This window comes from Pavona decussata, unplaced genomic scaffold, assembly GCF_977016875.1.
Source record: "Pavona decussata unplaced genomic scaffold, jaPavDecu1.1 SCAFFOLD_386, whole genome shotgun sequence".
NCBI classification, from domain to species: domain Eukaryota; kingdom Metazoa; phylum Cnidaria; class Anthozoa; order Scleractinia; family Agariciidae; genus Pavona; species Pavona decussata.
The window spans coordinates 747,501-806,926 of NW_028145758.1; the positions used below are offsets into that span (position 1 = coordinate 747,501).

At 38.1% G+C, this 59,426-nt stretch overlaps 3 protein-coding genes and 1 pseudogene across 9 annotated transcripts; 1 reads left to right on the forward strand and 3 right to left on the reverse strand.

Annotated features, from left to right (window-relative positions):
- Positions 1-809: 809 nt before the first annotated feature.
- Positions 810-4,457, reverse strand: LOC146451488 (uncharacterized). Its single transcript, XM_085098888.1, has 3 exons — positions 4,077-4,457; positions 2,896-2,988; positions 810-1,036 (listed from the first exon to the last, which is right to left on the reverse strand). Exons 1-3 carry the CDS (start codon positions 4,257-4,259, stop codon positions 929-931), a joined length of 384 nt encoding a protein of 127 aa, XP_084955014.1. The 5' UTR covers positions 4,260-4,457; the 3' UTR covers positions 810-928.
- A 5,140-nt stretch (positions 4,458-9,597) lies between these two features.
- LOC146451489 (uncharacterized) lies at positions 9,598-11,705 on the forward strand. The gene is made up of 3 exons (XM_085098916.1): positions 9,598-9,866; positions 10,963-11,055; positions 11,417-11,705. Exons 1-3 carry the CDS (start codon positions 9,684-9,686, stop codon positions 11,588-11,590), a joined length of 450 nt encoding a protein of 149 aa, XP_084955042.1. The 5' UTR covers positions 9,598-9,683; the 3' UTR covers positions 11,591-11,705.
- Positions 11,706-13,525: 1,820 nt separating this feature from the next.
- Positions 13,526-36,919, reverse strand: LOC146451490 (octopamine receptor beta-2R-like). Of its 6 annotated transcripts, none has more exons than XM_085098952.1 (4): positions 36,697-36,919; positions 22,202-22,398; positions 17,053-17,134; positions 13,526-15,357 (listed from the first exon to the last, which is right to left on the reverse strand). In XM_085098952.1, exon 4 carries the CDS (start codon positions 15,291-15,293, stop codon positions 14,259-14,261), a length of 1,035 nt encoding a protein of 344 aa, XP_084955078.1. In that variant the 5' UTR covers positions 15,294-15,357; positions 17,053-17,134; positions 22,202-22,398; positions 36,697-36,919; the 3' UTR covers positions 13,526-14,258. The 6 variants fall into 6 exon arrangements, with proteins under 6 accessions (XP_084955078.1, XP_084955080.1, XP_084955082.1 ...); XM_085098954.1 differs by having other exon boundaries at positions 22,202-22,401; XM_085098956.1 differs by lacking the exon at positions 36,697-36,919 and adding an exon at positions 24,874-24,910.
- A 12,562-nt stretch (positions 36,920-49,481) lies between these two features.
- On the reverse strand, positions 49,482-52,503 carry LOC146451491 (chitinase-3-like protein 2 pseudogene; annotated as a pseudogene). Its single transcript, XR_014859963.1, has 2 exons — positions 51,906-52,503; positions 49,482-50,509 (listed from the first exon to the last, which is right to left on the reverse strand). The product of XR_014859963.1 is annotated as a chitinase-3-like protein 2 pseudogene (transcript).
- Positions 52,504-59,426: the final 6,923 nt, after the last annotated feature.

Sequence of the window (59,426 nt, forward strand, 5' to 3'; positions counted from 1 at the left end):
CTGTAAACCACGAATTCATCATTGATGTTAGTTGTCATCCCGGATGAAAGCAAACTGGCAGGCATTCCCTTATGAAAAGCTTTTGCACTTAGCCTCGCTTTCATAACGAGGTTCACAGCAACTCGGAAATGGCCTGTTGGTTTTCAACTGGGATTTGTCATGAATTTTCTCTCTGGCAATCCAACATTGGAACCGGAAAAATCACCGCACAGAAACGGGAAATAAATGGATCATTATTACACCATCGATTTAAACTGAATCACTTCATGGTAAAACCTACTCCAGTCAAATTGCCCTCGTTGCTTTCGGAATTGACGTGTTGTTTTCTCAGATAGGGAATTTACTCCAGTTAATTAGTATCTCTTAATCCAAGCCTCGTTTGTTCAAAGATCGCGGATAACTTTATATGTCCAGTGGATAAATCACCATCTAGGGAATAAATTATTCTCCAATTTATACATTTTGTACGCTGGAAAGCGCTTTATCCACTGGATAAAATTATTCGAACTATGAACAACCGGGGCCAGGTGTGTAATTGGGTACCAAATGCTGGTGGTCACTGTACGATGGACAAGCCCCCCTCAGGAGGGAGGTGGGGGGGAGGTGGGTAGGGGTGAGGAGTGAGGTGAGTTGAGGTGAGGTTAAGGTGAGGTATGACTCTCAGTATCTATTTAGCGACGATATCATCAAGTTCCCAGTATAATTGCCTCATGTTGCAGAAACCGGGTTTAATCTCGCTAGCGCTCCGCCTGTATGTATCACCATGACCTGAATAGCAGGTTTACCTTTTAAAGAAGAATTCTACAGCATTCAGTGATATTAGGCAGATTTATTTATCAGTTATCAATCTAAGGCGTAACACAGCGTCGGCTCGACAGTCTAATGAATTTATTTTTCAGAAGAACACGCCATATTTCTTGTAAAAGGACTACAAGCCCGGAACGAATCTTCCGCCACCACGGAGACAATTCAAGAACAATGTGAAGCAAATTATTTGATTTCCCTTGCAGCTTTTCAAACTCTTCAAACAGCTCAACTAGGTGACAAAAAGAAAACAAGTAAAATTGTAATTAAGAGTCTGTACGGGTAGAAAAAAGGTCTTGTTGTAGGTACAAGGGTAAAAGGATATGGATAACTCGTGATGAACTAAGGCGGTATTTCAGTGCCTCGCTTGAACAATCATTTAGCACGGGAAAATAGAAAAGTAAATTAACGGACTAATAAACAAGAAAAACTGCTAGGGAATGTATGCGGATTAGAATATGTACAGTTACCAAAATAATTATAATAGGTAAAAAGAATTATTACAGAAACCAATTGGGGACGAATGAATGAATGAATGAATGAATGAATGAATGAATGAATGAATGAATGAATGAATGAATGAATGAATGAATGAATGAATGAATGAATGAATGAATGAATGAATGAATGGATGGATGGATGGATGGATGGATGGATGGATGGATGGATGGATGGATGGATGGATGGATGGATGGATGGATGGATGGATGGATGAATGAATGAATGAATGAATGAATGAATGAATGAATGAATGAAAAAAGGAACAAACGAAATATTGAATGAATTACTCTATCTATACACGGTCAACTCATCAGTTCTTTATTTAGACTAAACTGAACTACTTTTCCTTTTTCTATCGTAAAACAGCTATTTCTATAAATAAGGATTACAATTATGTCTAAAACTGCTATATGAATGGTGAAATGTGGCCTCGACAGGAAGGCTATTCCAAAGAATTGTCCCAGCGTAACTGAATCTTTCCTTCATGAAGTTCGAGCGGGGTAGCGGGCAGGGTGGGTGGGGAAGCAAGTTTGCAACTGATGTCTCCTAGGAAGAAACTGGAGACATAGCTACGGTCTGTAAATTTGGAACGAAGATAGTCAGGTGCCAAACAGTGGAGTGACTTATAGAACCATTGTGACTTTATTTAATCTTCTCAGGAATTGTCAATTTTCTTCCAGCCAAGTGGATTATCTCTTGTAGCAAATACGAACTGCTGGTGAAATGTGTTTATGAAATCCCTGTCAGTGTCAAAAGTTGGTAACTTAAAAGTTGCAAAGAGGACAATTTGCAGAAATGTAAAGCTTGAACTGGATTCGAAACATCATGACGGGTTCCAGTGAAATGCCCGTTCAAACCTACTATTTCAAGGTTCTGCTAACTTCACTATATATGTAACAGTCTGTACTTGTGTACATGGCAGGTCGAATATTGGCTATCAGAAACTGCCCTTTTGTCATAATGACAGCCTTTCAATCAATCTCGTCTGTTTTTAACGCTTTTAACTATTTTTCGGAGTTTAAACATTGGTTAAACAAATCTTGTAGCTGTTGAATAAACTGCAAAAGATCATACACTTCATTCTGAGAGGTGTGTAAGGTGGGTGCTCATGAAAACATGGGCCAGAGGACGTGATCCTGATAAATATAACTGAGCATCAGGCTCCTTTCGATATAACTTGACAATGAGGCTTCTGGACCTCGATATCAAGTAGACTTTAAATATTTTGAAAAGTGCCTATTACATTGAGCTAAAAACAGCATTCCTAACCTAACGTCTCGTGTGACTAGAAGAAACAAGCGTAAACATGGTGATTACTGCATGTGAGGAATTCACAGCGAACATATTTAGAATCGCGTTTACGCCAAATGGAAACTTGAGATTTGCGTTTGTGTTTTCTTGAAGAAAAAAACAAAGTACATAGATGAGAATTGTACAAAATAATTGTGGCCTTTAATGGTAACGCAAAACTACTCAATTTTACTGAGAAACTGAAAACAGCGAGCGGCAAATGAAGGATATAAACATGGCCACGTGGTTACTTTTGCCGTTTGACGTTTGCCGTAAACAGAATTCTAAATCTTTTATTACCTGAATTATGCATCTCTTCGCCAACCTTGTCAAACATTTTAGATCCACGCGGTTGCTCTTGAAGCAGTTTTTGATCGTCATGACTGAACATTTCTGTAAAAAGAAGGGAGAAATTTAAACTCAAAATTAAAATCGAATGTCAAAGTCGATGCGGAAAGAATCATTGTAGATCCGCCGGTGATTTGAAAGCTGTTTACTTTCATGTGTGATTATTTCTTAAGTCACTCTCCTACATTTAACAATGTTATATAGGAAATTCCAGCAAAAAATTACAGGTAAAAATAACTTTCTTTTAACTAAAATGTTTCATATTTTGTGCAGGAGAACGCACCGTAAGAAATATCTAAATTTTAGAACATGGCGCCCAAATTCCACCCTCATGTCCATGTAACGGTCGAAATAACTTTAATAGTAAACTTAAAATATATTTTCAATCTGCTGGATACGATGCAAGGAAATGTTTATCCTGTATTTTTTTTTTTTTTTTTTTGGGGGGGGGGGTCCCTTTTTTTCCCCGAATCACTGGGATTTCTCTCTCGCCCTATTCTTTTTCTTTGGCAGAAGAACAAAAACAACGTGCTGGGTGAAAAAGAAAGAGCTGTAGTGAAAATACGCCACAGCCAAACTAAAGGGCCTGAAACAAAATATAACTGAAGACTAGAGGAAAACTCTTTTTTCCGATTTGATACGAAAAACTATCTCGTGAAAAGCACATTGGCATTATTTAAATTGAATCAGGAATATCCAAGGCTATGTAGTCGCTATTTGAAAACGTTTAGGTGCGAAAGAATGCGTTTCTTTTTCCAATTTAATGCTGAAAATAAGTGTAGAATTAGAACTCCACTGTGAAGTTCAGTAGCATCTCGATTGCTGCCCCAGCAAGACAACTAACACCCTGGTCTTCCCCCTTTCGGAAGCTTTCTCGTCCATTCATTTCTCATTCGTCTGTAAACCACGAATTCCTGTCATTGCTATTCGGTGAAGTTATCATCTCAGCTGAAAGCAAACTGCCGGACAGTCTCAAAGCTAGTGTTTGATTCAATCAAAAGTTATTACCTTTTGGGTCGAATCTTAATTGTGCCCTGGTAGGAACTTCGTTAAAGCAAAATAACCGAATTAGCGACCTTATTGCATGTTCTTTTATAAGAGAGAAGAAAACATAAAAACTAAATTGATACTACCTTATTTTTCATACGCTCATCATCATCATTTTCGTCGATGCTGTCGTCGCCATTCTCAGTAAGATCGTTAACCTGAACATCTCCCTCTTCACGGTCCTCGCCTTCACTCATTTCTTCAAACAAAGGGTTTGCGTACACCACGGTCGCCAGAAGGACGAAGGCTAATGCAAAAATCAGCCTCATGTTTTATTGTCAGTAATTTCTTTCTTTTCAGCCGAGCTCCGAAACACGACGTAACTATATTCACCACGAGTGAATCAGCTTTCAAACGCCCGACGCTTGCTGATCTTTTATAGAAATTTGTGAAGCAGATGGCCCTCGATCGTTGGATAAGAAATCCAATACACCTGATTATGGGAAAATTTGAAGGCAAACAGCTCAAGGAAAATATATTTGAAATTTAGAGACTGTTTTAACAGCTTTTTCATAACCTGCTAACGTCTAAAAGCGTCAAAGAAACCCGTTTCACTTTAAAGAGGCAAATAGATAAAATGAGATTGAACATTTTCAAATTGTATAAAAACATAGAATTATGCAATACAATAAGTTTGCTTTTACTGCGCAAAATAATCACGATTAAATTGTGAGATATTCCATTTACTCGAACAAACGTTAAATTTTAGTTTGCTTTGTGATTTTGCGATCTTTTTTTTATTTTAAAAAAACTAATATTTTTTTTTTCGAGTGTTGTGAGAACGTGAGTTCCATTGCGAGCTGCGAAAAAAGTATCCCGAAAGTGTGGCAGTTTACAACTCGGAGGAGGCTAGCTTAAACCATACTAACTTAATTCATATCGGTAAAGAATTAGATTGCCTCGCATAAATGGCTTTTACCATGCTCCCATTCAATTCAAGCCTATTAACTAGGAACATTGTTGTTTGTGTTTTTATATTTATAACTGCTAAAGTTTAAAAACGTCCTTGTATCGTTGAAAAAAAGTGCTATCGGTAACTAGAGAATCAAATTCTTATCGCTTAGAAATATTTTCCGTAATGTATATTTTTTTTTTACTTTTTTAAGTGGGGGTGGGTGTCGTAACCTAGTTAGTCAGATCAACTACAAAATCACACGGAAAAAAAACCTAGAAATTGAAACATGAGTTCATGCGATATTGTGTTTACCAAGTGACGTTATTCCCTAACAGATTCAGCCCAGGCGTGCAGGATGATGCCGACTGGAAAGTAAAAACATGAACAACGGATTGTGTTTGGAAAAGAGCTAGCGCCTATCACAAATATCAGAGAAAAAACTAACCAATTTTGAGATTTGTATGTTTATATAACTGATCATGATCAGATATTTAATTTTGTCGGTGAAAATACCTGAGTCTCTCAAGAATATTACGAGGCGACCTTGCCAAGCTTGTTTGTGGAAAGAATCGTTTCTGATTCAGTGGTTTCTAAGGATATCAATTTTAGCATTCAGCATTTTGACATTAAAATGACTATATCACAAATTGGACAACCATTTAACTTCGTTTGACAATCTTAACTGAACGTGGGTAGTTTTCGTCGATTCTGCAATTGAAAAATAATTTGCAATTGAAAATTTGAAAAGTTGTTTATTCTTGAGTCTTGAAGCTGTGTCTGAAATTAAAGCGCAAATTGTGCAGTGTCTGGTTCACATGACACGTTTCGTTCAAAGTTATTTTACCGTATATATTCATTGAGAAATTTTTTCGATTTTTCATTTTTATCCATAGAAATGAACTTTCTAGTAAGATCTTAGAAACAGCAAAAGTTTGAAAAAGAGTCCTCTCTTGTGTTGAAGCTGTGTCTGAAATTAAAACACAAATTGTGAAGTGTCTGGTTAACATGACACGTTTCATTCAAAGTTTTATTTTACTGTTATGTTCAGAGAGAAAATTTTTAGATTTTCATTTTTATCCATAGAAATAAACTTTCCAGTAAGATCTTAGAAACAAAAAAAAATGAAAAAGAGTGAATATTTGCCGAGAAATTTGGATCATGATAAGCGTTTTTCACCTGAAATAAAACTTTACTTTGATTGACATGCAACATATTGCTGTTTTTCCAATCTTTAATCTTCGCTTGGAGAGGAAACTTTCAAAGGTTAGAACTCAGAAAAAGATTTGGTCGATTTAAGTCAACTTCGATCATGCCACGGAATTTGAAAATTCTAAAAATTCGTTCTTTGAAAAGCCATTTCCCTGACTCCGCATTTTTTCTCGCCGTTTTAAAAATGTTCTATAACTTCTGAACGCAATCGAAATAAGGAAAATCCAACACGATTTATTTTCATTTGGGATCCTGACATAAGTATTATAAAGGAAATAAAGGGAGATGTAAATAATCGACCATAAGAGGACACAGAAAAAATCTGATCTCCAGATGGGATTCGAAACCACGACCCTCCGTGTTCTAGATCGAATCCTGACCTCGAGAAAAAAATTCCAAAATATGAAAATCGAATTGATTTGGAACGCTAGCACGACGGCCTGGACTATCAAGTTTGACTGCAAAAATTCAATTTCTTGAAACACCAATGAATTTGAATAGCCAGTTCTATAAGCTTCAATTCGGTATAGGATTTTGAGTATCTGTGATATAACTGAGAGGCGCTACGTATACATCCATTGAACCGGTTGAACCCTTGAAGGTACACTGTAGCCTTAAATAAAGTCACGTTTTGTTACGTTGTGAACGGTCCAGCAGTTCGTATTTGAACGCTTAACAGTAATCATCGCTATTTGCACTTGCTTGGGAAAAACGAGAGAGTGCAGCAAAGTCAGGCTAATCTATGAACAGGAAACACAACGAGAATATTAAAGCGAAATAATTAAAATGTGGATTCTTGTATTCCCACATTAAGACTATTTTATGTCCTTTTAACAGGGAGATTTGTTTAAACTAAAACAGTTTGATCTGTTCGATTCTTTAGCTGAAAATTTATAAATTGTCTAACATTTCAGGAAGCGGAATGCTAATCCCCGAATTTATAAGCTGCGAAGTCAACGCATGGAAATGGCTTTCAAGGAACGAATTTTTGGAGTTATCAAATTCCCCGACATGATCAAAATTGACTGAAATCGACCAAATCTATTATTGAGTTTTAACTCTTGGAAGTGTCCCCTCCAAGCGAAGATTAACGATTGAGAAAACAGCAATATGTTGTCAATCAAAAGAAAGTTTTATTTCAGGTGAAAAACGCTTTTATCCCACTTTCTCGGCAAATATTCACTCTTTTTCAAACCTTTTTTTCTGTTTGTATCTTACTGGAAAGTTTATTTCCATGGTTAAAAATAAAAATCTAAAAATTTTCTCTCTGAACATAACGGTAATATAACTTTAAATGAAACGTGTCATGTCAACACTTCACAATTTGCGCTTTAATTTCAAACTCGGCTGCAAGAAGAAACAACTTTTCAAATTTTTAATTCAAGCATATAAGTTTTCAATTGCAAAATCGTCAAGAATTATCCATGTTCAGTTAAGATTGTCAAACAAAGTTGAATGGTTATCCAATTTGTAAAATAGTCATTTCAAAATGCCGAATGCTAATATTCAAATCCTTTGAAACCACTAAAGCAAAAACGATTCCTTGCACAAACCATGATCGTTGCAACGTCGCCTCGTAATATTCCTGACGGAATCAGCCATTTTCACCGGCGATCAGATATATAAACATACAAATCTCAAAATTGATTAGTTTGTTCTTTGATATGTGTGATAAGTGCTACTTTTTCTCCAAACCCAATGGGTTGTTCATGTTTTTACTTTCCAGTCGGTATCATCCTGCCGGCCTGGGCTGAATCTGAATTTTGTTAAGGAATAACGTCTAGGTAAACCCAATATCATATGAAGTCATGTTTTAATTTCTACGTTTTTTGCTCGTGCGATTTTTTAGTTAATCTGACTAACCAAGTTAAGATACCCACCCCACTTAAAGAAGTGAACGTCCTCCGTGTTGTAAACTGCAACTCTTTCAGGGTACTTTTTCCGCAGATTGCAGTAGAACTTACCTGCTCACAACACTCGAAAAACAATATTAGTTTTTTAAAACTAAAAAGATCGCAAACTCACAAAGCAAACTAAAATTTAACGTTTGTCAAGTAAATGGTATATTTCACAATTTAATCGTGATATATTTGCGCAGTAAAAGCAATATCATTGACGGTATCAACATGATAAATAAAAGGAAAATGAAAACTGAGTTGATTTCTAGAGAGGATTAACTTTTCATAACGTTGATAGATTGTTCCATAACTCACGCATATTAGTTTTTGCACAAATGACAAAAACTACCCACGTTCTGTTGAGATTGTCAAACAAAGTTGAATGGTTATCCAATTTGTAAAATAGTCATTTCAAAATGTCGAAAGCTAAACTTCAAATCCTCAGAAACCACTAAACCTAAAAAGATTATTTGCAATCTTTGCAATGTCGTCTCCTAATATTTCTGAGGGACTCGGGTATTTTAACCAACAAAATATCTGACCAGTTAAACGTACAAATCTCATAATTGGTCAGTTTGTTCTCTGATATTTGTCATAAGCTCTGGCTCTTTTCCAAACCCAATGCGTTGTTCATATTTTCACTTTCCAGTCGGCATCATCCTGCCGGCCTGCCTTGAATCTGTTTAGGGACTAAGAACTTCATCTGGTGAACCTAGCATCACATGAATTTTTTTTTCAATTTCTACGTTTTTTCTCGTGTGATCTTGTAGTTGATCTGACTAACTAAGCTACGATACCCACCTTACACTAAAAAAGGTAAAAAATATACATCAGGGAAAATACTTTTTTAACGATAAAAACTTGATTCTTCAGTTACGGATGGCACATTTTTAACGAGACAAGGACGTGTTTAGACTCGTGTTTAGACTTAAGCAGTTATAAATATGAAAACAGAAACAGCAATGTTCTTAGTTCACAAGTTTTAATTGAATGGGAGCATGGTAAAAGTTTATGCGAGGCAATATGAATTAAGTTAGTATGGTCTGAACGTCCTCCGTGTTGTAAACTGCAACTTTTTCGGAATACTTTTTTCGCAGATTGCAGTGGAACTCACCTGCTCACAGCACTCGAAAAATAATATTAGTTTTTTAAATCGAAAAAAATCACAAACTCACAAAGCAAACTAAAATTTAACGTTTGTCAAGTAAATGGAATATCTCACAATTTAATCGCGATCTATTTGCGTAGTAAAAGCAAACTCATTGACGCTATCAACATGATAAATGAAAGGAAAATAAAAAATGAGTTGATTTCAATGAAGGATTACCCTTTCATAACCTTGACTGATCATTCAGTATAACTCTGTATCTGTATACAATTTGAAAATGTTCAATCTCATTTTATCTATTGGTCTCTTATAAAGAAACGGGTTTCTTTGACGCTTTTAGACGTTAGGAGGTTATGAAAAAGCTGTTAAAACAGTCTCTAAACGTCAAATACACTTTCCTTGAGCTGTTTGCCTTCAAATTTTACCATAATCAGGTGTATTGAATTTGCTATCCAACGATCGACGGCCATATGCTTCACGAATTTCTATAAAAGAGCAGCAAGCGTTTGGCGTTTGGAAGCTGATTCACTCGTGGTAAAGTTACGTCGTGTTTGAGCTCGTCTGAAATTACTGACAAGAAAACATGAGGCTGATTTTTGCATTAGCCTTCGTCCTTCTGGCCACCGTGGTGTACGCAAACCCTTTGTTTGAAGAGATGAGTGACGGGGAGGACGAAGATGGGGATGTTCACCTAACAGATCTTGCTGCTGAGAATGAAAACGACAGCATCGACAAAAATGATGATGTTGAGCGTATGAAAAATAAGGTAGTATAAATTTAGTTTTTATTTTTTTTTCGCTCTCTTTCTTATAAAAGACAATTAGGTCGCTTATTCGGTTATTTCGCTTCAACTAAGTTCCTTACAGGGCAAAATTAAGATTCGACCCAAAAGGGAATAACCTTTGAGTGAATCAAACACTAGCTTTGAGACTGTCCGTCAGTTTGCTTTCATCTGGGATGATAACTTAACTGAAAAGCAATGATAAGAAGTCGTGGTTTACAGAGGAATTTAAGACGAGAAAGCTTCCTAAAGGGGAATGATCACGGTGTTCGTTGTGTTGCTGGGGCAGCAATCGAGATGCTACTGAGCTTCACAGTGGAGTTCTAATTCTACACTTATTTTCAACATTCTTCCCACCAAAACGCTTTTAAATAGCAATCACATAGTCTTGGATAACCCTGATTCAATTTAAATAATTGCCAATTTGTTTTAATTTCTTGGCACTAGATTTCGTATCAAATCGAAAGAAGAAGTTTCCTCTAGTCTTCAATGATATTTTGTTTCAGGCCCATTAGTTTGGCTTTGGTGTATTTTCACTACAGCTTTATCTTTTTCACCCAGCACTTTGTTTTGTTCTGCTGCCAAAGGTAAAGAATAGGACGAGAAAGAAATTACAGTGATAACGGTAAAAAAAAAAGTTGCCCCCCCCCCCAAAAAAAAAAATTAAATAAATAAATAAATGAAAATAAAGGATAAAAATTTTTTTGCATGATATTCCAGCAAATAGAAAGTATATTTTAAGTCTACTATTATACTTATTTCGACCGTTACAGGGACATAAGCATCAAGAAATGTAATGAGGGTGGAATTTGGGCGCCATGTTCTAAAATTTAGATACTTCTTACGGGGCGTTCTCCTGCACAAAATATGAAACATTTTAGTTAGAAGAAGGTATGTTATTCTTACCTGCAATTTTTTGCTGGAATTTCCTACATAATATTGTCAAATGTAAGAGAGTGGGATGGGAAATCATCTCACATGAAAGTAAAAGGCTTTAAAAGCACCTGCGGATCTACAATGATTCTCTCCACATCGACTTTGATATTAGATTTTTATTTTGAGTTTCTCTCTTCTTCTACAGAAGTGCCAACTGAAGAGGATCAAAAAGTGCTTCAAGGGGAACCGCCCGAACAAAAAATGTTTGAAAATGTTTGTGAAGAAATGCAACATTGAGGTAATAAAAAGATTTGGGATTCTGTTAACGCCAAACGGCAAACGACATAAGTAACCACGTTTGCCGCTCTCTGTTTTCAGTTTCTCAGTAAATTTAAGTAGTTTTGCGTCACCATCAAAGGCCAGAATTATTTTTCACAATTCTTATCTATGTACTTTTTTATTCCAAAAAAGCATAAGCGCGAATCTCACGTTTTCCGTTTGGTGTAAACGCGATTATTCTAAATATGTTCGCTGTGTATTCCTCACATGCAGTAATCACCATGCTCCGGATTCGTGTGTACGTCCGCGTGGACGGATCCCGTAATATTCTGGGTTTCAGAATGTTTTACAATTTTAGTTCTTTTCTTTTTGTTATTTAGATGAGCTGCATCAAGAAGTTGAAATCCTGTTTGGGAAAAGGCAAAGGCAGATTTGCCAGAGGCAAAGGAAAAGGAAAAGGAAAAGGAAAGGGCAAGGGAAAGCGTAACAAGTGCTTCACAATGTTCATGAAATGTGCCGGTGGTGATGGCGGGGGATCTGGAATGGGCTTGTAGTCCTGTTACAAGAAATATCGGCGTGTTCTTCTAGAAAATCATTAGACTGTCGAGCCGACGCTGTGTTACGCCTTAGATTGATAACTGATAAATAAATCTGCCTAATATCACTGAATGCTGTTGAATTCTTTTTGAGAGTTAATTAAGCCTGCTATTCGGGTCATGGTGATACATACAGGCGGAGTGCTAGCGAGATTAAACCCGGTTACTGCAACATGAGGCAGTTATAATAGGAACTTGATGATATCGTCGTTAAATAGATACTAACAGTTATATCTCACCTCAACAACCCCCCCCCCCCCCTTTCCGACCTCTTTCCCGAGGGGTGACCTCCAGCATTTGGTACTCAGTTACCCGGTTGTTCAATGATCCGATAGTTTTATCCAGCGTATAAAGCGCTTTCCAGCGTATAAAACGTATAAATTGGAGGACAATTTATTCGCTGGATGGTGACTTACCTACTGGATATATTATAAGTTATCCGCGCTCTTTGCACAACCGAGGCTTGCAATTGGATGAAGAGAAACTAATTAAATGGAGTAAACTCCTTGTCTGAAATAACAACACATCAATTCCGAAAGCAACAAAGGCAATTTGACTTGAGTAGGTTCATGTAGTGATTCAGTTTAAATCGATGGTGTATATAATAATGATCCGTAATAATTTATTTCCCGTTCCTGTGCGGCGACTTGCCTGGTTCCAAGGTTGGATTGCCAGGGAGAAAATTCATGACAAATCCCCATTGAAAACCAAAAGGGCCATTTCCGAGTTGCTGTGAACCTCATTATGAAATCGAGGTTAAGTGCAAAAGCTTTTCATACGAAAATTAGTTTTGTTTACATATAAATGAAAACTAATTTTCATAATAAAAACTTTGCACTTAGCTTCGCTTTCATAATGAGGTAGTTGATGACAAGTTACCTTAGGCCAAGTTGTCAAATAGAAAAAACTAATAAAGAACAAATGGGGTTATATGCTGTATATTTTTCCAATATATCACCAAGTGCGGCCTGATTCACAAGTTGATTTACGATTTATTTAGAGCTAAGCACAGTTGACATGAAAAACGATTGCTTTCAATTATTGCTTTGGGTAAATGTACAGGATAGTCTCTCCCGGCAGCTAGCATTCGTTGGTTTTGATTGGTGAAGCGAACGACTGGGTGTCAAGACAATCACTATTTCATGTCATGATCAGTTTATGTCAAAGAGAAAAGTCAGTTCTGAGGTTGGGCCATGGAAACAAGGTGACGTCAGCGTTTCATGCTAACGGTTGATTTCACATTTCAGTGTAAAAGGCAATTGAACATGCAACTTTAATTTTCAATGTTTTGGTATCAAAGCTTGTAAAAGGCCTCCGAGAAGAGACCGCAGAAATAATATAATTAACAAATTTACATCATTTCATTTCATTTCAAAACATGCGTCAAGACAACCTCGTTCTAAGGGTCTTTCGAACGCGAAGAGGAGAGAACGACGTTGGTGTCAAGATATATAATGACTACACAGAGAGAAAATAGATCATGGAAGCAAACACTTAATGGCACTTCCTTCCACCCTACCAAATTGAATGCAGCGCTATTACAACGGAATTATTACCACAGATTGACAACTATCCAGACTTCCTTTTGGTCTAAGTAATGTCGCACATTAAGCTCAAGGTTTTAAATCCCACAACGTTATTTAACTAAAATAGAGATCTAACTATGAAAACTAGAGCCACGTATAGCCTGTATTACAGTATAAATAACATTACTAGTATTGTCACTGTCTGAACTGGAGTCTTTTGGCAATGGCAACGCGGTGATTGATAGGTTTATCAGCAAACACAATCACTCTGCACGTGCTTTATACAGTCTGGTGCATTTATTTGCCGTCTTCTAAAAACAGCAACGGCTAATGACCATATTGAACCCTATCTAGACCGGGAAACGCGAATTTATGACGTCAAATGACGCGGTAAAAACGTCATGATTGCAAATGACGGCCATCTTGGATCCGCCAACTTGGATTTCTGGATTTTCTCAAAACTTAAGGAAAGCGTCGAAATTGAATGAAAAGTAATCAAAACCAATTAAGGAACACTAATATTAGCTAAAACGCAAAAAATGCGATAAGAAAAGTATTTTTTCTTTATATTTAAAAGGGATTTTCTATTTTCTGAAAAATTGCCTGTCTTAAATTGATTGCCATGGTACCACCAAAGTCAATCAACACTAACCGACCACGTCAATTTTTTCCCAGATAAATTTCTCAAAATTCCTGCAGTTTCAGGCCATTTGCTCAAATAAAAAAAATGTTATTCAGGTTCAAAGTCGCCGAGGGCAAAATCTTCCCACCCGGTCTAGATATAGCCGGTTAAATTTTTACGGAGAATGTGAAACCACGGCAGTGGATATTTGTCTTTTTTTTTAACTAGGACTCCATCCCAGTTCCTGGCTGGCTCAATTACTTTACTGATGCAAAATGAACCCGTTGGAATAACTGGAACAACTGAATTTAGTATAAAGAACCCAAATTTATATTTTCAAGTGACGTTTTGACATCGGTTGCAGCTGTGAGGATGAGCTAAGAACGCTTGGGTTGCTCAAGATCACGAACCATGTTCCACTTTAACGCGTTTCAGACCATTTGTCCAGATTAAATTTTGCAGTTTAGGGGCACCAGGGTTATACTTGACTACTCATTATCATGACCAGATCCGATCTTGCCCGATCTCTTTCCCGTTGTTTATAAGTACACAAACCCTCCCAGGCATTCCGAAAGTCGTATTTGCCGAAGATGTATATGCACGGATTTAAAAGCGACGAAATGAACCGAGCATATGCGAACGTGTACTCGGCCCACAAAGGCAGATGAAAAGCATTTTTTAGTTGCTGGTACCGTAAAAGGAAAAATGGTAGCCAACTGATGACGAACGTGAGAAACATTACAAGGAAGATAGTAATGGCCTTCCACTCTCTTTTTCTCCACCGACGCTGCTCCTGCAGATCTGCGGGAACATTGATAATTTGAAGACGATTCTGTCTCCTTATTTCACGCACAGTCATTAGATACGTAAACGCCATGAACGCTGCTGGTATCCCGAGATACACCACAAAGCACCCTATGATGAAAGACAGCTCTTCGTTATGATGTTCTTCTGCAATGGAGTCGTGAGGATCGTAAGTCGCTGGTTGTAGCCACAACAACTGAAGCATAGACAATAGGAAGGCGCTACTCCACACAAACCCCAGAGCGATGATACAGCGTCGCTTTGTCACCATCTGCGCATATCTGAGTGAGTACATGATGGCTATAAAACGATCGGCAGTTACGGCCAAGATATGCGACACTGTCAGAAATGAGGTGAAGTTCCAGATGCAGATAGCCGCGAAGCACACTCCATGTTCTTGAAAAATGTTACACGTGATGCTTACAGGCAAACTGACAAGTCCTGTTAGAAAATCGCTGGCTGCTAGACCCATGAGAAAATAATTGGTCGTTGTGCGTAGCGATCGTTTTTTAACCACGAGAATAAAAACCATTGAGTTGAAAATGACAATAAGGAGGGCCAACAAAATTCCAACAATGTCCGCATCGGGTTTGAAGATAGGCACAATCAAATCCTCCCAATCGCTTTCATTGAGGTTATTTCCCGTTTTCCCGGTTTCGTTTAGTGCTGACTTGTGATCTGGAATACAGGTTGTGTTCCCTTGACACATGGTGGATAGTGTTTATGTGGGTCAGTCAGTCAGCCATGTAACTCAGTCATCAGTTGACGGAGATCTGAGAAAGATATATAACATCAATAATTTCAAAGAATTCTTTTAATTTTGACATTTTTTAAAAAAAGAACGTATGTATTGAGCACAAAAAAATCCTGTAACAAACTAAACTTCAGGATTGGAAGGCTGATCAGCGCTATGGCAAAAGGCTCCAATTGGACAATTTTAACCCTATCTAGACCGAGTTCTTTTTCTTTTTTAGTCTTCTGGGGCCGTGAGGGGGTGGGGTGGGGGGGGGGGGGTTCCGCCTCCCCGCCATAACTTTACTTCGCAAGTAAAAGAGCTATAACAATGAGGCTTGGAGGATGGGTAGTACGTCCAAAGATGTTTCCTTTGAAGTCCAAAACGGGAAATGAAGATGTCACATGACGTTATAATCTGGATTTTCCCAAATCAGGACAAAACAATCTTTGTACAATGAAAAAAATTTTGAAATTCACGAGGTGACTACAATCGTCAATTTCTGTTGGACAGGTTAGAGCGCAAGCCCCCTTTACTGTAAGCTTCTATTGATGGCCTGGTAATTTTGCGTAGTTACTTATTTTTAAGTCTTTGTTTGCCGTTTCCCCTACCCCCAGTTCAATGTTGGATCCCTCGCGAGCAATGATGCATAAAGATTGACAGATAAAACTCAACGATGAAACATGGAAAGAAGAGGACCGAGTGCAGGCAAGGTGAGTCAAAACTTAATTAGCAATTCTCCCAAAAGAATTGACGACGATTGTAGGTACAATGGTTCACTAAGATAAAACCGGACGACCTGAACCGACGTAAACAACACGCAGTGTAAATCCTCATTATTTAATCCGAAGTTTCGTTCTATTCGGCTAAGAACTTTTGTGGATTGGAACAGTTTACCGAAAACACGTACGAATGTAAATTATTCTGAATCGGAATCGTGGCCTGGACCCCCTTTCAAACCCGAACTCGTGCATCTTATCTTCATATAATCAAGCATGTTCATACTAAAGAGAGAAATCATAGTTTACCAAGGAGGTTAGCGGGCGTTTAAAAATTTGATGACGTTGAGCGATAATTTTTTAAGCCGTTTCTCGCCGCTGAAACCTCGAATCAGATGAGTGAAGAGAGCTTTACAGAATTCACCTTTAGTTGATAGATTTACATCAGTCCTGTTGTTAACACTGTACATTGTTTATCAGCAGACACAAGAGACTTAACAACGTTTTATTAAAATATATTTCTTGGAAATGACTTTCAATTTCAATCAAGAGGTAAATGCAATGTCACAAGTTCTTGGACCCCTGTAGTCAAAACATCCTGAGATCCGCGCCTAAACTCTTTGTCAGTTCTAATTTTGTTTGTCCTACCTGACCACCCAAAATGTACCTACATGTTATCATACTAAGGTTGCACTTTAAGGTGAAGCGACATAACTTAAGGGTGCTTTCCATTTGCCAGAATCAAACGCGTCATTTTGATCGGATGGTGTTGCAAAATATTGAAAAATAGCCACTCCGAAACTTGTACACGCTATTTTGAAGAAATTCAAAGGACTGGAATGAAAATCATCCTTCAAATGGTATACATTCCGTTTAAAAACTCACCATTCTAGGCGGCCAGTTCTGACAAATGCAAAGCGCCCTAGTTCAGACCTTTTTTATTGTATACACATAAATTGGGGGCACCCAACGAGAATATTTATGAAATATACTTCAAATGTCGTTTTTTTACTTACCAAGATCGTTTCAGAGTTTACGTTTGGCGTTCCAACAATCCTAGCTACCCTTATTTCGCTCTCCTCGTGACATTTTTGGTCCCTTCAAAAGTAAAGGGATGTTACTAACGTTTTAGGTGACAAAAACCAAAGAAAAAGCCAGTTGTTTCTTTCGAAACAGCAATTGAATCCGCCTTTGTGTAGCAGTTTAGGCCCTCCGAACTGAGATATCAGAGAGATTTAGAAAGAATTACATTTACGGCAAAGGACAGAAATGACCACGTGACCATGTTTACCCTCCATTCAGTTGCCGCTCGCTGTTTTCAGTTTCTCAGTAAAATTGAGTAGTTTTGCGTTGTCGTCAAAGGCCAGAATTATTTTGCACTATTCTCATCTATATGTTCGCATTTTTTTTTTAAGAAAACATAAAAGCGAATCTCACTTTTGCAGGTTGCTGTAAACGCATTCTAAATCTCTGTATTCTTCAAAACGTACCGACAATAGATTTCCCAGATATATATCTTATAAGCCGTATAAACACTTTTGTCTTGTATCATAAGCTACTTGCTCTAGTGAAAGCATCGCTTTTTGTAATTTTCATTTTGTCATGTTACCAGTTTTGTAATTAGTTTGGGGCATCTCCCAATACTGAAGAACCGGTACAATTTATCAGTGTACTGTGTTCAATGCTGTCCTCTGCATTCAAACACTTCGAAACCCTACCTACCTAGCATGCCCGACGAATCGGACGCCTGTGAAGATTTCGAAATTCACGGCTGACCAATATATTTCGTTATCCATCAGTCAGCCTAGCGATGCTCTTGGTTCTTTCTGCCACGTAGACCCGTAAATCAAAACAAGCTTATTAAACGGGTCGTCTGAATGTCTGCCGATTACGAGTTTTTCATTTATTCAATCGTAAACACTTAAGTTTTTACTTTAGCTAAAACTATAAAAGTGGCCAAAAAAGATAAGACTTTAATTGTGTCATTTTAAAGGGATTAATATCTGTTTCATTAGATAGCGGCTGAGAGGTTTCTCGGCCTCAGGCGAGAAGAAGTTTTCACTTTCGACTACCTTCGAAATATATGTTATACATGTAAAACGAAGGTCTAGTGGATGAAATTATAATAATAGTCTTTCTACAGGGAGCCCAGGAATGATATTAGATTCAAAGGGGGGATTTTTGAAATAGACCCTTCATTTCTCTGAATTATTAATGAATTTTGTAATAGGATTTAACAATGCTTCACAAGATGCTATACTTTTTTTATCACAAATCTGTAAAACGTTTGTCGCGTTAAGAATGATCCACAGATAACAGTGATGATACTGTCTTCATTTCCGACAAGAAATGTTGACTTTTTTTGCCATCATAATATGCTGCCGGTTTGTAGTTCAAATTTCTTCTTGTATGTAACCGCAAGTTTAAGAAAATGAAAACTTACTAATCGTAAAGTACTTTCCTGTCTTGTTGTTTATTCTACTGTGTAAGATGATTCTGAGTCTCACAGATGAAATCTTGAAGTGTCAGATTAATTTGAGGCAGCACTTTGCTGTAGCTTTCAACGTTGTTTGTTTTGTCTCCGGTTTTTTTTTTCTAGTAGCCAGGCATCATAGAAAATTGTCACATCTGTACTGGAACACTATTAGGAGGTATAAAGTTAATTGAACAAACTGCCTATAATTCCGCGGGTTTATTATTATTATTATTATTATTATTATTATTATTATTATTATTATTATTATTATTATTATTATTATTATTATTATTATTATTATTATTATATGGTTTGCGTGTTCATAAAGCTATTCCATTTACAGCAATATAAGTATTTGGATCTTGTCTAAATAACAGCTTCCTTATTAAACTGATTAAATTTCTCTGGGATGTACGTACATCTTTTCCATTAATCTGCCATTGTGGACCGGAACCGCTGCCAATCCGCACAGAGCTGTTGTATTCGGCCGCGCATATATATTTTTCGGGATCTGTCTCCCTAAATCTGCATGTATGATATTGCTTTGCTTTGGCTGCAAAATGTTGTAATTTCGATTTTCTAGAACGTTACAAGACCCATGTCTTTTTTAATGTGATTTTTTAAATCTATAGCTTCCGAAGCTAATGTAATAATGACGAAAGCAAACAAATGTTGTGGCGGCGGTTTTCTAACATTGGTTAATCCATGCAAGGTGTCAGTATACTCAGTGAAATCGGCAAAATACTCAAGTTCTCTTATCATCGTAATATCAAAAAGTAAGTGCTCCTTCACACCCACCCTTCCCCCCTCCAAGTAAAAAAAAAGAACTGATAAAGTTTGATGTTTGAAAAAGGAAAAATAATGGCTAAAGAAACAATCCTCGGCTTATCTTTAAAAACGGCTACCTTTCGAAAGACGTTTAACTTGACAGTTTAGCAAGCGTCGATAATAACTGATCAAGAATCTTGATATGTGACAAGGAAAAGGTCCAGACACTCGAAACTGTCCGGCAAACTCGGAAGTGCGATTTCAGGAGCAGAATATACACACCACAAATGCATTGTTTCGTAAAAAGCAAGGACATTAGTACTCTGCTCAGAACTTACCGAACCAATCGCATTGCTTGCCAAACATACTCTATACACAACGACGTTCAGTTCGGTCACATAGAGAAAAATGCGATACCAAATGGTTCATTATCAGAAATAGTATTTTTTTTTCTACAACTCTAAAACATGATGTTGTTTTTAAAGAAATGATAAACTCTGTGTGTCTCCAAAGACTATCCAAACAGAGAGAATTGTCTGCGGAAGCGTCGCTCTTGTCGCAGTTGAAAATAAAATATTCTTTTCTTAAAGTTGGCTTTTAATGAATTAATGGGGAAAAAGGGCGCCACTCTTATAAAGGTATATTATAAAGGTATATAAACTGCCTGGGGTTAGTTTGATTTGTCTTCCAAATGCATGTCTGCTGGTTACTAAAACTCAAGGAAAAAATTGTTCTTTTGAGGCGCATGAAAAGACATGAACCTCACAGCGATATATTAAAGCAGACCGGATGAAGCGAAGTGTACGAGCAAGGAAGAAAACCTTTTCTTCACTTTGGAAAAAGCACAGATAACCATGTTTACATCCTTTTCCTTTGACGACCACGTGCGCCCACCGAAGTTTTGAACTGAAAAAGGATTTTATTTTGTAAACAGCGTACTAAGTAAGGTATTTGTGAACATGGCGTTCATTTGTGCTACTGTTTGCATGTGGTGATTTTGAACAACACTATGAACATTACCGCCCCCAGATGGATTGTTTTGCTCAATAGCTCAATAGAAGACCTGTGTACAGCTTTTATAATAAACCGTGCCACAGGATCGAAAGAAGTGCTCAATAGCCACACAATTCACTTAGTGTTTCAAGCACAGAGTCAAATGTAACACACCAGTTTGTACAGCATAATAAACGGCGCCACAGCAAAATAATACTTTTTAAATAGATTTCATATAAATGGTGAAACCTAATGTTTTTGTTCATCAACGCTAGAATTAGAGCCCCCTTCTATAAAATAATAAACAGGAATGATCAAGAATTATGAAACTGATTGGCGTCCACTGGCGTGAACCCTATTGTACAGAATAATAAAGTGTAACAGGTAAACACTTCTCAATATCTTTCAATTGAATAGGAACTCGCTTTAGATTTTAATCACAGACTCACAAGACCAGAAACTCCTCGTGTAGGCATAGTAAATTACACCACACGGAATAGCTACTGAATGGCGGACGAGTTATGAACCAAAATTTCGCTTTGGAATGAATTGCAAAGATAAATCACCTTTTTAACAATTAACTTGCCTTAGATATATATGCACATGCGATATCCGTATTTGCAGAATAATATCAACATTGCAAAGAAGAGAGCGTGAATCACAACGGATATAACCGGAAGAATATTTCCTCTTTGTATTGAAAGAAAATAAGGTTTCAGTACTATTCAATGACAGCGAGACATTTGCTCCAGTTAAAATTTCAAGGGAACATTAAGTGAAATTGGCGTGCAACATATCGGCAATCAGATATCCAAAAAAGTGAGCTGATAACTATTGTAAACATTTGACTCACGCCATGTTGAATTATGAATTGGGAAAACAGGATGTATAAATCCAGATGAGTTGTTTTTCTTTTTTCTTTTTTTTTTTTTTTGGAGAAAAATTTGAGGTCGCTTTATTGTTTTCGAAAGCTTTAACGACTCTTGGTAAGGGCAAAAACTACATTTGTTTCGAGATAAGAGGCTTGACGCAAGCGCTGCTTTTTTCCCGAAGAGAACTATGGCTTAAGATTGACATTAAGAGAATTGCTAAAATTGACAAGAATTATTTATTCGTCCCTAAAGTCACTTACCGTCGCTTACAGCCAAAACATTTGCATTTCGTAACTTTCTCAGGAATATCCGCCAATATTCCTTCGATTTGAGAGATCATTTTAGGAACACAGATAGTAAAAGCCCATTGGTTATAGGAAAGAAACTATTTCAACGCTTTTAAAGTCCTTGTGAGTTCAGCGAGGGCCGTCGTCGCCGTTACATCTAAGACTAGATTTTTTAAAGTTTGCTGTCAAATTTCATTTGCCTTTTCCTATTAACATATGCCTTTATTGATCCATTCTATGAGCATATACACTTGATCGTCGCTCGACCCTTTGTTTTTGAAGCAGTTAAACATCCACAACCGTTTTCTAGTCAGTACAATAGTCGATTTCAATATCGTATTCAGCTCTCGGTAGAATCACGCTTACTGTCAACAAACACCTTTTTTAAAACATTTTTATTAAAATTACGAATTGGGAGCGCCAAGAAAGGAAACGAGAGATTTTGAATGTCATTCTGTTGGCTTATTTAATTGTCTGTCAGCGATGCACGGACGCAAATCAAGCACCTGCACCATCACTTGACTTTCGAGCTTGTTTCATTTTATTTTGGTGAGAAACAGTTTTTAAAAACTTTCTACTCGCTTTTTTAACAAAGGAAGACAATGAAATAGAACCAATTGATTTTTGGAATTGAATGAACGGCCAATTGCATAAGCGAGAACATTTTACGCTCATTAAGGAAGTGTGTGGCTTTCAAGTCGGCGGACGAATCTATTCGCGGTGCAAATAACCTTACTCAGTAACCTTAGTACAAGGGCACGTTTCTTACCGTTGGTAGCTAGTTCCTAGGTGCTCTCTGAAAACTGCCAAAAGAACGCCTCTTTGGAAAATAAATGGTAGAGATAGTCGAGGTTCTTTCAATGTATGAGGATTTATCAGGAGAAGAGATCCGGTACTTGTCTTTAAACTCCACGCAGAAACGCTTGTAATTAAATGATAGCAGTCACTTCAGAGGACGAAGAAAATCTGCTGAAAGAAATATACAGTATATGAGAGCTTTTTAAATACGGACAATTTGAATACTATAGAAGATAGGCTGCTCTCCCTTGTTTTACTGGCACTGAGGACCTGAAGAACCGCAAACTTGGTGTCTAATGATGCGCACCGCGTGGAATTTATGCCTTTCACGCAGGCATCTCATTGGATGAAAATTCTATCAACAGCCTTCATCTCAGTGTTTTACTTAAGTGGCTCTTTGTTGCTACTGGTGGTTTAGCACTCAAATATTTGGCAGATTCTTTTCAAACAGGATATCGCTGGGCCACTAATGGCTAAATGCAAGCTATCACTCTGCAGACGACAGTTCTCGTTTATCACCATTGTTCTAATTAGCATATCAGCTGCCACGCTTTGAAAGCGTATTCTAACAAACCCTAACTCCGTATTTGTAAACGCAGATAAAGTTAGTTTGTGTAATCAAATATTTTTCCTATGTAGCGTCTGGTTTATTAGCAACGAAGCACGTGCAAAACTTCGGCTTAAATTATGCTGATCCAAAGGCTAGACTACGCGAAAAAAAGAACTTGAGAGAAATTGAAGCACTCGCGTTGTTTATCCACCGTTAATTTCGTGTCGGTAGCTAAAATAATATCCAAAATTAGAAATTTGTCGCGACAATGTTTCAATTAGGTTGGGTTTTATTTTGGAAATACGTCAAAAAATTTGAAAAGAGTTGGCGTTAGCGACCGAAGTGTTTTATCGAAATACTTACGTTATCAACAATTTTGTAAAGTTTTTGGGCGTTTTATCTGATATTTATAGAAAATGGTAAGCATTAACAAACGGCGTGTTCTTATATCACATCTACCCTTTAATTGGTCGCGTTTTGCTAGTAGTTTGTAGAAAACAACACCTGAAAGCTTTTTTTTGTTCATATTTTGACCTCGACCATTATCCCACACATGTTAACTCGCCTTAATACAATATACCAGGTCAATTTTTATGTCGCGTTTCGCATTATTTTGTTTTCTTTTCTTTTCAATCAGATTTAGACAAGAAACGCTCATCTTATTTTCACAACATGCACAAAAGAAAAGGAATTTATGAAGGCATGTTATGGAAAGGGCCAACCCTATGAAATCGTGATGACGTGCGTACTTCTCTCAATGATTGCATTTTTAAGGGATAAACGTACATATATAACGGCAAACTTAGTGTTTCATTCATCCTAGAACAATTTCTTTAACAACCAGGAACGTTAACTACAAAATGATGACTACAGTCATGGTTTCTTGGCCGCTGGCGCTGTAACTCTGTTGCTTGAGAAAATCTAAGGGGTGCATCGGTTTCGTATACCCTAAATTACCGACACCAATGTAGCTGGAGTCCCTTGTCGTCTCTATTTATCAAATGGGTATTTTATTGAAACAAAATTAAAAGTGTTTTGGCTACAAGAATATTTTTCCGCTGGTGACACGCAACTTTATTTGTCGCGTTTATCGCCCGCGGCATTTTCTCTTTGTTGGCGCGGTTATTTCTGTCTGCACATGCGTCATTTCCTGGAGAGCGCGTGATCGAAAAAAAAAAATTGCCGCCGAATAAGTTTTCTTGTTGTTGTTTTTAAATTTAGAATACATTAAACATGTTTTATGCTCGCGTCAATTTCCCGATGTCTTGTAACAAATTCCGGACAACTGATCAACAAGTACAGAAGGATCACGCAGACATCTACCTTAGAAAAACATTGCATTGAGCCAAAATAAAACACATCTGCGAGCAAACCCCATTCAGCTGTCTTCATGTTTATCATATTTTCCCTCCGATGTTCATCCTCTAGACCAGCAAAGAGATACAACGAATTACCTCGTATAATGAATATAATTACAGTAATCAACAAAAACGTTTGAATTATAAGACAGCGAACCACGAACCAGGCGGTACCTTCTACCAAACAGTTGTTATTGCGCGGTAGTTCATGACAGAGACAATTCAAAATTCAAAAGTTTGTTATGTAGGAGGCAGGTCATAAATTGTCCGTATTCGAGTTCAGCTGGTAATTTCGTTGCTATATCAAGACCCCTTGCGGAATTATATTGAACTTTTGAGGATATTTTATGGTTAAGTTGCTACGAAATTTTTGTTAAAACAGTATGTCTTTTGACGGCTTTTGAAAATACACAACTTACAGAAAACAGATTTTAAGAAAGCGGCTATATTGGAACCGTCGACAATTTTTACTGGTCCCTACTGTTTCCAAAAGCTCACGCCGGCTTTTAGTAGTGGTTACTATTTCCGCAAGTAGACTGAACACCGCAGGAAGTATTGAAGAGTGAAAATGGTTTCCTAGAAGAAAATAAAACGCCGAAATCATCAACAAAGAAACAAAAGAACATTTAAACTTTCCTTTTAAGTCAGGTCTGGCACATTAAGATACTCAATCTAAAGGAGTATTTGGAACTTTTTTTCAAATATAGCGGATAGAGTTTATAAAATAAAGCTTACCGTTTTGAACAAACTGAGCTCTTTCTGGGAAACAACGCCATATGTTTGGGTGACGTGTTCTACTGATAAATATTGAAAACTGAATATATATGAAAGGTTCTCTACCCGAGGCGATGTTTTCAAAGGATGTCACAGATGCCAGACTCGTGTTAGATTGACTTAATATAACGAAAGTTTAATAAAGACTCCACTAGCAATATAAAGTTTGTTGCCGAACATGTACATACATTTTCATTCTTGACGTTCAGCTACCTCAGGCGGTTTGAGTTAGAGGGCAGAAATTTATGTCCTAAGAGACACCACCGGTTAGCGTGCAATATATGTAATGATTCTGCACCAGACTGATTACATATTCGTATGGAAAGTGTGTTGTTTGCGATTTTATCTATGAATTTTTTTTTTTTTTTTGTTAAACTCCCTCTAGGTGTACCTCAGGGAAGTACAATATTCTCCACCGGTTTTAAATTATTTTGACTAAAATAGATCCAGAAATATCAATTATATTCACTCATTAACAAACCAGGAAGCTTGTCTGTTCAGCCAGGCGGAATAAAACAGGATGAGATACTGGGCCCGTTGAACTGCAATAGTTTAAATGTACCGAATGTATAGTTCACTGGCAAATCCGACGAGCGTAAGATTTTGAGAGAGAAAAACCGCCACTGGTGATGAATTCGTCTTAAAGAGTATCCAAGTTTGAAAAACTTAAAAGGGAAGAATGAAATTGTATGACTCTTCTTTTAATCAGTATGAGATCTAAAACGGGAAGTCAAATAAATTTCATTGCTTACAAAAAACATAGCAAATTGGTAAAGGAACAAAACAGTTAACATTACAAGACCGGCCATGTAAGGATCTTTCCGTTTAAACAAAGTAAACAACATGAAAAAGTTTTGTAATTACGACATGCAGTTGGTCAGTATGTCTTCGTTAGAAGACTAAAGCTCCATCCACACCAACAAAACATGTTTAATTACACCAGGTTTAACAAAATGAAATTTTCAACAGAAAGCTGAACCATTGACTTTAACTTATGCTTTCATTTGTGCTAAATCTTTAGTGGACAAAAATCCGAAAGCAGCTTTTATGAAGGAAACAATTTTAAACTGTGTTTAACTAAACAGCTTTTAAACGTGTTTAAGCCTTGGTGTGAAGGGGGCATAACTCAGAATGTTGCTTTAGAGGATTGGCCATAACAAGTGTACTCAGTTCCTTTTTTACGGGTAGAGGGGTTTTACCAAATACCACCTTTTTGGTGAAGCTAATAGGACGCTAATATTTCTTATAACAAGAAGCCTAGCTTGCTAGTCAAAAAAGAGCGCAAACGTTTTCTCCTTATAGAGGCGTGGCTATGCAGTAAGGACGCCAAAACAGTGACCACCATCTTTTATGTCACCTGCGTGACAGGCACTAAAAAGGGCCGGAGGAGGGATGAGGGGAATCGCGCGCGAAACGAGGGGAACACGCGCGCAGTCTCTCTTTCTTCCCATCTTTTTGTGGCTTGATAATCCAGCGATATTAAAAAAGAAGGTGATTTTCTTCAGTTTACGAATCAGTTAAAACGTTGGTACACGTGCTTCGGGGCTTAAGACATATCCAAAAAAAAGATGTTACAAAAGGGAGTTTATGTCGTTACTGAGGTACAGCAAAAAATTTAAGAAAAATCAACCTTTGATCGTTCAAGAAGTCCTTATATTAAATAAAAAGCAAAATGCAGTGGCTTCGGGAACTTCCGGTGAACTAAATGGGCCGCCTGTGAATCCTTTAAAGCCAATAACATCACATGGATATTTTGCAGTTGATTCTGAAGATGGCAGCTATTGACAGAATGTCAGTTTTGGCGCAGCAGTGAAAGCTCTCATCTAGTTTATCTCGAAAGTGTCAGAATGGAGGAAACACAGGAGACAACCGACTAATTGCAGAATGTAAACAACAGCGCGCAGCTTAATTACTCCGGCCGCTTGAAGATAACATGCTATCGCCGCTAATGTGACGTACACCCACGTATTGGCGCCAAGCAGAAAATAACGGCGCGCGAATTGCACGCAACACACGCGGTTTGCAAAACAAAAAATATATTATCGCCATTTTCAGTGAGATATAAACTTGAGACGATTAAACATTTAGATTTGATCTTTGAAACAAGAAAATGACACCGGCTGAGAACGATTAACAAAGCTATTAGACAAGTTTTGATATCGTATTCTCCTGCGAGATTTTAGGAAAACGTTCTTGCATGCGCTCAGAGAAACGCTACGTGGAGACCGAGGTAGATGAGAAAAAAATGAACACTCCATTAGAATCGGTTGAAACTGGGACTATTACTACTCCAAGAACACAATCTCAATTTTTAAAGAATTGACGATTGCCTGATATTGCTTAACTCGAGAAAATTTTCTCTTTTCCTTTCGCTTGGTGATATCGATAAGCCCGCTGAAATAATTATAAAATTTCTAGATCGCAGACCCAAAAATCCTACCAAAAATAAGCCCTACAGAAGACCACGGCCACGGACTTAAGAAACTGGTCATAACAAGTTTGCTCGAAGAGGACGTACCTTGTCTAGGGTAGGCGGATTATCGAAGACAGTACCTATCTCATGAACATTACCAACAAAATTTTATTGGCTTTATAATTTGAGTTGACACAAAATATTCAGCTAGCAAGAGTCAGCATTGCTAGAGTAAACAAGAAAAAAAAGAGGTTCGAAACTCATGGTCATTTTTTACTGCTGGATAGAGGGGTGGCTATGCAACAAAGACACCAAACATCTTTTGAGGTCGAGGAAGGCGGGTGTAGTTAGAGACCACCATTTGTTTAGTGGTTTGGCGGATCCTGCTCGAGTATAAGTCAGTAAAATGTCGCCTGCGTGCACAGGTCTCTTAGTATTTCTTTTGCTTCACCCGAAGACAGCCATCTACACGCAGGCTAGCAAACAAGGTTACACAACGAGACCATTTAAAGGGGAAGTAACAGGGCGTTTTGGTATCTTTTGTTTAAAATGATGAAATAAGACCTTCAATCAGCTGCCAAATAATTCTAGAATGACGAGAGGAAAGAGATCAACTCAATTCTTGAAAGGAACAACTCATTATTTGTTCTAGCGCATTTTGGACAGAAAAATGCGAGAACTTGAAAAACATTAGCCTAGTAATTTTCAAGTTTCAATCCAAACCGGCATACTCTGTCTATGACCAGAGCCAATACTCCACAGTTTTATTACACTAGGGTGATAATTTATAACAAACTTGACAATTATATTTTGTTTCTGCTGACAAACAAACATTTTTGGGTTTTGAAATGACAGCAAATTTGCGTGATACTCCCCTTTAAGCAGATCACGTATAACATTGCCTCCTGTGCATGTGTTCCCAGGTCGCTTTGTGGCCTTTTAAAGACATTTTTGTGTAAGCTAATACAGTTTGAACTGTTTGGATACTTAAGCTGAAAATTGAAGTTGCAGAACGTTTTAGAAAACGGAATCTTATTTCACGAATTTATGAGCAGTTGTCTTTAAGAAAATGTTAGCTGACCTTGGGTGCTTACCCTTGGGTGCTTACCATTTACATGGAAAACCCGGAAATTCCAGTTGGAAAATCAAATAGTACGCATCATTCCATTTGGCGTACTTCTGAAATTATGGGCTTCTGGTCAATGTGATGCATTTTCATTACTCCTTTTGGGATTTACAGCCGATGTTCATACATTTTGCATGTTATCCATTTTCGGTTAAGACAAGCTAAATCATTTCATATTTATGCCGAAAATGTCCATCCGGGTGGTTTGCGTAAATGGTAAGCACCCTTATTTCGCATTTTAATTTTAACGACATACTTTTTGCCACTCCGAAAAAAAAAGGAATTACCTTTTTAGACTTACGAAATTTTGAGCTGACGTTTTGATAAAGAAAACTTCAGATTTTCCGTACAACAAAAGACGAATTTCTAAGGCGATTTAGCCATCCAAACAGATACCCACTCGCGACACAAACCATCCGGTGCCCCGAGCAAAATGTTGAACGTCGGTGTTTGTAACTCTGGATTTAAGAGACGACTAATGTACAGTTACTCTTAAAAGAATTTTCTGGATGTTGTAGACTTTTGCAAAGCGAAGAAGTTTGTTTTTGCCGTCTTCGAAAGTTTTAATATTAATATTCCTCTTTAATTTCAGAGCTGAACCCTTTTTGAAAATTAAAATTCCCTCCACTTACAAGATCCCCCGAAAGAAAGGCCTCTTCAGAAACAAGCCGACACTAAAAAAAAGTCTTGGAACGAATAGGAGTTCAAGGCTTATGTTTGGAATTTTTCGTGGTTGTTTCTATCATAAAATTTATTTATTACACTACTATAACAATTGAACTAAACAAAAAGAGCTAACTGTACCTGAAATTCCGATTCCAATCCAATTTTGAATCTTGAGCTAAGTGCGGACTAGCTTTTCTTTTTCATACTCTAGCTACCTTTTTCTTCGATCGTTTTCACCTCTCAGTCCGCGTCGTTTTCTCCGTATTATTTCAACCAAATGTAAATGAGGTAATTCCTGATAAAGATAATATTCTTTTAACCTTTTTTTAAACCACGTACGTACAAATATGAGTGTACCTACCGAGCGATAAAAACACACGTAGACTAAAACTCTTCCACTTATTCAAGAAATTCAACGAAGTTATAAATTAAAGAAGGAAGAATAATTTCTAAGTTTGAAAAGAGTTAATTCATAGGCTATATAAGTGCTCCCAGAAACGGAAAACACTTAACGCTGAACTGAAATATATCTGAAGATACCAACCTTTAGGGAGAAAGTACACAGAAACACTGCTAATGATAAATTGAGATCACTTAAGCCAAACACTACCGATTTTTTTTTTATTGGCGACTAAAGCATGTCTGAGTTAATCTTACATTACAAATAAAATCCATTTATATATAGAAATTAACTTCAACTTGCACAAAACGAAAAACGCGAAAGGACCGGCACAGAGGCCTATAAAAAGAGATAACAAACTTAATTCTCGTACCCTTATAAAAACCCGTGCCTTCTCAAAGGTGCCGCTACCATTACAGAATTCACGCCATATTCTTTGCAAAGCAAACAACAATCGGAACTTGAGGCCCTTTCCTGACAACCTGAGTAACTGCTAGCTACCATTTTTTCAACACGAAATTCAGTTTGCCATAGTTTTTGGAGAATACGTTTCTTCACATGAAATACACGCTTGTAAGCTTTTGTAATAATACAAATTTCAAAATAACTGAAAACCACAAGTGGCCATGGCTAGCTTTTTTGTGTCTAACGTATGAAAGTGTAATATCCACTACATCGGTAAAGCGTGCGATGCGTGGGCAGCGCGTTTGGCGCCATAGTTTTGGAAAGTTAAATACAAACAAATATGTCATCCACCGCTGTCTCCACTTAGATTAAGAGAGCAGGTAGAGACAGAGATGTCGACGGCAACGAGAACGTTTAAGGTTTGATAACCGAAACAAGAACTCTGCACGTGCATTACAATTTTCGGTACATTTCTTTGCCGTCACTGCACGACTAGGACGTAAAATTTCCTGATGCCTGCCGGGACATTTAATTGAAGACGTAAACACACGGCGACGAATTGTTCTTTCTCTTTGTAAACTTGGGTGCAGTCCTCCAGGAAGCTTCACCTACATTTGACATTTAAAGCGAGTTGGAATAATTGCGACGATGTTTGAAAAAACGCGAAATCATTTTAATAGTGACGTTTTCGCTGTCGACGTCGGCGTTGTCGTCATTGCTAAAGTTCCCTAAAAAGCCCGTGAAGGAGGAGGCAAGGCTAGGGCGGCAATCCATATTTAACAATTAGATTATGAGCTCGAGACTTCTATCGCGTGATAGCTGATGAGGGCGCAGCCCGAATCAGCTATCACGCATTGAAATCGAGAGCGAATAATCTTATTGTTTTAGTATAAATCTACTAGTCGTACAAAACTAAACATGTAACTTATCTATATACTCATCGTAGACGCTTCGAAAACGTGGCGAAGCGGCCGCCATTTTGTTGAAAACCGCACTATCTATCACTGAATAGATAGCGAGTAGTGTAGCCAAACAGAGAACAGCATTCGTGATAGAACACTAGTAGATTTATACTAAAATGGTTTATACGAGAAGGCTCCGCTCGATCCGAAAGGGGTGCCTTTTTCAACATTGTATCATGTGATAGGATGGCGAAATGTTAGATCGTTCACAACCAGCAGGTCAGTACTTGTGACGGTCATGGTAAACCAAACTGTTAATCGAACTCGACCCGACGACAGGCAGTGTTAGGTTCAATGTTCAACTGTTGAGAATATCAGCGCTTAATTGGCCTTTTTTTTTAACATTGTGGTCCCTAAAATCAAAGTCAAACTCAAAAACAATTATTTAGGGACAAGATACGTTTCACGCGCGCGAAATGAAACAGTCATTTCGTTTAAATTCCAGCTCAACATCCTTCACGACAAAGAGCTTGGTTTAGTGCTCCCAAATCACTAATAAAAAACCTAATTCTTCCTCCGTGTTCACAGATAATGATTATAGAAAATCATGGCTTACGTCTACTTACCTTGATCACGTTTCACCTAGGCCATTTTACGTTTCACGTAAAAAAATATGGCAAATCACGCCTCACAAAAACACCAGTATACCACCGTCTAGAAAAGGTATCCTCAGAAGTGCTCATGTTCAGAGCGTTTTAGAACTTGAAACACCTGAAGAGACCTTTCATGAATGTGGGAAACGCTTTGATTTCCAACGCGTATCTGTGTACATTATGAGGAGAGCCATTTTGGAGCCAGGAAAGTCTGAGCATACAATGGAACGAATGTGTATTTCACAGTGAACAACTGTGTAAAGATTGCTTTCAGCATACGTCTCAGATAGAAAGAAAGAAAACATGTCATATCACTGCTCAGGATAGAATGTTTTTCTTTCTTTCCATATGAGTAGTACGTGAAGGTAAGTCAGATGAAAAAAAAAAACATTTCCCGAGGCGTAATGAATTGTCAGAAAATCCGTTAGTCTCCACTTACAACTCAGATGTGATGAACTTGGCTATTTTTCGCAGTTTGGAGTGAGTAGTTTTCATGGTGTATATTCCTTTCGAAACATTTATGTGTTCGTGGCTTAAAAATCATTCTCAAACTCATTAATAATTCATGCAGTCAAAAGCCAATAAATGACCTCCATTTCGGTCAGGTGGATGAATCTTGATACCCCAATGAAACACCAGATGAAACACCACCAGGTTTTCATCTGAGATGAAACATGTTTTTCCTCTGAGATCAAACATTTGCATTTTAATGAGATTAATTTCTTATTGTTTCATTTGAGAAGACATGTCAAAAACTCGGGCTTCGTGCTTTATCACGGGTTCCAAATACCTCGAAACAGATGAAAGCACTCGGCCTGCGGCCTCGTGCTTTCATCTGTTTCTCGGTATTTGGAACCCGTGATAAAGCACTCGCCCTCGTTTTTGACATATTACTTCATAAATGGAGATCATAAAATATACAGTTTTATGAACTAGTAACTGAATTCCAAAAAGCGATGAAAGTCTCAGCATACAGACAAAAAAAATGTTTATTTTGCAGTGAACAACTGTGTAAAGATGGCTTTCAGCATACATCTCGGATAGAAAGAAAGAAAACATGTTACATCGCTGCTAGGAACACACTGTTTTTCTTTCTTTCCATCTGAGAAGTACGTGAAAGCTTGCTTGACGCCGTCTTTACACAGTTGTTCACTGTGAAATGCATCGAGTATTTGTTGGTTTGCTTTTATCTTGCATTGATACTCGCCTGGTGTGGTTGATCAAACAATAGAGACATTTAGATAATAAGTGGTTCGATACCGATACCAAATAGTCGATATAATCGATACCGGGATCTCGTTGAAAAATATCGATACTTACTAGAAATATCGGCTGTTTCGATCTCTTTTGATAGTCATCACGTGATCACTTACATGGATACTGAAACCTGGTTTAGTGCCGAAAACCAAAATGTTTCCGTTTGTGTATGTGCATGCATGCTATTGCACTGTACTCGAAGCAAGTATCACACGCCTGTAACATATGTGGTCTCGGTGGCTTGCTTGTTGCCCGGGTGCTGCCTTGGCAATGACGTAAATATTTGGCATGCGGACTATTTAGTAATGTTTAAAACACGAGCACCAGTGTTTAATCGGGATTTAAAACCACGAGGCGCAGTGCTGCGAGTTTTTTGAACGGCTTCAAAAACATTCCTCGAAAAGCGTGTGTCAAGCGAGTTCATAAGAATGATGCTTTTGTGAACGTTGGAAATTAGCATACGAGTAAAACACCGCATACTAATGAGGAGGAGATTTTATTGGATATAAAACTACTACACGTGATATTTTATCGACCATTTGATAGGTCGATGGGCTTATGAATTATTAATGAGTTTTGAAAAGTCTTTTTGGAGTGCACGTGCTAACATCACAGAAACGTCTCGGATGATGACGTCACAATATCGGTAAATATTGTACTCGCATCGGATTCGTTTGAAAAACTGGTATCACCCCCCCCCCCCCCTCCCCCTTCTAGTATTCTAGTACGAGTTCGAGTACGACTCTACGAGTTTTTTCAATGGACATAGAGCGCGCGTGAAAACAGTGTCATTTGGGTGGGAAAACGAGATAGCCGTTGTCATTTACTTCGAGTTTTTGAAGTTTTTGTGGTAATGACGTAGTGGCGAAATTAAACAAGTTCTCGAAACGTATATGACGTCATCATTTTGGAATCACGGAAGGGCTTAGCTATCATTATTCAAAACAACTGCGTCAACTTTGTCGCTCACAGAGAGTAAATGAAACTTCCTGGGTTATTTCTCTTCTTAGTACCTCACTAAAATCTTGAAGACAAATCTCGTATTCACTGTCTTACTCGTATTAGAATGTTATTCTTAATCTCATTATTATTTATTGTTTTGGTAAATTTTAAACCAATTTGGACTGTTTTCTGCGGTTTTGGAGATATCAAAAAATCCAAAATGGCGGCTGTGAAGAAAAAAATGACAATCGTCACGTGACCGACGTCATTGGTCCATTTTGGGAACCTCAAAAGACACAGTTTCGGACATACTGTTGGTGTTTGTAATGATATCATCCACCCCTGCAAAATCTGCGGGGGGTGCCAGATACGCGTCCCAAGATCCATTCATTCACTGAATCAACGTTGTCCCATACAATCTTGACTGCAATCTGTATTAGGACTGCGTTATTTCTACGTCGAAAGTAATAAACTTCTCATGAAGAGGGCCGAAATTTCGGCCGGCACACATCTATATAGCTTATATAGGGGATCCTAGCTTCTAATGTACTGGGTCTTCTGAATATCAAAAAAGAATAACAAAGTTGCTCAGTCTTAAACCTATTATCAATTACGTTGCGACAATGAAATTTAAATTAATTAAAAAAAAATAGTAACGCGTTGCATTTGACGTTATAATTGCCAAATTATACGCCATCTTGGATCCGCCATCTTGGTCTCGTTACTGTTTTGCAAAACTGCCCTAATTGACTCAAAAAGAATCAAAACCAATACAACAAGGTGCATATTTTCCCTCTGAAGGGGTTTAATTCAACAAAGCAAACTATAAGCAAGGAACCGCACAACGAAAATGCTGTAGGTATACGCAAATTCTGTAAAAGATCTAATTAGCCAAAAATATAAATGAACTGCGTAGAAAACTTAACACGACAGCGACATGATAGAGACCAAACCGAGAATTAACAGAATGCGGCTGCGGCAACCGTGGACAGCTGTTTCGAGCTGGTTGGCTCTCGTCAGCACGGTGTAGCACAGCAAAACGTAGAACACCAACCCGAGTCGAGTGTTCTACCAAATGCAACGTTAACGTCAAATAAAACATAGAAAGCTTTTCTTTCCCTCTCCTCGCAGTGATTCACCTTGTGCTCAATCCCTACTTTTCAGCGGTTGCCCGGAGGGCGGGGCCACTCCTCGGAATGTTCGGTTGGGGTGTGCCGCCCGGTTCTTCAAATCCTGACACTATTCCGGAACAAAACATGCCGTTGTTCACACCCGTTTTCAGACCTGGCCTCTAAAATCCATACCCGTTTTCAGACCTGGCTTGTAGCATAATCATTGTTCGCATCAATGGCGAAGCCAAGAATTGGTAAAAATTCACCCGAAAATTCAGCTCGAATCAAGATATTTTGGATACTTCTCTTTCTCTACTATTTCTTTCTCTACTATTCATTTGGATTTGAAAAGACAAATACGTTTATACGCTCTCGTGGTTTCTTTGAAAACCATCAAAATCTATATACCCCCGGGATTAATTTGTAACGAAACTGTGGTGCTGCGTCGGTAAACGAATATTTGGTCGTCAAGAGATTCGAGTGCAAACGAAAACGGCTCAATAACCCGCCCTTTTGTCGCTTGCCACCAAAGCTACAGTGTTTTTCATTTTATTTTTCTTGGCGTATGGAAGTTATAATTATTTTAATCTAAATGTTAACATCGATTAGGTCCTCAAGGACGAGCAGTTTGATAAACAAACATAGCCTAAATCAAATTTCAATTTTCGCCTTACGGATTTAATTGTTATGCAAAACTATACAAAGAATACTTCCTTTTGATTTGACAGGCGAACTCGCTTGTTTACAAGATATATTAAAAATTAATTATCAGTGTCCGATATGCATGGAAATAATTTCATCTGTAGCTGCGATCGCCGAAAGAAGGAAAAACCTCTTTGTCTTTATTGGCTTTTCTCAGAGGAACAGCTTTCTGTTATTAAAAATTTCGTTTGCAATACTTACTAAGCCCATGAAACCCAGATACTGACGACAAAACAAGTCGTAATAATCTCATTTGAGAAAGGATGATTGCATTGGTGAAGTCCTGATAAATATGGTATTTCGAAAAAGAACCGACAAGTTTCCGATAAAATCCCCGAATGAATCAAACGGATTTGCAACGAAAATGCAATAATTTCAGAAACGAATTTAAATTCTACACCGTGTACAAAAGGCGGCCGCCAGGCTTAACGAGTTGGCGAGATGTATAACCTGAGGTTATCACTTACCGGCATAATTAAATGATTGAATACTTTAATTTTGTCCCTGGCTAAATGTTAGTAAAATTAAGTGCATAAAGAGGGGAAAGACTTAATCTGAACTAAATAGAATATTGAGAGTTTGAATACGGCCTGTGCACGTTTGATAAGAATCCCGACAGAATTGGTGGATCGATTCAGTTGTGCCATAGACCTCCACTGGGGAGTTGTTACTTCCCCATATAACATTGAAACAACGATAAGTCAGTATCTGTAATTATTTATATTATGGAAAATTAAAGGACGGAAGCCTCATTTTTCTTTTCAATACAAGCTATTTTTAGTACCAGTTAACTTGGTATCTATATATACCCTAGTAAAAAGGACAACTAACTCCCAATGTTTTTTTTCTTGTAATTGTAGTTTGGACATGAATCTGACAACCTACTCGTCAACTACTGTGATCATCTCTTTTGAATATTATCCCGGCTATCCAGTTTGCAAATTCTGTTGCAAATACATCAGTCCAGTAAAGTCTTTCATACATAGCTATATATACAGAAAGGCGAGAAATTTATCTAGAATTAAATCTATGTGCAACACCCACCGTCCATCTGTTGACGAATACCCGGTTTGAAGAAATGTTATACGTTCCTTGTCTGACTGAATTCTGGAACCTCAAAGATCCTAATATAAGTGCTCGAACCTATTGTTTCCTCTAAGCTTTTTAGACATACACGTACAGTACAAATTTAAAAACGAGACTTACCTTTGAAAACCATGTGCAATTAAATGAACCAGCTGATCCAAACAGAGTGATCTATTTGCGAACACGGTTGCGTCTTTTGAAATCACTTTCTTACAAGTAACTCGGCGGTTGCCTCTATGTCTTTACAAACGTTCTTCGGTTTCTATTCAAGTCTTTGTGCTGTTTTGGAGCTCTTTAATCAAAGTCCTTCTTTGTCGGCCAACACGCTATACTCCAGATACTCGCCTGGAGGCCTTTTTATCAGTTTTGCAAATAAAAAAGATGATTACGTTAGACTAATTGTTCCGCCGAATCTGAATAATTGAATGAAATGAAATGTCGGAATCGCTCTGAAATAAAAATCACCGAGCTAAACACAAACCTGGGAGATATTAAATATTTGTTGTCGATAAGAAAATTATAGAAACGTGAAATTATGATTTCTGTAAACCATATCTGGTGTCAGTTTTACAGACATCGGTCCATGCATTTGCCGTGAAATCAATGTTGTGAAAAAACGATTTCGGCGACTACGTACCGCCGTTATCCGATTCAATTATTTAACTCTAAAACACTCAGCGATAGCCTTATTCTTTTATCTAAGTTCTCATTCTTACCCATGGGGTAAAAAAAATCTATTTTAATTAAAAAATGTATATCCATGTTTGTGTTTAATTTCTGCCGATACCTAAAGCAACAATCCGACACTTTGACGTTTCCTTGCAATTATTAATATTCTTTTTTATTATTATTATTTTGGAAAGGAACAACAGTTTACTTCTTAAAAACGGCTAGTAATGTTAAAAGCAAACAGGAGACAGATGCAGTGAAATCAAAGTGCTTTAACTCGCTGAAAACGTAATTTAACAAAAACCTCTATAATATTCTTATTGATATTTTAATCAGTATTTGCCTTCTCCTTCCGCTTTCTGTCTGTATTTACCGTTTGTCGTATATTTTTGTTTTTTAAACCAAAAAATTTAAATTATCCTTCGAAACTAACATCCTCTGATTGGAGGAAAATATTCTGTACAAAACAAAGTGTGAAGTAACCTGGTTTTAAACGAAAACATCGTATAGGGTCCTTTAGATTTGACTGCAAGAACGAATCGGGAAGGAACCTAGTTCTCGTAGCTTGGATAATCAAGAGTGAGAGTTCCGGAGACGTGTGTTCTGCGGCATTTTCTACTAAGTTACGAGTTTTGTTATAACAATTACGGTATTTTGCAATAATGTGCGCATTGTGTAACAAGGCTGTAGCATTTTAATTTGCAGTAAACCGAACCTACGCATTTTGTAATAAGGGCTGCAGTATTTTGTAATATTTGTAAGTATATGCAAGTTGAAATAGCGTCTGACGCAAATTGTAATGAGCTATTTCAAATGTTGTTAATGTGGTAATCGACACCGCTGATCTTCAGGAAGTTTGATTGTTAGTCGGTGAAATGGATATTTAAAATTCATCCTATCGTTAAGAAAAAAAAGTGTTCGCAGAGTTAATACCACGATTCTTTGGCATTAGACTTCGATCCAAGGGTTTATCGATATTAAGGAGGGACTTTACCTAGATTTGAATGAAATTTGATGAGGTTTTAAGAAGGGATAGAAAAAAGAAAATGATTTTTGGAACACCAACAGACAGTTGATACCCACGCAAGAGCACCCCGGGTTACTAGTGGACTAACTTGGTGTCCGTCTATTAATTATTAACTACAAATTCTAATTTTAAAACTTTACTAAATGTTAAATATTTCTTATTTCTTTTAATTTTACCAATCCTTCTAGAAAAACTATCTCCTCCCAAATATACCCAAAAATTCACAAAACAACCCACAACATAGATTCACGGGATGAGCATAGAGTGTTTGGATTGCTTGAAACGCGAACGAGATATTTACATTAAGCCATGTCAAGTGGCGGAAAAATGACGTTTAGGTTAAGCCCCCCCCCCCCCCCCCCCCTAAATATGGTGGCTTTTAAATAAGGGAGTGGGCCATGGGCCGTGAACTGGATCTTAGGCCCCAGGATTCAGTAGCCTGTGGCCATGCGGCTGTATTAAAGCAAAGCCTCTCTTGATTAAAACTAGAACCTATTTAGGTTACATAGGGGAGTGACCCCACCCCCCTTCCTGCGTCAAGCTTGTACTCGTACTCAAATTTAAAGGTCCCCTTACGGATTCGACGGAATCGTCCCAAACTTTGGTTTCAATCGTAACAGCGTACGTCTCCTGATCAACTTAGTTTTTGATAAAAAATAATTTCTGACTCATAGCATTTAGTTTTTCGGAACTAAATATTTCAACGCTATCTCAACGTCTTCTTCAGTCGTTTTATCTTGTTAATAGGTCACGTGATTCCATCCGATAGTTTTCTCTATGTTCATTGGAAGTTCAACTAAATGAGTTGCTCAGTATACATTTTGTGACTTCCGCAAAAGGGAAAAAGGCGAAACATTTATGTGCGAGAATGATCGGCAATTCGATTTGAAGATGTTGCTTTATTACAATCCTGACAACATGCCCCAAAGATTACCTACCTTCTATGATTAGAAAGAAATACTAGCAATCAATATTTGTAACAATTGGCGATTGTTTGATGGTTTACACTTTTTCTTTTTTATAAGAATATATTTTATAAGAATATCGAGGCTGAAATTTGCGAAATTTTAAGAATATTTTAAGAATAAACCTGAGGCTGAAATTGGGAAAAGAATAGTTCGTGCGTTGAAAATCTGTAAATACAGTACAGATTTAGACACCAAACACTTGCAATTGATAACCCAATACATCCTTAAACGGAAATGTCATAAGCCATAATTAAGAATATTACAAGATAAGTATAATTACTCAGGTGATTATAGAGATTCTGTCGGATCTGATTGGTCGAGGATTGCGTTATATCCTGCTATAATCACCTCGCGCGAGGTGATTATAGCGGGAGCACTAACTTTCAAAATGGCCGGTTAGCTATTTGTTGACAATTCTGAAAAAGAAGCAAATAGGATGAAAGAAAATTCAATTCCGAAAGGCACTTAAGACGTAGCTAAGTCCGAAGTGATACTTTGCGAAGGCAAAAGATGAAAATTTTGCTAATTGTAATAGAAAAAACCCTCGATGACTTAAAATGAAGACAACAAGCAGTAAGTTAAATTCAAGCAAGATTTTCTTTATTAACAGAATGATTTCACAAACAAAACGCGTTTAAGACAGAATTTGAAAGCATGGAAGTAAACAAGACGAATAAATGTCTCTGTAAGCTTTACGTTTCAGTGACGAGAAAAGAAAACAGTTTTTATAATCTGAAAACTAGAATGATGTTTATTCAAGAAAGTGACGCAGGCATACTCGGACAAAAGAAATCCGAGTGCTCCTATCAGGAGTTGAACCTAAGACCTTCCAATTACTAGTTCGTATGCTCTGCCACTGAGCTACAGGAGACTCGTGGGAGCTAAGGCCATTAAACTAGGTTCATGGGACAAACATTCTGCATACTGCTAGGATTTGAATGTCGAACGTGTGGTATATGAAAGAAATGTGATGGTATATTTCCAGCCTGGTGAATGAATGAGAATGATGTTTATTCATGAAAGTGACGCAGGCATACTCGGAAAAAAGAAATCCGAGTGCTCCTATCAGGAGTCGAACCTAAGACCTTCCGATTACTAGTTCGGATGCTCTACCACTGAGCTACAGGAGACTCGTGGGAGCTAAGGCCATTAAACTAGGTTCATGGGACAAACATCCTGCATATCATTCTTGCTTTTTTCCGAGTATGCCTGCGTCACTTTCTTGAATAAACATCATTCTCATTCATTCACCAGGCTGGAAATATACCATCACATTTCTTTCATATACCACACGTTCGACATTCAAATCCTAGCAGTATGCAGGATGTTTGTGTCATGAACCTAGTTTAATGGCCTTAGCTCCCACGAGTCTCCTGTAGCTCAGTGGTAGAGCATCCGAACTAGTAATCGGAAGGTCTTAGGTTCGACTCCTGATAGGAGCACTCGGATTTCTTTTTTCCGAGTATGCCTGCGTCACTTTCTTGAATAAACATCATTCTCATTCATTCACCAGGCTGGAAATATACCATCACATTTCTCTCATCTGAAAACTAGTTTGTTATTGGTTCGAGCGGCTCTCGACCACCATCTAAAGTCACCGCCTCACAACAAAATATTTTCATCTGCGACAACCGTGTACTTGTTTAATGAAGCCAACAAATGACTTAATTCCTACTTGAAGCAGCTTATCTCCGAGCGCAATTTATAAACGTCCGTTAACCGGCGAAGCCATCATGTCAACAAGGAATTGTGCAATAAAATGCTATCGCTAACACTTGTGATCCCGGCTCGAGTTTTACACCAAACAGCCTGGTTCATCTCCATCTATTTGGTAAACGGGTCGGAGAAACCCAACATTCATTCACAAAAGTCAGTGCTTCGTCTCAATGAAGCGGCAGTTAAAGAATACTGACATTCTCCTTGAGGCCGTGTGCAGTTTATCGATTGCGCATGTGATTTCGATTAAGCATGTGATCGGCAGACTGCGCGTCTCTGATCATTGACTTGTGACGATTTGAAACAAACAAACAAACAAAATCGACATTTTTCAGACGTTACTTGTTTTTCTCTGATAATCACCTGAGTAATTATACTAAAACAATTATTCGCCTCAGGCTCAGTAAATATTGGTGAATATTTACTTCGCCTTCGGTGAATAATTGTTAAATATTTTCAGCCTAAAATCGGCAGGAAAATAGGAATATTCAGCCTGGGCTGGAAAGTTATAAAAAAGAAAGAGTGTAATGGTGTTGAAACATTTTGTTTTTCTCACTCAATTTTTATTTCATTTATTTTGTTCATATCATCTTTTCCAAATTTTATTTGTAGTTTTGGCTAATTTAGGAGTTAAAATAGAGACAAAAAATAGAACAAAAAACAAACGGAACAGAAAAGAGCGATTTGGCGTTCAATATGAGTTCTTGAAGTACAGACATATAAATTGAATTTGGATCTTTCTCTCTATAGTTACCACAAAAAAATGACCCGATAGGTTACCAAGTCTCGACAGGTAATAAAACAAATCCGGTTTATTTGGATATATGATACCATCACAAACTGTCCCAAGTTATATAAGACAATAGCAAGGCTTATAGTGAAGTCTACTGTAAGTACGACTTCACGCAGAGATTTAATGTTTGTGATTCCTTGAATTGAGGCGTCTGTAATCTCATTTAATATGTCATACAATGAACGGCTCATGTTATTCTCACTTCTTTCTTTGTGATCTGGACAGTGTTTTTGAATATCGTTACTCAATACAAAATTACCGTATTAGGGCCTGAGTGATGAAAACCCCAAAAAAGATGGTGGTCTCTACAGTACCCCCCTTCCTCAACCAGAAAAGATGACGTCTTTAATGCATAGCCACCACCTCCATCCAGCAGTAAAAAATGACAGTAAGATTCAAACCTCACTTTTCTTGTTTATCTAGCAATGCTGACTCTTGCTAGCTAAATTTTCTGTGCCAACTCAAATTTTAAAGCCAATAAAATTTTGTCGGTAATATTGACGAGATAGGTGCGCAGGGCGCCCACACAAAGTGTGTTACCGTTTGTATTTTGAATTTATAGAGGAAATGTATGGGAATGTCGAAAATCCTCGTATTACCGTACTAGATTGCGGTACATATTCTCATTTAACATCAAAATAAACGAGTTTTAAACTTAAATGTTGTGTTGTCGTTCTTGAGGTTGAAGACTGCGATTTCAGCGATTTGAAGGGTTCGGCGTGGGACGTTCACTCGAGTGTTATAGTATAGAGATACTCGAGTGAACGTCCAACGCCAAACTCTTCAAATCGCTAAAATCGCAGTCTTCAACCTCACGAACGACAACACAACATTTAAGTTTAAAATACGTTTATTTTGATGTTACATGAGAACATTTATCGCAATTTGGTACGATAATATGAGGATTTTCGACATTCCCTTACATTTCCTCTATAAATTCAAAATACAAACGGTCACACAGTTTGTGTGGACTCCCTGTAATAGGTGCTGTCTTCGATAAACCCCTACCCCAGACAAGGTGGGTCCTCTTTGAAAAAACTTGTTATGACCAGTTCCCTTTCACATAACTAGTAATAGTTATCACTACAGCTGTCACCGTGATGTAAAGAGCGTCATTATTTTCATTTTGCCAGATACCACATGTGTTGAGTGCTGTTATGTTGTAGTGTTATTTCAATGGAGATGTAGAAAAGATCAAAAAGGTAATGGGCTTAGGAGGCAAGGGTAACTGAAAGATAAGGTCAACTGGAGTTTTGTACAAACAAGTAAAACGTAAAGTGGCATCAATAATTTGTTAGAGGACCTGCCATTTGTACATTTTTTGTGCGGAATCAGAATGTTTGTAGAAGTCAATATATCCTAGGAAGTAGAGTGCAGTTTGTTGTCTTTGTTTCAGCTTCATGGCTTGTGTTTGAATGGGTACAATTTGGAATGAGCAGAGTATAGTAAATTGATGACGTTGTAAATCAGTTGTTTCTCAATATGTTTATCATGGTATGATACTATTGCAACTGACAATATTGACAAATTAAATTAATATGTTCGGTGTTATTTAATTGTAAAATCTTTTTAAAATATCCTACAACCAACAAAACGGGGCTACTATTTAATTGAATGTACAGCAAAATATTTCGTTAGAAGAGGTATAAGCGCAGCTTACAACAATTTAGCAAAAATACTGTCGCGCGGAGACATTTACTCAAAGTCTTGGAAACTTCGAGGTTTGAATTTCACGATTTTACAAGGAAAAATTAACCGTGCAGATAAAGTTTAGAGAACGTGATAGGAACACCGCGTTTACTCACGTTGGAAAGCATCGAAAAACCTTATTGAAAACATCAGTTGTGTTCACAGGAGTTTCTCGAGCGCAGCAAAATTTCCTTTGAATGTTATGTTTTCCTTGTGTTAACCGTCAGGAGAAAGCAATAGAAAACGTGACGCAAACACCGCGTTTACCCTCTTGGGAAAACATCTGAAAATATTTTGGAAAACAAAGTGTTCACAGAAGTTTTTCCAGCGCAGTAAAATTGACGGCGAATGTCATGTCTTCCTTGTGTTAACCGTGAATATAAACGAAAATAAAACGTGACACAAACACCGCGTTTACCCTCTTGGGAAAACATCTGAAAATATTTTGGAAAACAAAGTGTTCACAGAGGTTTTTCGAGCGCAGCAAAATTGACGGTAAATGAGGGTTTTCTTGCCGTGGTATGGTTCTACCTGAGAAAACAACACTCGATCACACATCAAACTTGTTACATTTTGACTAAGGAATAAGATCTGCTAATAAGCCCAAATGACTGTACCAACTACTACGTTTGAAGTTCACTTGTTTGTTTAGCAAAACTTTCTTGTTTGTAGATTGTCTATTTATCCTCCAAAGGGATTTGTGTCTGACAAATTACTTCCAGTCATCAACTTGTGGCTGATGATGAACGCGCAACTGTATCTGACAAGTTCTTCGAGTGCTTTCTCAAAAAACTACACCGAGACGATGCGATGAAAAGTTCAGTATTTCTTACCTTAAGATCAACTGCTCCCCAGAATGACAACCGCAAAACCAAACGACGAGACGCGACTGACACAAATATCAAACCACGCGCTTCTTTTCATAATACTCTGCACCCCCCAAATAGTGATTTTTGATTAACTGCTACCCCTGTTTTTTTGTGATGTCACAATACACAAACTCCCTTTGGGAATTTTCTGTTGCACGTCATCCTAACCATCTCTTTCTTGCGGGCTTGAACAATAAAATGTCCTCGTTACCCAACGATTCCTTGCGGCCCCTGTTCAAGCAATTCGAGATTTTTTTCTGGTATATACAGACTGCATGTTTCAACTGTAAGTACTTTCCTTAATATAAGCGAAAACTATAAGAGTGCCTCCTCGGAATTTCACCTTCTGGGCGAAATCCCTTCGGGGGCAACATAACGACGAGAATAACTAATTCGAACTAAACAAGTCTGCGGCATGCCGGTGCTTATGTACGTACCGTCTAATGAGAGGTATCCTGCGATTGCAGCGCAAATCGATCATGCCGATCGAATATACAGCTATTCCAATTAACGTTGTCGGTTCAAAGCATAAAGCTAAAAGACAAGACCGAAAGTTTACGTGGGATTTTTATGAATAAATTCATCAAAATCAGTCATGCCTGGAGAAAACAATAGGTTGTAATTAGCAGTACAATGACCTGGACGTGCAGGGATGATTTTAATGAAATTATTCATAAAAAATAATCCCACAAAACATTGCGGTCTTGTCTTTTAGCTTGATTTTAATCCGACAACGTTAATTGAAATAGCTGTATATATATATATATACCTATATAAAAGGTAAGCGTCGGTTTTAGCCTTGTATCCACCAGCATGCAGCAATCTACCAAGATCGTATGACGCTTTTTTTGGCCACGTACTTTGTTTTGTAATGAATCGATTTGCGCGAATTTCGCTGCAATTGCACGGTGAAGAAAATATTTGCCTGAATTTCGTCAGATGTGACTCCTCTGTGTCCTGTGTACAAAGCTCGCAAACTAATCGCCATCCTTTAGGTCTACTGTAGTTGTACATTCACTTCCGGAACAAAGCTTTCCCAGCTAAATGTTTTCGATTGTTTTGTGATAAGCCGCTGTCTGTTCGAATTTGGATCATAAGTATCACTGTATGGAAACGCAGGCACATAGACCTTCTTCATATACAGGTATCTTGAACCGCGATCGCGGAATTATATTACGGTACCGTTTAACGGGAACGAGAGGAAAGCGCACCCTTCCGAAATAGTGATCGATCATGCCACGAAAGTCGCGTGAAAGATCATTAGAGGAAAAAAGAAAGATGCGCAAAGCAAGGAACAAAAGGAAGCGATTTAGCTAAGGACCGCCAACTAAAGGGAGACCAGACAAATGCGAAGACAAAAGACCGAGAGACGTATTCTTCTGCTAAGGAATTGGCGCGTGTAATTAAAATTATGCGAAATGGTAGGCACTGAAACAAAGGAAAGACAAAGGACAGAACCCAGGTGAGCCTCGCGTAGCAAAGAAGACATAAGTTATTTCAAAAGATAATTTGGCTAGACAATCACAATTTTGAATATTCAAGCTTGACATAAACACGACTAACATTATTTTGCAGTCTACATCGCCCGGGTAATCACGTAATTCATAGTGTAGGAGAGCGGCCCTCAAAATTCCACTTCAGAACTTATGATGAAATGGAACCAATCTATACTCATTTTTAGAACAGGGGACACGACAAATTCACTTTTTGCTCGAAATGTCCAAATTGTAAATTTATTTTCATACCAGACTAAAACCATTATAAGGGGACTACATAGAACACTTTTATCAGTAAGGTCAGTATTTTACAAAACACGCAATAAAAGACCCGAAACTATACAGCTGGTGAAGTAATGAAGGAAGTGACTATGAAGCAAACTCGTAAAAATAATTAAATGCAAAAAAAAAAATACATAGCCAGTGTCAGTGTCATGGTTGATGTCGGTGAGGCACGCCTTATAGAGTGTTTTCACATGACGTCACGGCGGCCATGTCGGGTGTCCCAAAACAAAGAAATGGCGGCCAAATCCCAGCCTAAACCTCTGGGAATTGAACTCTATTTTTATGCAAATACTTTCTTCTGTTTCATTAAACCAATATAGCCAGTAGTCACGTGAATGAAAACACTCCATACGATCTGGTGTAACATAAAAACCCTAATACAGCAACCCAGCGCGCCTAATTTTTATCCATTAGAACGGGGGGTGGCACGCCTTATACGGTCTGGTGTAACATCAAAAACGCTAATACAGCAACTATGCTCTTAATTTTTCCGATCCATCAGAACGGTGGGTCGGGCACACCTCACACTGTCTGGTGTAACATTAAAAAAAAACCCTAGCGGCTACTGAATATGTTTATCCATCAGAATGGTTGGAATCTACCTTAAATCAGATTATTTGGTGTGATAATGCAGTCACCAGTGCAGCCAGCCATCAGTCAATTTGTATTGATCAGAACGGTGAATAACCCCCCTTACATACACCCTCTAAAATAACATGAAATAATTTTTTTCCAGAAGACTGAAGGTTGTCCCTTTCTTACACGGCTTGCTGTAGTATCGTCAATACGATGGAACAAGCCAGAGGTATGTCTATCCATGTTTATTAAATTCTCAGCCTCGGATATTGCATTTCTAGCGTTCTGATTGGTTCACTAAATCTCGGTTATCAGCTCATATACCGTAGTTTGACCTTATTTGGAAATCGAAAGCCCCAGGTGTCGCTAAGCTAAATTTTTTTTCGGTGGGAAGCAAAAGTTTCTTCGGAAAAATGTAGAAAAAAATAAGGAAAAGAAAGAAATGCCAAACAATGCCATCTCAATATAACAACAATAAAAGCCACAAAGTTCGGTATGACACTATTTAATGGTACGTATCTCTGAAGTTTCCTTTAAAATCTTCAAAATTGCAAGATCTTACGATTTTTTAGATCACATAACAACAACAATAACAACCAGTTACCTTCAAAAATTTCAGGATGGCTTGCAAATCCTGGCGGTAGGAGGTTAAAGCCAATCGAAGAAATTTCTCAGGAAGAGCTTCATGCCTGCCTTTATGTTTTTACGAATTTACGAGGACTTCAGATGGTTCATCTATGAAATCCGTACGAGCGGCGGCCATAATGTTCGCCCGAGTTTCCGTCGCTCGGCACCACTCAGCAAAACATTTGCACTAATGTGCACAGCTCTTACGCTTCTCAAATAAGCTTGAAGTTAAAAAACTTGCACTGAATGCTTGTCTCAGTGAGGTTGTACCTCGTACACTTGGACTTGCCTGAAGTGTTTTAAATCGTCCGCGAGGAATTCAGTTCAGCATGAAAAAAGCCGTCCTTGCCCTGATCTCTTCCTTCGCTTCACAGCAGAACATTTGCTCAAATGTGCCCAACTATTACGCTTCTCGATGTGCTGGAACTTCAAAAGCACTTGAATGCTATTCTCAGAAAGGTTATAATTCGTACATTTATAAAACGTTTCTTGAATTTTAGATGTCCGACTGTGTCCGATTTTCTTCGCTTTCGATTTTTCATTCAACTCCGTTTGCAAAGCGCTGCGCGTGTCATGTGATCATTAGGTTTCGCGCGCTTTGGTCGGAGGTTGCCTCAACATCCGGTCGTTTAAATTTGAAAGAAATTTTTTCTTAAAATATAAAAATTCGTTAAACTTCAACAGCAATGTCCAAACGCGGAGAATTTAATAAAACAATTATTCCATTCGCGCTTGTTGGATATGAGATTAGTTATAGCCAACTCGGCGCTTCGCGCCTCGATGGCTATTTACCATCTCATGTCCAACGCGCGCTCATGGAATAATTGTTAAATATCCTTTTCTTCTCACCACTCCTGTGGCGCGTGACTCGTAGTGCGCGTTCACCTCACGTTTTGCACTCGCCCACGAAACACACACACACACACACACACAAAAATACGCTTGTTCTGCGGGGCCAGTCTGGTGTTTCTTCTAGGGGTATAGAAATATGCGTGTGTATTTTGCTTTCGTCTAGAAGTTGACTTGTTTTCTCCGGTGAAAATGTTGTACTCAATTTTTGGGCTCTTGTAGCCTCATCGAAAAATCGCGAAACAATTAGTGTACCTGGTATCACAGGCTATAGGTAAAGAGAGACAATTAGTCACAACAGGACCGCCCGCCAAATGCCACGGGATCTGATAATTTTGTCCACATAAATACTACCCGGCTAAACTTTTTTCTTACAAATATGACAATACGTTCAAGTAAATCGATCACATACAGCGTTATTAAACCAATAGAGAGCAACCGTTTGCTATGGTAGTGCCATGAATATACATATTCTTCAACCTTCGCCATAATTAATGCATTAGTTTACTTATTGTACTGTGTTAACAATAACACTCATGCGATCACTTTTTTCAGGATTTCACTTCCAAGCTCACGTTCTCTTTTTTTTTCTATCTTTCTTCTAACCGTGTCTCAAGGTGATTTAATATCGCGCTTGACTTATCTCTGCCCTCTAGACTACACTCTGAGAAAATACTGCACTTTATTTCAGAAAACGTACAATTTGCTCGATGATTTAATTTAGATCGTATTCTTTCGGCATCATACATTAAAGAACTTTGTGGTCTCAAAACGGAATAATCCCGGTGCATCCTCAATAAACTGGTATGTTAGGAATGCTAGTAAATTCTCCTTCACGTTACTAACAGTAGAGGCCACCTGCGTCCTCTTATGCGCGTGATTGTGTCATAATCGAAACCGTATATTTAAACTGTCAAATTCTACAACCGCGGAAAACAATTTTCTTTACCACAACTGTCTTTTGTAAGGAAAATTGAGAGGTGTCAATTACAACTTGATGGCATGTAGAAGTCGGCCCTTGAGTCCGTACATCTCTGGTCTACTTTCAGTACAAGAACATTTCTGTGACATTTTTGTGTCAGGTAAACATATTACTCACACGTCACCGGAAAAGTACGTGAAGAAACCTCGGACGCCCCCAGATTACGGCGGAAAAAAACCTTAAAAGATTCTCTCGAACGTTTTGTATGGGGTACTTACAGTTGGCCCTCGCTGTTACCCCTCAGGGCATAAAAAATCGTAGCAAAATTGAAATATCTTTAACTTCAATATTTATTTCAAGAAAAAACCTTCAAATACTAAATTTTCCAACTAAGAAAACAATGTTAATCGACGCTGAATTTAATGACACTTGCAGTGACTCGATGGGCAGTACCCAGCGGCACAATTATCTTCGCACCATTTTTTCATTCCTGGCACTTTCTTCCAGACACCCACAGGAAAACAATTAGAACCTGGCCGCTGAGAAGATGGTTTCGTGGGCGCAGCTGTTGTCTTCTTTGGAGTGGATGGCTGCTGACACTTGCAGTGACTCGGAGGGCAGTACCCAGCGGCACAATTATCTTCGCACCATTTTTTCATCCCTGGCACTTTCTTCCAGACTCCCACTGGATAACAATTAGAGCCTGGCCTCTGAGAAGATGGTTTCGTGGGCGCAGCTGTTGACTTTTTTGGAGTGGATGGCCGCTGAGTAGGAGGATTTGTAGGCGCAGTTGTGGGTTTGCCAGTTGTGATGGGACTTACGGTGAAAGAGCTCGTTGGCGCATGTGTAGTGGGAGGCACAACGTTACCGCTAAGAGCTTTAGCCACGGCACTCAAAAGAGGATATTTCCCTTGGCCACAGACGTTTTGGAAGTCATCCAGATCTATGGCCCAAAACATGGCGCCACGAAGGCCCTTTGCCTTGAGGAAGTCCACCTTCAGTTTAAGGCTTTTGGGATCATCGAAACCGACCCACAAATCTCCGGCATACCCGTATGGAGATAGTGCCACATTATCCGAGACCACAGTTAAACGTTTGGTGCAAATTTCGTAATAAGACAGAAATCCTGATTCCTCTGTGTATGGTCCAGCTGGCGGATCACCGGAAGCTGAAGCTCCTAACCCGTTGTTTGCCCAATGGACAAGTCTGAAGGCTCGTCCGTATGTTCCCATCCCCAGGGCTATTTTGGATGGCGGCATTCCATGCTTTACCCAGTAGTCCACTGCGTACGTTACGGTTAGTTTGTCCCCCGGGATTCCCTCGAGTGCCGAGTGGTGTCCCGTCTGTTTCTCCCACTTTCCGTGAAGATCATACGACATAAGGTTGATCCAGTCCAAGATTTTTCCAAGGTTGTTTATCTCATAGGCTGACTCGATGGTTGAGTATCCTGTAAAAGAGGCCTCAAATATTGAGGTTTTAAAATAAACGTCCTTTTTCCCTAGAATGCAGTTATCAATGTACAGCCACAAGGGGTGGTTGGGTGATGGAGGGAAGGGGGGTGAAGGGGGGTGTTGAAGGAAAAGCTCTAGGAATTTAATTTACACAATTATTAACGATTAATTTTAAATCTATTTTGTTTTAACTCAGTTCAGCAAGAACTGTTAAGCTATTAAAAGCTCGTAACTTCGGGAATTTAGATTCTGTTTAATTTGCTGCAACGTTCTGTAAATTAAATTTTGAGCACAGAAGACAACACTTGAGCGTTTTTCTTCAATTTTGTGATAAAGCCGTCTTCTTCGAGAATACTTTTAGATCGGCATCAGGCAACTCTAGCGGAAAATACGATTTGAGACAGTGAAACTGCTTTTCGTTAGAGAAAAAAGTTCACAAGAAAGATTGTTGAAATAAAAAGTAGTTATTTGATTACCGCGTTGAATAGACTGTTGATGGGGGCGTTCCAAACATGTTACTCGAGGAACAAAGAATCTAACACTTGATTAATTGTTAATCTTTGCTGTTGTTCTTATTTTAAACAGCTTTAACAGGTGTTTTGGTGTTCATTTGATACAGTCTTTCCTTTTTTGTATAAGAACAATTAACCCGGCCAAATAAGATTTAGAGCGGTTTCCAATTGAGTGTCGCAAAACCAAAACCATAGTAATTACTCTGGCCAATCTCAGCAGATGGAAACAACACAAACAAGCCAATCAGAATTCGAAGTAAATACATGTAACTCGCCCCAAGAGCGCGCGGGAAAACGAGCGCTGAGAAAACACGATTGGTTTTGGTTTGGATTTCCATTGGTTGAGAAAGTGGTGCGAGGTTTGTTAACCAATCACAGAGCGTAGTAATGGAAAATTAAGGTCAAGGCGGAATTACTTTCGACACTCAATTGAAAACTGCTCTACCGCTGTATTGAAATACTATAACACGCAACTTAATTAAGAACATCTTAAGAACTTTAACCTATAGTTATCATACAAATCCCACAACTTTAACAAATTCTGTATGCCTATTTTTTCTACAACTCAACAAAATCAGAAGGTTGGGTTAGAACGGATTTATTAGATATTCAATATTTTGTTGAAAGATTTCATATAAATTGTCAAGTTTTGCTGATTGCCTTGATGATGTTTCAGTTAACTTTGTAAAAGTACCAGCTTACTAAAAAAAGCCCGAGTTTGTTTTGTCCGTGTATTATGAGAATATCACCCATGCTTGTATGAGTAAACATGGCTTAAGCTCATTCATGGGTTACAATGATTTCATATTTTAGTCCTTTTAGAGCAAAAAGCCCCGTAAACAAGACTATTGGAGACATTTAATAGCGAAAATCATCCTACCTGCAGCCACAGCAGCCGTCAACAGCAATCTCGGTTTCTTACTCTCCAAAGCCTCTTTCTTGAAAGCATCCAAAAGTTCCTGGCAGAGAATGGTGAAACGTTGCTTGTCTCCAGGCGGAGAATTACCGCGGTTTGCAGGATACTCCCAGTCTAAATCGAAACCATCAAAGTTGAACTTTCTTAAGCGCTTGATCACTGACTCAATGAATGTTTTTCTGTTTCCTGCTGAGCTAACCATCCGAGAGAAAGGACTGACAGCGTCGCCCTCGTGCGACCAACCACCCACTGCAAGAAGCGTCTTCAAATCAGGATTCTTCTGTTTAAGCTTGTCCACTTCACCATACAGCGTCTCATCGTTCCACTCGTAACCGGCGATTTTATTTCCAGAATCGATTTTCGCAAAGGCGTAGATGACATGAGTGCAAAGGAAAGGGTCGATATCTTTCGGGACAAATTTAGCGATCCCGGAGCGATATTGAGCCCAGTTTGTAAAATAACAAACACGGACATGCTTGTTAGCCTTAGAAATATGAATCACTGACAAAATCAGCAGGAGCGCGGGTAGAAGACGCAACATCCTCAGCACTCAACTCGGTGGTAGATTCGTTGCAGAATATACCTTGATAGAAGTGAAACAAAATCATTTTCAGCATTATATATAGCTGCATTGACGTGTCAGCGGTGGGAATTTCCTTTCAAACGTAAATGTTCTTGCTGTGACTGGTTAAACAAAACGTTTGACCATGTTTGTATAGCGTCCATGAAAAGACTTTACTTTATGAAAAGAGTGTTTGTGTTCAAAAAGCATTGTTCGCATGCTAAACCGAGGAGTGATGAAATAGCAAACGTGAAGTATTTTGTTGTTTATTTTACTAGGTGTCTGAAGACCGCTATTGAAATCTGGAGTACATATTTGATAAGTGTTTTTGAATGGCGACCGACAGTTAAAGGCTAGGGAATTCAAAAAACTTAAGGCTTTTGAAATTCACGTGTGTGTACTCGTTGCATTTTTAATCAGCCCGTGTTTTCTCTCGTTCCGTGATCTGAATTTAAATTTGTAGTCAGAATTGAAACGTAGATTTTCACAAGTTGAGCGCTCTAGAAGCTAAAGAAGTCAATAAGCTAAGACATTACTTTCTTACGTTCCTCAGTTTTGCAATAATTAGTATATTTAACAGGAGACGTCTCGAACTGGTCGTAGTTCAGAAAATTCAATGAATGCAACTTTGTAGCCGGTTCTTGCTTATTGAAGGGTGACATAAATATATCTTCAACGATCAGGTTCGAGATGCCAACAATATTTTGTCGAAGTTTGTTTGGCCGTGGCAATTCTGTTAAAATCTTCCTAAACGGTTTTTGCTTTTTTTTAAGAGTGACAAATTCCACGATTTCAACGCGTAACGCTACCTAAATACCAACACGATTTTGTCGAAGTTTGTTGGGTCGTGGCGATTTTGTTAAAATCTTCCCAAACGTAACGCTTTTAGTCCTGATTTTCAAGTTCGATGTTAATAAACTTGTTCACTTTGGTAAGAAACAGATTTGTTGGAAAGGGTAAATTACAAAAGAACGTGTGTATTTCAAATAGATATTTTGAGAGGAGGCAATTCAAACCTAATTCATTCTTGGTTTTAGTTTAGTAAGTGTACGTGCTGACAAAGAACGATAAGAAACCTCATTATACTTTCTCAGTGACAAGATTTTAGTGGCCATTGTACAAGACAAATAATTGACAAAGAGGAGGCTCTTTCCTTTCAGGTATTGTAACAATGACGGAAAAAAACTTATTCAATTTGAGAGTAAGGTGATAATTCGTTTGTCATTAATCTGGCCATAATGCATGCAAATTTCCCGTGGATGGGACTTTGATATGAAAAGGTTCTCTGAATGTTTCACCATCCATCATCAATTGAGTGTAACAAGATTCAAAAGAACTACTTCAAGAGTTCGAAACTTTTACTCTAAGAATTCAGAAAAAAAACATATAACATTTCTTCGTCTCTGTCAACGTATTTTCATGATTTCGCGGATTCTTCCTGCCAGGGGCAACCATTTAACAGTTCGATTCGGCGGAATATCTAGTCATTGTACGGCCTTAACCACTTCACAAACATGCGTTTTGTTCAGCAAAATAAGGCCATCTACCGTTTTCAGAGAGCCGCAAAAGCACGTAAAATCGGGGTCCCTAAAATTTTCAGCGATTTATAAAATTTCAGCCAAAGAATTTGAACACTGAGATTATGTGTCGGCTTACAAAGATTTGCCTTTAAAAGGGCTTAAAACAGTCTGTCAATACAGGAGATTAAATTTTAAGTATTTTGCTTAAAAGTTACCGTTGTGTACCCCTGTAACTATCATCTTTAATTGAGTATACACTCTTGTTTTTATAAGAACGTTGAGGCTAACTAAAAATTTAAGAACATACTAAGAACTTTTCTATTTTGACCAAATGTTTTTAAAATGAACAGTATATATACGGATAAAATAATACAAGTAAAACTTCAGTCCGTATACAGTCCAACTTGACATGCATTACGCCATCATTGTCTTGGTCACGTCCGCATGGATGTATTGAAATACTACAACAGGTAAAGCCTTCCTACTCTATTGAGGTAACTTAAGAACATCTTTTAAAAGAACTTTTCCAAGCTTACATTAACGTAAAAGTCTCGGCCCCAAAAGTAGACTTTCTTATAATAAAAGAATATATTTGAAAAAAACAAAAACCTTGGGATGTGAATTTCTGGTAAAAACGAATGTTTATTCAGCCGTGTCTTTAAGATGTTTCTGAAATATTACTTATATCGTTTGTGATAGGAACTCGTTAGCGTAGCGCAAGAGTCCGATTGTTATTACTTGATTCAGTATGGTGTTAGAAGCGAAAGCTGTTTAAATACAAGTCCGTAGCGGACATCTCCTTTTTACAAACATCTTTATGTAAACGTGATCTTAATCCAGTAGTTGAGACTTGCGTAGGATTAAGAGTAAACCGAGACATCAAAACTTCCAAGCTACAACGTCTTTATTTTCTGAACATTTTCTCTGACTACAATATTCAGTCATGGGCTCGCATTCCATGTTTCATGCTCTTATAAGCATCACTTTCACCGGCTTGGTCCTTCTTAAAGTCCCTATCATCCTTACACAGTTTTAACGAATTTTGAAAATTTATGCATGTCTAAGACGCTTTGCGAAGAAATAAATCGTATTCCATGTTTCGTTTTGTTTTTATCGGACGACAAAATCGCCCAAAATAGGCCGTTTTCCGCCATATTGAATACAAAAAGGAGCAGTTGAGAGACTGGGTTCTAACAAGCTTATGACGTCGACCCGGTATCTCAGCCACAGAGCATTTGCTCATTTGTCACTACATTCTCTGTACTGAACAGGAAGGTATGTAGTAGGTGAATGTGCTGCCTTCTCAGTTATGTAGAAGGGTATAGTTCTGCACCCTATACAGTTCGATAATGATGAAGCAAGGAAATGCAGAAAGAAATAGATCGATTTCATGAAACAAAAGCGGGCTAACCCGGAAAATCGTCAATATGCTCCAAGCACTTCACGAACGACGACTTCATGAGTCGATTCTGATTTATTGATGAAGTGAGTAACAAGCCAATCCTCTCAAGACTGAAACGAGATGATATCGGTATTAATGTGACGCCAACTGCCCATGCTAAAGCGGTGACCACAAGTCAAGGTGTACTGATTTAAACCATTGCCAAACATCGCCGCGAACGAGCGGTAAGAAATGTTTCCATTTTTTATTTACGCTTATAGGTGCAGCCAAAACAAACCTACTGAAATAGTAAACTTATTTTAATTTATAATTGGTCGAGACTCACAAGAATGCGAAGAGGCGAATGGAGTCTCTTACTTCTGAGACTGCTGTCTGTTAGCGAGCGGATGAAGGGCCACAGTGACATAATAAAGCTAGTTCTTTTTCTTTCTCAATTCCACGTGTATAAATTTGGGAGTAGCCTTTCCAAGAAGAACAGATCATTCTTTTTAAAAAAGCTTCAGCCTTGAATTTGTCTGTGAAGAACGAGGTAAAGAGTCAATCCAACATCTCGGTCGATTGACATACTGCTCAAAATACTGCTCAAAAGGTCGGCTTTTCTTACCTGGAAATCGAGATATTTTGAAAAATAACACACGCAACGGCTTTCCAAATGTTGTGCGGTTTTACTTCTCTTACTACCAGACCAATTTCAGCTAAAAAAACGATTTAAAAATGGTAAAAATATCAACTGAACAAGCTTATATTTACGCCGCGAAAAATGTCTCCTCAGTGGTCCGCATGTTGCCGCAAAGTAAAATTTGAGGTGGTGGTTTCGTTGACAAAAGGCAAGCCTCTTGCTCATAGGAAAAGTCTTGCTTATTTACACTTCCCTCGGGCCCCAGTAAAATATTCTTTAAACCCGAAAGATTTCAAATATTTAGAAAATAGCAAGCTCCCCCAACACAAACCTCAGAGCGGAGCGAAGCGAGGCGATGCAAAGGGTCATGCAAAAACGAAGCCGGAACTAAACAAACTTAAGCCCTCAATTTCACGCATTCCATAGCTCTCGAAGAAATCTACAGTGCTAGTGAAAGGACCAAAAAACAAATAGCAACGATCAGAGACTCAACATCTTGCTACAAAAACAAATGGCCGGGCCTCGCAATACAAAAACTGTAAGATAAACTGATGTAATTACACAGTTGAATCCTAACAAAGATAACAAAAATAGCGGTCGCTTTCGGAGGTTAAAGATTATCACACGGTTCAATCCTAACTAGAAGCTGTACTGTCACCGGACCGCGAACTGAAAGAAGCAAAAACTAGATCTAAATACTAATAAAATGAAATGGCATAAGAACGACAGCGGCTAAACAGAAACAACAAGAGGTGAAATAAACAGGCGCAAAACGCAGAACTCTAAACCCAAATATCTTTTGAGACAAAACATGCTACAGTTAAGCACATGGTTTTGTTCTATGATTACCATACAAATCCTTCATATCGTCATGGCAACCTTCTGTAAACACACAAGAAGCTAAATTGATCAAAACTAAGACTGAGATAGAAACGCTAAACATGCGAGTAGGAGTTGTATAGGCCTTTCATTCCTGTTTTACGTGCTTGATCGTCGCGTCAATCACGTAGCCAGGGTTGTAGTTAAATTCTGAATCATCTGAGTTGTAGCTTTGCTCGGATTCGGTGTCATTGTTCGGCTTTTGGACTAAAAAATCGGCCAGAAACCCCAAACAGCTCGCGTAGAATTCACTCCGACTCACTACTGCTTTGTTGTGTGCTTGTTATCGAGATACCGGGTCGACGTCACAACTCACTAGTGCCAGTCCTCTCATGGCGCGGTTTTAACTTCGGAAATTGTGATTTCGATCGCGTTTTAAAAATCGAGAATAACTTCAAATCTCATTATTTTGCTTGTTTTGGCTTACTTTCTACGTCTACTTTTGAGAATGAAAGGAATTGGGTAGGGGTGATAGGCACTTTAAGTGCATTTGCATAAATGTGATGCACAATTTCCCATTTTGTAGTTGTTAATGCACCACTGATCCATATCGGTCGCATTTCCCTGCCAAACCCCTATGGCGTAGCAACTTTTGGTAAGGTGATGGATGGTCTTAGGGTACATTGCAGGTGATGAGCCCCGGTAACTCCACCCAAGGCTCTCTTGACTGCATTCATCATAGGATATCTGAGACGAGAATATCATTCAGTCTGGCATTAAATATGAGAGTTTACTTCCTTTTTTTCCTTGCTAAATCTTAGTTTCATCATCAATTATTTTGATAAATCTCAGCCCTAGTGTTCCTCTATTCACATTTTTTATACATAAAAAGGGGAGGGTAGCACTTCCCACAGATACATTCAGGGAGTTGCCCCGGCTAAAAGTGTTTCTATCTCTCCCATTTTACTAGTTATAAGGCATTCTTTTAATAATAAATTAAACATTACAAGATGTTGGATAAACTGTGGCATGAAGTTAATTCTCTCCGTTAGCTAGACTACTCTACGGCCCGCAGCGCAGCGCAGTCATGGTTGGTGGCGCGACGAATAAAAAAATCCTAAATCTAAACGAATTTCAAAATGAAATCATATGGTTTCCTCAATCAACACAACCTGAGTGCGCAAATACTTACTCGTTTAACGGAAGTCTTACAAAAACGATAGAGGGTGAATTTTCTCAGTATATATATTTGGGCAGCGTTAGTGCAACGGACAGTGTTAGCATGAATTCTGTATGTCTTCTGTCCGTATTTTTTTTTATTTGTTTTCGGTTGCCTGTCGTTTGTAGGATTAAGTTAGAAAGTTTTATACCCGAGTTTACCGCGAACCGCTGGAGGTCACGTGACCAGTCTTTCAAGTCACTTTGAGGTTTTCGACGTGCGTTTTCAGCGTGGAGAGGTAGCTTTTCACGCATGTAATTTACCTGAAAGCTTCTAGCGTATAACTCTTGTTTTATCTCTCGTAATGATACAAAAATCTTGTGGAGCAAGTCTTTATCTATTAACAGAGGCACAAAGGCGGGCGAAATGCTAAATTTGGTAAATCCAATTGGATCTTGAAAACAAGTGCTATTCATGACTGCAGATTCAAAATGGCGGCAGTTAATTTGCAAGAAGAACGAAATCGAATTACGTTTGAACGTCAAACCGCAAACCGCGGTTAGAGGTTCGCGGTAAACTCGGATCTAAAACTCTCTATTAAGTAAGTACCCTTACCAACAACCACTTTAGACCAATTGACCAATGGAGTGTCGAAAGTCTAATTTCGTGTTAATCTGGTTTTACTTTACCACGCTCTATCGCTCGGAGCTTTCGCTGATGCAAAAAATTATGCGCAGTAAGAATGCGCAATGCAATTTAATGGAACCACCTTAAATTATCAGCGTCACCGAAAAGAGATTCGATAGCTGACGTTTCAAACGCTAACCCTTCCGTTACATGTTAGAGCGCATCCAAGCGCTCGAAATGTCAGCTCTCGAGTACGGTGGACAAATTACCTTACCAAAACCAAATATTGGTTTGTTTGTTTGTTTATTGTTATTATTTTTTTTTCAGTTTCACGTGATTCCCCGGTATATAAACGACGCAAAAAAGTACAACATTCGGTTAACCACACAAGACAGGTACTGATTCCACTCAATAATCTCTTTCTTTGAAATTAGCTGGAGCCGTTGATCTTTTTAAGTAAAATGTTAATTTGTACTATTAATAATTGCGCGATCTTTTTCCAAGGCGAGCTGCATGTTGCGACACGTACATCGTTCAGTCTATAATTTGCGACTTCCGCCACCGAGAAAAGACGAAACATTTATGTGCGAAAATGATCCGCTCATTTGACGACTTTGAATTATCTGTAATTCGACTTCAAAATGTTGTTCAGTATTACAATAATGACAATCCTCAAAGATTATCTAAGAATGAAATACTAGCGATAAATGTTGGTAACAATTGGCGAGTGTTTGATGGCCTAATTAAAAGCGTGAACCTGAGTGTTGTTTAGTATTT

Bases quoted from the DNA above. Each gene is read 5' to 3' on its own strand.
- LOC146451488 (XM_085098888.1), bottom strand. From the start codon at position 4,259: ATGAGGCTGATTTTTGCATTAGCCTTCGTCCTTCTGGCGACCGTGGTG. The intron at 2,989-4,076 runs GTAGTATCAATT...TTCTTTTTACAG, and splicing joins ATGAGCGTATGAAAAATAAG to AAATGTTCAGTCATGACGAT. The intron at 1,037-2,895 runs GTAATAAAAGAT...TTTGTCACCTAG, and splicing joins CGAAGAGATGCATAATTCAG to TTGAGCTGTTTGAAGAGTTT.
- LOC146451489 (XM_085098916.1), top strand. From the start codon at position 9,684: ATGAGGCTGATTTTTGCATTAGCCTTCGTCCTTCTGGCCACCGTGGTG. The intron at 9,867-10,962 runs GTAGTATAAATT...CTTCTTCTACAG, and splicing joins TTGAGCGTATGAAAAATAAG to AAGTGCCAACTGAAGAGGAT. The intron at 11,056-11,416 runs GTAATAAAAAGA...TTTGTTATTTAG, and splicing joins TGAAGAAATGCAACATTGAG to ATGAGCTGCATCAAGAAGTT.
- LOC146451490 (XM_085098952.1), bottom strand. From the start codon at position 15,293: ATGTGTCAAGGGAACACAACCTGTATTCCAGATCACAAGTCAGCACTA.